At 43.5% G+C, this 60,948-nt stretch overlaps 1 long non-coding RNA gene across 2 annotated transcripts; it reads left to right on the forward strand.

Moving 5' to 3' along the window:
* Window positions 1–31,178: 31,178 nt before the first annotated feature.
* Window positions 31,179–49,231, forward strand: LOC123993045. Of its 2 annotated transcripts, XR_006831355.1 has the most exons (6): window positions 31,179–31,317; window positions 31,973–32,071; window positions 32,168–32,244; window positions 32,425–32,559; window positions 32,649–32,735; window positions 48,526–49,231. It is a non-coding gene; the product is annotated as an uncharacterized LOC123993045 (long non-coding RNA). The 2 variants fall into 2 exon arrangements; XR_006831356.1 differs by lacking the exon at window positions 48,526–49,231 and having other exon boundaries at window positions 32,649–32,842.
* The last annotated feature ends 11,717 nt before the right edge of the window (window positions 49,232–60,948 follow it).

Here is a 60,948-nt window from a genome sequence, read left to right on the forward strand (position 1 = left end):
GGCCAAATATTATGACAAACAAGCCTACTGGTCAGAAAATGTTGTTCAGCATTCTCGCATTTCATAAACACTGTGTTTGGATAGATCCTCATTTCCAATGCTGTAGTACAAATAGTTCCACCTGAGAGTTTGTCAGTGTTGCTATATATTGAAAATGTGAGGAATTTTGGCGCGATGGTGTGAGTCAGGTGTGCCTCCTTCGGATTAATACAAACTTGGAATCGGAAATTCACTTATATTAGTCCGGTCAGCACTTACCTCTTCTCTTTGGTCAACAAATCCAATGAAGAAATAAACATTCTACTAAAAGGGTATACTTCATAGCTCACAAGAAACCAACAACACACACCACAGATCATTTAACTGCAATAAAACTTTATAGAAACAGAATTCTTTGGAACATGGTGATGATAAATTAACATTTGCCTAACTAGAATAACAACTGAATTAATATTAATCTCTAGTTGATACTGAGGGACATGTTCTATCATCACACCAGCGTACTACTCCTAAGGGATTGAAGCAGTCCATCTTCAGGAAGAGAACACTCTTCGAGAAGCTGCTCATCCAGGGATGAAAGTACTTTGACAGCTTGTGGCTCCTGTTGGGTCTCATAGGAAAAGTCTGTTCCAACAGTACTTCTGACAGTAGCTGCTGCTGCTCATGCAGAACAGCCTGGATCGGTGGGCGCTGGATCATTTCTGTCACCTGCCCTTTGTGGTTTGGGGTTGAAAGGGCAGTGTCGTCAGGGTAAATAAGAATTTGTTCTTAACTTACTGCACAATTTAAATAAAGGTAAAAAAATAAATAAAATGAAGGTGTGTGTGTGTGCGACCCCTTACAACTGGCTTTGCTCCATCTCATCAGAAAGAGACTCTTCATCCACCTCCAAGATCGAGGGCAGTGATGGAGAGACACACACTGGGAAGAAAGGCCCAGACTTAAAGTTAACGTCCCAGTGAATGGGCTTCACACTCTTCCTGCGCCCTCGTTGGCTATTCTCCCGCTCGGCCTTGGCACGGGAGGCGGGCATGTGCCCCCGCTTGATAGGAGACTGTTCTGCCAGTGGGACCAAGGGGGTCAAGAGGTTATCAAAGGGGCACATCTCGCCCGCTTGCACGGCTCTCCTAGTCAGCAAAGGGGAGTGGTCGGTGCGACCTGTGTGGCTGGGCGTGGGTCTGGTCAGGGGGTGACAGCCATCATCTCCACAGACTAAAGGTGGACCACAGAGGAACAACCTCTCAGTGCTACTGAAGGACAGGGGCTCAGAGGGTAAAATGATTTGTTTGTCACCCAGTTGTTCTGGTAGCTGCTGGTCTAGCATAGCAGACTGGATCTGTAAGAGCTGGATCCTCTTCGACACACGCCGTGTTCTGGCATTGGCAGGCCGGGCTGGCACTGGGGTGGCAGGTGGGGCAGGCACTCGGCTGGAAGGAACCGGAGAAGCAGATGGAATAGGCACCAGAAGGTCAGGCACATGGCTGACCATTGGGGTAGGCAATGGGATGGCCATCTGGGCAAGTGAGGCTGACACTGCAATGTTTGGCAGCACAGGGAAAGAATTGGTGCTCTCCCTCCTACCCATAGAGTTTATAAGCTCTAAGGTCTGATTAGGGAACCTCAGAGTGCTGCCATCAGTATGTCTTGTTATCCTAGCTATCCCGGTCTTGGGTCTTGCCAGGCTTCTGCTGGCCTGGACCTCCGGCTGAAGGACATCCACAGGAGAACATGGCGGCTGCAAGAGGCTGCCGTCGGACAGAGACCGTCTGGCCTGAGCAGGAGGAGAGCGGGGCCTTTGGTCATGGATGTTAGACCTCTGGAGAGGATTGGCCTGGATCCTGATCTCAGACTGCCTGCATGGAGTCTCAGATAAAGAAGCTACTGCCTTGGCTGCAGTGGAGCATATTTTGGGGCACCTAGGGATGCTTCCTGGTGTCTGTGGTCTGCTGGATTTAACCTCTGGCTCCTTGTGGCTGGAGGTCAATGTGCTCCCTCCGGTTTTGGTTTTAACCGGACCCAGACGCTTGCTACCCATCTGTCCCTCCAGCTGCAGACGAGGCACCTTGAGGGTGTTTTTGTTACTTTGGGCATTGAGAGAGGTCACAGTGAGCATTGGGAGCCTGATGGGTGGAGTGGCCAATGGAAGCCTTCCCATGTCAGCCCTCTCTTTAGTCACATCCATGTTGTGGAAGTGGGATCGGCTATTCTTTCTCCCTGGCGGCATTGGCTGTAGGACAATATCAGTGGCACACCGAACACTGAGAATGTCTGTCAGGCTGTTCTCCGAACTGTTCTGACTGGTCTCTTGTGTCCTAGTCATTGACTTCCTTCTGTCTTTCATGGCTGTGAGAGTCACAGTGGAGGAGCAAACAACATGTTTGAGAATAAGAATATAGAATAAATTACATAAATTACAATTGAATTTGATCAAAGTTGTTATTATAAACTAGTGTTTCTCCACTTTCAAAGGACATACCAATTCCTGCCAACATGTTCACAAATTCTTTAAAATGAAAGATTCACAGACTAAGGCCTACCTTCAATTTGGACTTCCAGATAATTTGCACACGTAGGATTTGACTATACAGTTTCAACAAAATATTATTGAAAAAAGAAACACAAGACCACAATACCTACTTTAAAGAAATACTTTTTTTTGTCACAAATCACAAAACATAACAGTTTTTCTTACAGTTATTGATCAAATAAAGTTATCATAAAATAAAAGTAGTGTATTTGAGATTATTAGGTCCTACCTCAGTTCAGGAAGAGCATCAATGACCTGTCTATGGAATTTCTTAATTTAACAAAAGAATGCTTCATTATGACATCATGTACATTATGACATAGGAGCCGTCCACATAGTAAAACTTTGTCAAAACCACTTGAATAGGCATGAAATGTCAAATTAAGTACAATAGGCCTAATTCAACAATTGAATAAAAATAATCGTTTGACAGTAAATGTTCAGTTTATTGTCTTTTATTTTCATTAGGTTTCTCTGCCCAAAGATTTTGAATAACAATAATCGTTTGACAGTAATTATTCCGTTTGTTGTACACATCTGTAGTGTAGTGGTTTTGAATGTATTAAAATGAGAGTAGACCTAGTGAGTTACGTGGAACTGATCGCTCATTGAACATCTGTGTGGAACGTTCGCAGCTGAATCCACACAGACGCCTTTGAAAAACATTCACGATTTTAGTTTCATATTCAACTTATTACTGCCAATAAATTCCCAGTACTGAAATAAATCTGACAATTGCAATTATCTATTTATTATAGCATCCTCTTAGAACAAGAATCACTGTGCTGTCAATGTTTTTGATTATGTCCAAGTAGGAACATAGCTACAGGTATTTTGACTTCTATACTATAATAGTAGCAGTTGTGTGTGTTTTCCTGTCGTGCATTCGTTTGGAGTCAACGCTAAACCCACAATATTTTGGTTCCATTTGGTATTAGCACCGTCAATAGGGGAAGTGACATGCCTGATGCCTAAATTAATGTTGTCGACCAAACACATTTCAATTTCACTTTTGAAATACAATAAATAGCCTGTTAATTTGTCGACAAAACAAGTTAATAAATGATATGTTGGCTTCACGTCTCCAACTCAACCAAAAATGAAAGTGAAAGAATGGAATTAAGCCAGTGTCTTAGATTGAACTATCCAAGCAGTAAATATATCCTTTAAAATGTTGATACTTGGTTGCTTTGTCAACCAAACACAATTCAATTTTACTTTTGTAATACAGTAAATAGCCTAAAGTTAAGGCTCTCTTACAAACTAATGTAACAGTATTTATTCATGTCACGTTCTGACCTGTATTTCCTGTGTTTTGTATTTAGTTAGTATGGTCAGGGCGTGAGTTGGGTGGGCAGTCTATGTTTGTTTTTCTAGGTTTTGGGAATTTCTATGTTTCGGCCTAGTATGGTTCTCAATCAGAGGCAGGTGTCATTAGTTGTCTCTGATTGAGAATCATATTTAGGTAGCCTGGGTTTCAATGTGTGTTGGTGGGTGATTGTTCCTGTCTCTGTGTTTGCACCAGATAGGACTGTTTTAGGTTTTCTCACGTTTGTTGTTTTTGTTAGTTATCTCATGTGTAGTTTCTTTATAAATTAAAGAAAATTAATAACCACCATGCTGCTTTTTGGTCCGCTTCTCTTTCACCAGAAAACCCTTACAGAATCACCCACCAACCAAGGACCAAGCTGCGTGGTAAACAGAGGCAACAGCAGCAGCAGGAAAAGCGACAGGTGCAGCAGGAGCAGCAGCAGCAAAGGCAGCAGCAGGAGAAGTATCAGAGGCAGCAGCAACAGCAGCAGGAGCAGCAGCAGCAGTGGGAGAGGCTGCACTATTTGGATAAATGGACTTGGGAGGAGATCCTTGACGGGAAAGGACCCTGGGCAGAGCCAGGGGAATATTGCTGCCCCAAAGCCGAGCTGGAGGCAGCGAAGGCAGAGAGGCGGCATTATGAGGAGCTAGCACGGCAGAGCGGCTGGAAGCCTGAGATGCACCCCAAATTTTCTTGGGGGGGGGGCACAGGGAGAGTGTGGCAGAGTCAGGAGTCAGACCTGAGCCAACTCCCCCCGCTTATCGTGAGGAGCCAAGGAGGAGCTCAGAACCAGAGCTGGTGTTGGAGGTGAGCGAAGCAGAGACTGTGAAGGAGTTAATGGGGAGATTGGAGGAGAGAGATATGAGGGAGTTGCTGTGTTGGTGCATGAGACACGGAATTCGCCCGACGGAGCGTGTCGAGGATTTCATGACACCTGGGTCAGCTCTCCATACTCGTCCTGAGGTGCGTGCTAGTCGGCTGGTGAAGATGGTGCCAGCCTCACGCACCAGGCCTCCTGTGCACCTCCCTAGCCTTGCATGTCCTGTGCCAGCTCAGCGCTACAGTGTGCCTAGCAGTGCTAACCGTGGCGGGCGTGGTACTGGTCAGGCACCGTGCTATGCGGTGGAATGCACGGTGTCCCCAGTACACGAGCTTAGCCCAGTACGCTACATCTCAGCTCCTCACATCTGCCGGGCTAGACTGAAGATCCAGCCAGGGCGGTTGGTGCCAGCCCTGCTCTCAAGATCTCCAGTACGCCTTGACGGTCCGGTCTATCCGTCACCACCTCCACACACCAGCCCTCCGGTGGCAGCTCCCCGCACCAGGCTTCCTGTGCGTGTCCTCGGCCTAGTACCACCAGTGCCAGCACCACGCATCAGGCCTACAGAGCCTCCCGCCTCTCCAGCGCTGCCGGAGCCTCCCGCCTGTCCGCCTGTCCGGCGCTCTGCCGGAGCCTCCCGCCTGTCCGGCGCTCTGCCAGGCTGCTCCCGCTGTCCGGCGCCGCTGCCTCCTGTGCTCCACGCACCAGGCTGTCTCTGTCTCCTCCCTGCCGGAGCTTCCCGCCTGTCCGCTGCGGAGCTTCCCGCCTGTCCGGCGCCGCTGCCGGAGCTTCCCGCCTGTCCGGCGCCGCTGCCGGAGCTTCCCGCCTGTCCGGCGCCGCTGCCGGAGCTTCCCGCCTGTCCGGCGCCGCTGCCGGAGCTTCCCGCCTCCGGCGTCCGGCGCCTGTCCGCGCGCTGCCGGAGCTTCCCGCCTGTCCCGCCGGCGCCGCCGGAGCTTCCCGCCTGTCCGGCGCCGCTGCCGGAACTTCCCGCCTGTCCGGCGCCGCTGCCGGAACTTCCCGCCTGTCCGGCGCGGCGCCGCTGCCGGAGCCCCTCAGCCCAGAGGCGCCGGAGCCCCTCAGCCCAGCCGGAGCCCCTCAGCCCAGAGGCGCGGAGCCCCTCAGCCCAGAGGCGCCGGAGCCCCTCAGCCCAGAGGCGCCGGGCCCCTCAGCCCAGAGGCGCCGGAGCCCCTCAGCCCAGAGGCGCCGGAGCCCCTCAGCCCAGAGGCGCCGGAGCCCCTCAGCCCAGAGGCGTCATTGAGAGGGGTTGCCATGGTGAGAAAGCCACGAAGGCGGACTAAGACAATGGTGAAGTGGGGTCCGCGTCCCGCGCCAGAACCGCCACCGCGGACAGACGCCCACCCAGACCCTCCCCTATAGGTCAAGGTTTTGTGGCTGGAGTCCGCACCTTTGGGGGGGGGGGTACTGTCACGTTCTGACCTGTATTTCCTGTGTTTTGTATTTAGTTAGTATGGTCAGGGCGTGAGTTGGGTGGGCAGTCTATGTTTGTTTTTCTAGGTTTTGGGAATTTCTATGTTTCGGCCTAGTATGGTTCTCAATCAGAGGCAGGTGTCATTAGTTGTCTCTGATTGAGAATCATACTTAGGTAGCCTGGGTTTCACTGTGTGGGTGATTGTTCCTGTCTCTGTGTTTGCACCAGATAGGACTGTTAGGTTCTCACGTTTGTTGTTTTTGTTAGTTATCTCATGTGTAGTTTCTTTATAAATTAAAGAAAATGAATAACCACCATGCTGCTTTTTGGTCCGCTTCTCTTTCACCAGAAAACCCTTACAATTCAACCTTAAGTAACAGATCCATGGCCACATTTTGAGGTTACTGTAACTATACATGTATTCATTCATATGTCAAGTTAATCATATAAAATGTGCATGTTCAAGATAGCATGCATACTGTAGGTTGTAGAGATCTGTGGAGATATTCACAATTGCTGTAGTCAATGTAGAATCTCGAACGGCACTGATCACTTGCACCATGTCATCTCAACTTCAAACCAGGTCATTTGGTTTTGCTATTTGATGAAGGACAGTGTGGTTTAGTCGCCAGGGTTGTGGGTGCGATTCCCACGGGTGACCAGTGTGACCGTATGCTAAATGTAAATAAACTAAAAGCTAAAATGTAATTAACCAGTGGTGGAAAAAGTGCTCAATTGTCATACTTTTTTTTTACAATATAGTTATTGGCATTTTCTTTTACAATTTAACAATCATCAGAATATGATACAGATAATGCCCTGTTATTCCTTCCACCTAAACAAAACACCATGCAAATGGGTGCACATCGTGCAAAACCCTTCCCTCCCCAACACAGGAACTCCCCTCTACCGATATTAGCTTCACTGATTAACAAAAAAAAAAAACTATGACCTTCACATTCCATGCTAGAAAATAAATGATTCAACACAAAAACAAATAATAATAGATTAATGAAGAAAGTAGTAATGAGGCAGCTAATGTGACGTCTCTAGAAACTACTGAAAGTCCCCCCAGTCATCAGTAAATTCAAAGGGTTTATTACATCAATTGTATGTTATTCTTTCAGATGGAATATAGGAAGATAGTTCTTTTAGCCACATCTGCTTGCTTGGCGGAGTGTCACTCTTCGATATAATAGCTGTGCATTTATTGGCTGCAATGACTGCCAATTGAATGAATCTGGTTTTGCTACAAATATTAACTGGTAGAACAGAATCATCTCCAAGAAGAATAAGGGAAGGATCTAGTGGTACCGTCATATTAGTGACCTGTGATAAGATCTGAATAATGTCTTTCCAATAATTGCTTAGTTCAGGGAAGGACAAAAACATATACATAACTGTGCACACTCCTGTTTTACACCTTGGGCAAAATGTTAAATATTTAGAAGTGATCTTGTACAGTCTCTCTGGTGTAAAGTAGACCCTATGTAAAATATTGAATTGCATCAACTTGTGCCTTGTGTTAAATGAAAGACGCTGAGCATTTAAAATGAGCTTTCCCCATTTCTAATCCTCAAATATGAGACCAAGGTCATCATGCCACTTCATGCAAGTTTTCAGAGTTTCATCATTCCCCAACAGAGCTTGAAGCCTTGAGTTCATGTAGGAAATGAAACCTTTTACCCCTTTCCTCTCCAGCCACAGTTGATCAGTTTTAGGTTTACTCATGGGCTGAATCCTACCTCCCTGCTGAGTGGCAATATAATGCCTAACCTGTAGGTACTTGAAGAAAAGAGTTTGAGGTAACTTAAAATGAGATGCCAGTTGTTGAAAGGATAGTAGTTCACCTTCTCTATAGAGATTACCAAATGTTTTAATTCCTTTGTTGAACCAAGAAAATGTAATACCATCTCTCAGGGCTTTGGGTAAGATGTGGTTATTATAGAAAGGTGTTTGTTCATATATAGATCTAAGCTCTTCTGTTTGTTTACAGACTTCAATCCATAGATTTAAAGTGTTTTTAATGAAAGGGTTGTTTATGAGACCTAGCAAAGCTTTAGGTGGGCTAATATAAGGTATAGATGCCAATGTAGCAGGGGTTAGACACTCCTCCTCTATCTGTCTCCCAGAGGGTGAACTTGTTGTTGTATCTTGCCATATCCACACAGTTTATATATATATATTTTTTGTTTGTTGAATTTTACCCCTTTTTCTCCCCAATTTCGTGGTATCCAATTGTTGTAGTAGCTACTATCTTGTCTCATCGCTACAACTCCCGTACGGGCTCGGGAGAGACGAAGGTTGAAAGTCATGCGTCCTCCGATACACAACCCAACCAAGCCGCACTGCTTCTTAACACAGTGCGCATCCAACCCGGAAGCCAGCCGCACCAATGCGCCGGAGGAAACACCGTGCACCTGGCCACCTTGGCTAGCGCACACTGTGCACAAGGACACCCCTACCGACCAAGCCCTCCCTAACCCGGGCGACGCTAGGCCAATTGTGCGTCGCCCCACGGACCTCCCGGTCGCGGCTGGTTACGACAGAGCCTGGGCGCGAACCCAGGGACTCTGATGGCTTAACCACTTAACCACTGCGCCACCCGGGAATACGCTCAGTAATACATTCTCTGACATCATTTCCGGTCACAACTTGCAGACTTGTTTTCGAGTTGCTGTGCGTTTTGTTGCCAACCTATTTTGCTACCTGACAACTTTACGGTTTTTACTTTTTAATTACCGTTTATATTTTTGTTTGTTTTCTCAACTTTTTCACTCCGGACGCTTTATCTGGACACGATTCGTCAGGACCTCCAACAGCCGAAGCTAAGTAGTAACATTAACATGATGCCTTCTAATTGCAGTCGCTGTACTCATAATATACAGAACGATCGCCTTACGGCGAGGATAGCTGTGCTAAAAGCCCAGCTTCAGACGCAATCGTTAGGCAAGGGTAATTTCAGGAAAGGATGAAACAGCGTCTGTGCCATCAGTAAGTACAGATAGTAGTATAAATCCCCTCGCACGGTCCCCGCAGCCGAACAACTTTCTCACGGTTTCTGGAAGGAAATGCTGTAGGAACGCTCAACCGGTGTCGCTCATTCAGCCGACAGAAACTTTCAACCGGTTTTCCCCATTAAGCAGCGAGTTGGAGTCAGAGGCCGAGTCTTCTCTGGTCTCTACTCCTCCCGTTACGGAGTCTGAGACGCCGAAGCTTCCCACCATTAGCTCTGACAAATTGAAAACTGTAGTCATTGGCGACTCCATTACCCGCAGTATTAAACTTAAAACAAATTATCCAGCGATCATACACGGTTTACCAGGGGGCAGGGCTACCGACGTTAAGGCTAATCTGAAGATGGTGCTAGCTAAAGCTAAAACTGGCGAGGTAGAGAGTATAGAGATATTGTTATCCACGTCGGCACCAATGATGTTAGGATGAAACAGTCAGAGATCACCAAGCGCAACATAGCTTCTGCGTGTAAATCAGCTAGAAAGATGTGTCCGCATCGAGTAATTGTCTCTGGCCCCCTCCCAGTTAGGGGGAGTGATGAGCTCTACAGCAGTCTCGCTGATTGAAAACTGTTTTCTGCCCCTCAAAAGATAGAATTTGTAGATAATTGGCCCTCTTTCTGGGACTCACCCACAAACAGGACCAAGCCTGACCTGCTGAGGAGTGACGGATCTATGCAGCCTACTCAATCACTTTTTATAGCTACTCTTTACAGGCCTCCTGGGCCATATACAGCGTTCCTCACTGAGTTCCCTGAATTCCTATCGGACCTTGTAGTCATAGCAGATAATATTCTAATCTTTGGTGACTTTAATATTCACATGGAAAATTCCACAGACCCACTCCAAAAGGCTTTCGGAGCCATCATCGACTCAGTGGGTTTTGTCCAACATGTCTCTGGACCTAGTTTTGTCCCATGGAATAAATGTTGTGGATCTTAATGTTTTTCCTCATAATCATGGACTATCGGACCACCATTTTATTACGTTTGCAATTGCAACAAATAATCTGCTCAGACCCCAACCAAGGCACATCAAAAGTTGTGCTATAAATTCACAGACAGCACAAAGATTCCTTGATGTCCTTCCAGATTCCCTCTGTCTACCCAAGGACGCCAGAGGACAAAAATCAGTTAACCACCTAACTGAGGAACTCAAGTTAACCTTGCGCAATACCCTAGATGCAGTTGCACCCCTAAAAACTAAAAACATTTCTCATAAGAAACTAGCTCCCTGGTACACAGAAAATAACCGAGCTCTGAAGCAAGCTTCCAGAAAATTGGAACGGAAATGGCGCCACACCAAACTGGAAGTCTTCCGACTAGCTTGGAAAGACAGTACCGTGCAGTACCGAAGAGCCCTTACTGCTGCTCGATCATCCTATTTTTCTAACTTAATTGAGGAAAATAAGAACAATCCAAAATTCCTTTTTGATACTGTCGCAAAGCTAACTAAAAAGCAGCATTCCCCAAGAGAGGATAACTTTCACTTTAGCAGTGATAAATTCATGAACTTTTTTGAGGAAAAGATTATGATTATTAGAAATCAAATTACGGACTCTTCTTGAAATCTGCGTATTCCTTCAAAGCTCAGTTGTCCTGAGTCTGCACAACTCTGCCAGGACCTAGGATCAAGAGAGACGCTCAAGTGTTTTAGTACTATATCTCTTGACACAATGATGAAAATAATCATGGCCTCTAAACCTTCAAGCTGCATACTGGACCCTATTCCAACTAAACTACTGAAAGAGCTGCTTCCTGTGCTTGGCCCTCCTATGTTGAACATAATAAACGGCTCTCTATCCACCGGATGTGTACCAAACTCACTAAAAGTGGCAGTAATAAAGCCTCTCTTGAAAAAGCCAAACCTTGACCCAGAAAATATAAAAAACTATCGGCCTATATAGAATCTTACATTCCTCTCAAAATTTTTAGAAAAGGCTGTTGCGCAGCAACTAACTGCCTTCCTGAAGACAAACAATGTATACGAAATGCTTCAGTCTGGTTTTAGACCCCATCATAGCACTGAGACGGCACTTGTGAAGGTGGTAAATGACATTTTAATGGCATCGTACCGAGGCTCTGCATCTGTCCTCGTGCTCCTAGACCTTAGTGCTGCTTTTGATACCATCGATCACCACATTCTTGTGGAGAGATTGGAAACCCAAATTGGTCTACACGGACAAGTTCTGGCCTGGTTTAGATCTTGTGGTCCTTCTCTAGCTCAGTTGGTAGAGCATGGCGCTTGTAACGCCAGGGTAGTGGGTTCGATTCCCGGGACCACCCATACGTAGAATGTATGCACACATGACTGTAAGTCGCTTTGGATAAAAGCGTCCGCTAAATGGCATATATATATATATATATATATCTTATCTGTCGGAAAGATATCAGTTTGTCTCTGTGAATGGTTTGTCCTCTGACAAATCAACTGTAAATTTCGGTGTTCCTCAAGGTTCCGTTTTAGGACCACTATTGTTTTCATTATATATTTGACCTCTTGGGCATGTTATTTGAAAACATAATGTTAACTTTCACTGCTATGCGGATGACACACAGCTGTACATTTCAATGAAATGTGGTGAAGCCCCAAAATTGCCCTTGCTAGAAGCATGTGTTTCAGACATAAGGAAGTGGATGGCTGCAAACGTTCTACTTTTAAACTGGGACAAAACAGAGATGCTTGTTCTAGGTCCCAAGAAACAAAGAGATCTTCTGTTGAATCTGACAATTAATCTCAATGGTTGTACAGTCATCTCAAATAAAACTGTGAAGGACCTCGGCGTTACTCTGGAGCCTGATCTCTCTTTTGAAGAACATATCAAGACCATTTCCAGGACAGCTATGTAACAAGGCAAAACATTCTGTCCAAAAACGATGCAGAAAAATTAATCCATGCTTTTGGCACTTCTAGGTTAGACTACTGCAATGCTCTACTTTCCGGCTACCCGGATAAAGCACTAAATAAACTTCAGTTAGTGCTAAATACGGCTGCTAGAATCCTGACTAGAACCAAAAAAAATTATCATATTACTCCAGTGCTAGCCTCTCTACACTGGCTTCCTGTCAAAGCAAGGGCTGATTTCAAGGTCTTACTGCTAACCTACAAAGCATTACATGGGCTTGCTCCTACCTATCTCTCTGATTTGGTCCTGCCGTACATACCTACACGTACGCTACGGTCACAAGACGCAGGCCTCCTAATTGTCCCTAGAATTTCTAAGCAAACAGCTGGAGGCAGGGCTTTTTCCTATAGAGCTCCATTTTTATGGAACGGTCTGCCTACCCATGTCAGAGACGCAAACTCAGTCTCATCCTTTAAGTCTTTACTGAAGACTCATCTCTTCAGTGGGTCATATGATTGAGTGTAGTCTGGTCCAGGAGTGGGAAGGTGAACGGAAAGGCTCTGGAGCAACGAACCGCCCTTGCTGTCTCTGCCTGGCCGGTTCCCCTCTTTCCACTGGCATTCTCTGCCTCTAACCCTATTACAGGGGCTGAGTCACTGGCTTACTGGGGCTTTCTCATGCCGTCGCTGGAAGGGGTGCGTCACCTGAGTGGGTTGATTCACTGATGTGGTCATCCTGTCTGGGTTGGCGCCCCTCCCTTGGGTTGTGCCATGGCGGAGATCTTTGTGGGCTATACTCAGCCTTGTCTCAGGATGGTAAGTTGGTGGTTGAAGATATCCCTCTAGTGGTGTGGGGGCTGTGCTTTGGCAAAGTGGGTGGGGTTATATCCTGCCTGTTTGGCCCTGTCCGGGGGTGTCCTCGGATGGGGCCACAGTGTCTCCTGACCCCTCCTGTCTCAGCCTCCAGTATTTATGCTGCAGTAGTTTATGTGTCGGGGGGCTAGGGTCAGTTTGTTATATCTGGAGTACTTCTCCTGTCCTATTCGGTGTCCTGTGTGAATCTAAGTGTGCGTTCTCTAATTCTCTCCTTCTCTCTTTCTCCCCAGTCCACCTGGCCGTGCTGCTGCTTCAGTTTCAACTGTTCTGCCTTATTATTATTCGACCATGCTGGTCATTTATGAACATTTGAACACCTTGGCCATGTTCTGTTATAATCTCCACCCGGCACAGCCAGAAGAGGACTGGCCACCCCACATAGCCTGGTTCCTCTCTAGGTTTCTTCCTAGGTTTTGGCCTTCCTAGGGAGTTTTTCCTAGCGACCGTGCTTCTACACCTGCATTGCTTGCTGTTTGAGGTTTTAGGCTGGGTTTCTGTACATCACTTTGAGATATCAGCTGATGTGCGAAGGGCTATATAAATAGATTTGATTTGATACAACTGGAAGTCAGGTAGAGTGAGTCCTCCTTCTGAGTATGGTTTGCATAAAGTTGTGAGTTTCACTCTGGAGGGTTTCCCTTTCCACAGAAATGAAGAAATATTCCTATTAAGTTGTTAGAAAAATACTTTGGGAAAAGGAAAAGGCAAGGTTTGAAAAGGGTACAAGAATTTTGGTAATATATTCATCTTTACACAATTGACCCGCCCAATAAGAGAAATCGGTAAATCCCGCCATCTATCCAATTCTTCCCCAACCTTTTTGAGAAGTGGATTATAGTTAATTTGATGTCTTAATAATTTCAGAAGGAATTTGCAATCCAAGATATGTCATTTTCTGTGGTTTCCAAGAAAATGTTTGGTCTAAGATTGGGTTCTGCATAGCTGCCCTGTTAAAAGGCATAATTATGTTCTTCAATTTATTTTATATCCTGAAAAGATCCCATATTCTTTCAGGATGTCAACTAATGTTCGGAGGTATATTTCTTGTTTAGTGAGGTAAAGCAAAATGTCATCGGCATATAGCGAGACCAGATGTTCACGTCCACCTATACAAACACCATGGATGGATGAGATCTAAAAGCTTCTGCCAGTGGCTCTATAGCCAAAGACAATAGGAGCAGACTAGTGGGACAACCCTGTCTTATGCCACATGACAGGGAGAACTGTGAGGAAATGTTTCCATTAGTCAGGATCTGAGCTACCGGACATTTGTACAGTAATCTAATCAGACCTACATACTAAGGTCCAATATTCATCCTATGTAAAACTTCTAACAGGTAGTTCCATTCTATGCGGTCAAAAGCTTGTTCCGCATCTAATGATGCCGCCACTACAGATTCTTGGTCATTCTCTACATAATGCATAATATTAAATAATCTTCTGATATTATCAGGAAATGAGCGGTTTCTTACAAAGCCTGTTTGGTCCATATCAACCAAGTCCGGTAGAACCTTATCCAGTCTAAGAGCAATGAGTTTCGCAAGAATCTTCTTATATGAAGTGTTCAATAGAGATATTGGTCTATACGACCCACAAAGCATAGGCTCAATTAGTTTGGGTAAAAAGGATCGATAGAATTCAATAGGGAATCCGTCTAACCCTGGTGATTTTCCCCCAGCAGTGTTGAAAATGGATTCCCTAATTTCCTCTGATGTTATCTCTTTCTCCAAGTGCTCTCTATCCTCATCAGTTAAAGTTTGTAAATTGGGTTTGTTCAAAAACTCATGCATTGTGGCAGGGGCATCCCCTTCAGACTTGTACAATGTTTCATAAAACTCCCTGAAGACTAGATTCATTTCCTCAGGACTGTGAACAACTGTGTTACTGGGTAGCTTAATAGAGCTAATAACTCTACTAGCATCCTCTCATCTTATCTGCCAAGGAAGCAACTTTCCTGCTTTATCTCCATGTTCGTAGTGGTTTTGTTTTGTTCTCCTGAGAGCATTTTCTACTTCATGGGTCGTCAGGGTGTTATATTCCAATCGCTTTGAGTCTAATTGTTGTAGAGTTGAGTCGTCAAATGTTACACTATGTTCATTTTCCAGATCTGTAATTTCATTCTCCAACAAATCTACTTGAGCCTTTATACATCTGACAAGCATCTGAACAGAGCTTCTCATAAAATTAGCGAGGAGGCAGAGTTGTTATTGGTGCTAAAAAAAATGTCTATATGAGTGTTCAGAAATGTTACAAATGTGGGACTATTTAGTAAATATGTACCAAACCTCCATCTTCTTGAGGGTGGCTGTGCTCTACAAACTGGTACTGAAGCCAGCAGGGCAGAATGATCTGATATACATCTTGGTAAGTACTTACACCCCGTAGTTAAACTTCCCCAGGCTGCAGGAATAAGAAATAAGTCTCTTCTAGAGTAACTATTATGGACAGGGGAGTAAAATGAGTATTCTTTAACCTTTTGGTTGTGAAATCTCCATAAGTCTACGAGTCCAAAGTGTTTCAAAGTGTTTCTGTTTTTTTTAGCTGCCTGTGTGAGGTTGATACTATTAGAGGAAGATCTATCACTGGAAGGGTCCAGTACCAAGTTAAAATCCCCTGCCATTATTATCTCTGATGATGGGCACATTAACTTCAAAAAGATGTCTTGGTAAAATGTAGGATCATCATGGTTAGGACCATACACAACCACAATGGTAAAGGGCTCAGTATTAATGAAACTTTGAATGATCACAATCCCCCCCTTTGTCTTTATTCTGAGATTGTATCTGAAAAGGGCAATGATTATTAACGAGTATGTGTAACGGATGTGAAATGGCTAGTTTAGTTAGCGGTGTGCGCTAAATAGCGTTTCAATCGGTTACGTCACTTGCTCTGAGACCTTGAAGTAGTAGTTCCCCTTGCTCTGCAAGGGCCACGGCTTTTGTGGAGCGATGGGTAACGATGCTTCGAGGGTGACTGTTGTTGATGTGTGCAGAGGGTCCCTGGTTCGCGCCCGGGTATGGGCGAGGGGACGGTTTAAAATTATACTGTTACATATGGCCACCCCTCATGCCCGAGATTTGAAAGATGAATAATGCACTTGGCCCACCCACGCTCTTCAGTTTATCATGCTCAGTGTCAGTCAGGTGTGTCTCCTGAAGAGCTATATCAACCTTATGCTGCTTTAGATCATTCAGAATGCGTTTGCGCTTGACTGGGCATTTAGTACCCCTAATGTTAAGTGTCATAAAAGTATAGTTATTAGGTGCAGACATCTTTAAAGAAAATAAGAAATAGGGAAAAGGAAAGAAACAAAATTGCACTGAGTGTATACAACTTGTACAAAATAAAATTATGAAAGTTTAAAGTAGTAAACATCTCTTGAGCTAATACCCTGACCCTAACACAAACCCACCCAACCCCCTCCCCAACTGAGGGAGTGAAAGAATCCATATCCTTAGATGCTAGTCTTTAAACTAGATGTACCTACTATGCACAGCATCGCTCTAATTAGGTACATTCTAAATTATATGTATATGGAATTAGAAGTACATTGACTGTTCCTTGTAGCATAAAAATATTGTTAGTCAAGTAACAAAATACAATTTTATTACAACAATAATGACAGGACTATTTAGCCCCACTTGAGCATGTCTCAACAACAACAACAAAAACCTTGTGTGCGTTCATAGTCACCAACAGAGCCTACACGCACACCCAAATGTCAACCAATCGGCATTGCCCAATGCGCCCTGAGACCTGTGCCGCGAGGCGACAAAAGCGATGACCACAAACGCACCCCAGCAGGTCAGGAAAAAAAGACATCAAGCTGTGATGTATAAATGAAAACCTTTAACAGACGATAACAATAATCTCTCATAAAATAGGGACAAGTAGTTAAACAATCACCATCCTCCTGAGTTCACTGTCCCCCCCAAAATATTATATATATATACACACACACATACACACACGTATGCACTTACACAAGTGTAAAGCTATCAGCTAGTTGGCAAATAGGCGGCCAGCGAGTAACTTATCCCTGTCTCGGTATCAGTAACGCTAGCATATATCTCTATCAATAAACAAGCCAACAAACATAATAGTAGCTCAAATTCCCTGAAGTAATACAAACATAGTTAGGCTTGAAATCCAGTCAAAAGCCACCTAACTATTTAACCAAACCCGACTGGACCTCTCTGCATAAATTAAAGTATACAGACAATTTGTAACTACCTGGCATAGTGTGGACATATAGTAGCTAAAGCTACAACCTTGTAAACTTAGCGAGCTGGCTAAGTAGCACAGCCAACATTAGCTAACATCCAACTTTACCTCGCTAGTCATTATCGCACTAGCCAGCCATCCAGCCAGTCGATCATATGAGTAATTTCGTTGTTTCATCATGAGCTCTCCCTTTGTTCACTATCCACTGTATCCATGTTCAAAAGACAGTTCCTCGGGATGTAGTAGACAAGTCAGGAAGTTCTTTCCTCATGTATGTTTCAGCCATCTTCACAGAGTCAAATGTGCGCTCACCATTCTTGGTTTCGATCCACAAAGTCGCTGGGTAGCTCAGGCCGTATGCCAAGCCAGCCTGACGTAGAAGTGTCTTCAGTGGGGAGAAAGCCATCCTCCTCTTGTGTAGTGTGGGAGAAAGATCCGGAAAGATCATGATTCTGGCATCTCCATACTTGAGCTCTCCCTTTGCTCGGGCAGCAGAGAGGATGCGAGCCTTGTTCTGGTAGTGTAGAATTGTAATGACAAATGCCCTGGGTGCAACCTGGCCAGGCAGCCGCCTCCGTAGGGTGCGATGGGCCCTCTCGATCTCCAGTGGGTGCGCGGGAGAGGGTAGATCCAGAATTTTGGGAATCCATTCCTGTAGAAAGCAGATCACGTCTCTTCCCTCCACGGCCTCTGGGAAACCTTGAAGTCTCAATTTCGATCGCCTTTGGACATTTTTGTAATAATCCAATTTCTCCTCGAGTTTAGAGATGGCATCTTCTCACTTGTATTTTTGGTCCACTTCCTCGTGGACGTCCAGGATGGCAGCCTGGTGGTCAGCTTTGTCACTCGTCCCTTTGTGACTATCTGGTCTTCGTGGAGTTTATCGACCAGTACATCAATTTTGCTGAGGTGTTCAGAAAGTGTCTCTTGGATTTTTGTTATACCCTCGTCCATCTCCATTCTGAACCATGCTGGTGCTTCTTCCGAGCTAGTATCTGCCGAATCCGAAGAAGGGCTGTCAGAGAGGGGCATTTATCCATGCCTTGTCTGACGCTTTGACATATTGGGCATCTTTTAATTTGGCGATACAATAGATGTTTTAACTTCCAACTCACTATTGACAAGCAGGTAAACCGTGTCAAATGCTTTAAAAAGGTTTGAAAGTTTGAGGACGCTACGCAGACACGTCTTGTTAGAGCTTAGCCATTTCCGGAAGTCTCAATTGTCATACTTGAGTAAAAGTAAAGTTACCTTAGTAGAAAATTATTCAAATAAAAGTGAAAGTCAGCCAATAAAATACTACCTGAGTAAAAGTCTAAAAGTATTTGGTTTTAAATATAGTGGAAGTGATTAGCGAGTACACCAGATCAGAGGCAGTAGGGATGACCAGCGATGTTCTCTTGATAAGTGTGGGAATTGGACCATTTTCTGTCCTGCTAAGCATTCAACAAGTAATGAGTACTTTTGGGTGTCAGGGAAATGTATGGAGTAAAAAGTACATTATATTCTTTAGGAGTGTTGTTAAGTAAGTGTAAAATATGTCAAAAACATAAATAATAAAGTACAGATACAGTACTTTAAAGTATTTTTACTTAAATACTTTATATCAAAATAAAGAAAGTCGCACACTCCATATATAAAATCCCATATGTGTGTTATTTACAGTGGTGTAAAGTTTTTAAGCAGATTAAAAAACATGAGCTGGTGCACACTGTCACGGTTTTCTAATGGTGAAGGAGAGTCAGACCAAACTGCAGCGTGTATATTGTAATCCATGTTTAATAAAACAATCGTAACACGAATCCAAAACACAAACGTAATGAAAACCGAAACAGCCTAAACTGGTGCAAACTAACACAGAATAAGGACGTCAAGACACTCAGAACAATCACCCACAATACAACCAAAGAATATGGCTGCCTAAATATGGTTCCCAATCAGAGACAACGATAAACACCTGCCTCTGATTGAGAACCACTTCAGACAGCCATAGACTCTCCTAGAACACCCCACTAAGCTACAATCCCACTAAACTACACACCACATACAAAAATGTCACACCCTGGCCTGACCAAATACATAAAGAAAAACACAAAATACTTTGACCAGGGCGTGACACACACCCAGCAAAATGTGTTTGTGTGGGGAAATAAACAATAAACTATCAAAATAAAGTCGCTCACTCCGCAGTGAAAGTTTCTAAAATCATCCTATGGAAGAGATACATAGATGATGTCTTTGTGCTCTGGGAAGGAAGTCAGCAGGAACTAAATGAATTCCAAACTCTACTAAACGAGAGCTCTGAATACCTCAAAATCACCATGCAGACTGATGAGAGAAAAATACACTACCTGGACTTATGGATCATCAAATAGAATGATGCAGTACACACAGACTGCAATACCTTGCTATGTGTAAATAGTATGCATCCCCTTCCCCTCAAGAATGGTCTACCATACAGTCAGTTATGTAGGATTAAACAAATCTGTGGCCACCAGACAGATTTTGACAGCAATGCTAAAAAAATGACAGATCAATTCAAAATGAGAGGCTACAAGGACAAAACTCTTGATGCTGCAACGATGAAAATATCTCAAAAACCAAGAGAGGAATTACTTAACTCAACCAAGGAAGAAAAACAACGCAACCATCTTTTGCACTAAATACACCAAGGGTTCGGAGAAAATGAAAGCAATCCTGAAAAAGGACTGGCATATTCTGCAATAAGACAAAAAAAATAATTGCACACCTTCAAGGAATCCCCGCTGGTGGTCTATAAGCGTGGTCACAATATTGGAGATAGCTTGGTGAGATCTGACATGCCCCCTGAGCTCACTCAGACACTCTTGACACCTATCCCAAATGGGAACTACAAATGTGGATCATGCGCACAGTGCAATAGCATTATAAAAACATCCTTCTTCAGACACCCACATACAGGTTGAAACATCCCTGTTAGGGGTAATCATCTCATGCAAGACCACGGGAGTAATCTATCTCATCATCTGTTCATGTGGAAAAGCCGACAAAGGGAGTCTTACAGAATATCCTCTCTAAAAACATTGACCCCTAGTGGTCTGAATATTGACTTTGATCTCAGGCCCTTATGAACAATTCCTTCTTTTATGAACAAGTCTTATAAATTGATATAATCTTTCTACAGCTTATTAGTGTACACCTGATATGTTCCCCCTGTTGATGATGCTCATTATAGATTAAGGTTGAACCAAAAGATTACATGTTACAAATATGAAATGAAATACGAAACAATTAAATATGTGAAATTGAATTAAACAATAATGTATGTGGATGCTAATATGATGTACTATATTCAATGATGTTTCTATACGATAACAATAGCCTAATATATTTAATATGCCATAAGCGATTGTTTTTTAAAAACATTTTCACTAATTAATTCGAATTAACTTAATCATTATGGCACTAATTGCAACGTTTGTCTACATAACCTGGTTCAAGTATTCATGACATGACCCTGAAGAAGGAACAGTGATGCAAAAACATTGGTAAATACCCAATACATTACTGGGACTTTATATATGGAGTGTGCAACATTCTTTATTTTGATATAAAGTATTTAAGTAAAAATACTTTAAAGTACTGAATCTGTACTTTATTATTTATGTTTTTGACTTATTTTACTTTTACTTAACATTTCTAAAGAATATGATGTACTTTTTACTCCATATATTTTCCCTGACACCCAAAAGTACTCATTACATTTTGAATGCACAGACCATACAAACGCTCCACACCGCGTGGCCGCTGCCACCCTAATCTGGTGGTCCCAGCGCGCACGACCCACGTGGAGTTCCAGGTCTCCGGTAGCCTCTGGAACTGCCGATCTGCAGCCAACAAGGCAGAGTTCATCTCAGCCTATGCCTCCCTCCAGTCCCTCGACTTCTTGGCACTGACAGAAACATGGATCACCACAGATAACACTGCTACTCCTACTGCTCTCTCTTCGTCCGCCCACGTGTTCTCGCACACCCCGAGAGCTTCTGGTCAGCGGGGTGGTGGCATAGGGATCCTTATCTCTCCCATGTGGTCATTCTCTCTTTCTTCTTACCCATCTGTCTATCGCCTCCTTTGAATTTCATGCTGTCACAGTTACCACAGTTATCACAGTTACCAGCCCTTTCAAGCTTAACATCCTTATCATTTATCGCCCTCCAGGTCCCCTCGGAGAGTTCATCAATGAGCTTGATGCCTTGATAAGCTCCTTTCCTGAGGACGGCTCACCTCTCACAGTTCTGGGCGACTTTAACCTCCCCACGTCTACCTTTGACTCATTCCTCTCTGCCTCCTTCTTTCCACTCCTCTCCTCTTTTGACCTCACCCTCTCACCTTCCCCCCCTACTCACAAGGCAGGCAATACGCTCGACCTCATCTTTACTAGATGCTGTTCTTCCACTAACCTCATTGCAACTCCCCTCCAAGTCTCCGACCACTACCTTGTATCCTTTTCCCTCTCGCTCTCATCCAACACTTCCCACACTGCCCCTACTCGGATGGTATCGCGCCGTCCCAACCTTCGCTCTCTCTCCCCCGCTACTCTCTCCTCTTCCATCCTATCATCTCTTCCCTCTGCTCAAACCTTCTCCAACCTATCTCCTGATTCTCTCCTCAACCCTCCTCTCCTCCCTTTCTGCATCCTTTGACTCTCTATGTCCCCTATCTTCCAGGCCGGCTCGGTCCTCCCCTCCCGCTCCGTGGCTTGACGACTCAATGCGAGCTCACAGAACAGGGCTCCGGAAGGCCGAGCGGAAATGGAGGAAAACTCGCCTCCCTGCGGACCTGGCATCCTTTCACTCCCTCCTCTCTACATTTTCCTCCTCTGTCTCTGCTGCTAAAGCCACTTTCTACCACTCTAAATTCCAAGCATCTGCCTCTAACCCTAGGAAGCTCTTTGCCACATTCTCCTCCCTCCTGAATCCTCCTCCCCCCCCCTCCTCCCTCTCTGCAGATGACTTCGTCAACCATTTTGAAAAGAAGATCGACGACATCCGATCCTCGTTTGCTAAGTCAAACAACACCGCTGGTTCTGACGGCCGGCCGCCCAACAACCTGCCCGCTTGACCCTATCCCCTCCTCTCTTCTCCAGACCATTTCCGGAGACCTTCTCCCTTACCTCACCTCGCTCATCAACTTATCCCTGACCGCTGGCTACATCCCTTCCGTCTTCAAGAGAGCGAGAGTTGCACCCCTTCTGAAAAAACCTACACTCGATCCCTCCGATGTCAACAACTACAGACCAGTATCCCTTCTTTCTTTTCTCTCCAAAACTCTTGAACGTGCCGTCCTTGGTCAACTCTCCCGTTATCTCTCTCAGAATGACCTTCTTGATCCAAATCAGTCAGGTTTCAAGACTAGTCATTCAACTGAGACTGCTCTTCTCTGTATCACGGAGGCGCTCCGCACCGCTAAAGCTAACTCTCTCTCCTCTGCTCTCATCCTTCTAGACCTATCGGCTGCCTTCGATACTGTGAACCATCAGATCCTCCTCTCCACCCTCTCCGAGTTGGGCATCTCCGGCGTGGCCCACGCTTGGATTGCGTCCTACCTGACAGGTCGCTCCTACCAGGTGGCGTGGCGAGAATCTGTCTCCTCACCATGCGCTCTCACCACTGGTGTCCCCCAGGGCTCTGTTCTAGGCCCTCTCCTATTCTCGCTATACACCAAGTCACTTGGCTCTGTCATAACCTCACATGGTCTCTCCTATCATTGCTATGCAGACGACACACAATTAATCTTCTCCTTTCCCCCTTCTGATGACCAGGTGGCGAATCGCATCTCTGCATGTCTGGCAGACATATCAGTGTGGATGACGGATCACCACCTCAAGCTGAATTTTCGGCAAGACGGAGCTGCTCTTCCTCCCGGGGAAGGACTGCCCGTTCCATGATCTCGCCATCACGGTTGACAACTCCATTGTGTCCTCCTCCCAGAGCGCTAAGAACCTTGGCCTGATCCTGGACAACACCCTGTCGTTCTCAACTAACATCAAGGCGGTGGCCCGTTCCTGTAGGTTCATGCTCTACAACATCCGCAGAGTACGACCCTGCCTCACACAGGAAGCGGCACAGGTCCTAATCCAGGCACTTGTCATCTCCCGTCTGGATTACTGCAACTCGCTGTTGGCTGGGCTCCCTGCCTGTGCCATTAAACCCCTACAACTCATCCAGAACGCCGCAGCCCGTCTGGTGTTCAACCTTCCCAAGATCTCTCCGTCACCCCGCTCCTCCACTCTCTCCACTGGCTTCCAGTTGAAGCTCGCATCCGCTACAAGACCATGGTGCTTGCCTACGGAGCTGTGAGGGGAACGGCACCTCAGTACCTCCAGGCTCTGATCAGGCCCTACACCCAAATAAGGGCACTGCGTTCATCCACCTCTGGCCTGCTCGCCTCCCTACCACTGAGGAAGTACAGTTCCCGCTCAGCCCAGTCAAAACTGTTCGCTGCTCTGGCTCCCCAATGGTGGAACAAACTCCCTCACGACGCCAGGACAGCGGAATCAATCACCACCTTCCGGAGACACCTGAAACCCCACCTCTTTAAGGAATACCTAGGATAGGATAAAGTAATCCTTCTCACCCCCCTTAAAATATGTAGATGCACTATTGTAAAGTGGCTGTTCCACTGGATGTCATAAGGTGAATGCACCAATGTGTAAGTCGCTCTGGATAAGAGCGTCTGCTAAATGACTTAAATGTAATGTAAATGTAAATAATCAAAAACATTGACAGCACAGTGATTCTCGTTCTAAGAGGATGCTATAATAAATAGATAATTGCGATTGTCAGATTTATTTCAGTACTGGGAATTTATTGGCAGTAATAAGTTGAATATGAAACTAAAATCGTGAATGTTTTTCAAAGGTGTCTGTGTGGCTTCAGCTGCGAACGTTCCACACAGATGTTCAATGAGCGATCGAGTTCCACGTAACTCACTAGGTCTACTCTCATTTTAATACATTCAAAACCACTACTGTAATGAAAATAAAAGACAATAAACGGAATAATTACTGTCAAACGATTATTGTTATTCAATTGTTGAATTAGGCCTATTGTACTTAATTTGACATTTCATGCCTATTCAAGTGGTTTTGACAAACTTTTATTATGTGGACGGCTACTATGTCATAATGTACATGATGTCATAATGAAGCATTCTTTTGTTAAATTAAGAAATTCCATAGACAGGTCATTGATGCTCTTCCTGAACTGAGGTAGGACCTAATAATCTCAAATACACTACTTTAATTTTATGATAACTTTATTTGATCAATAACTGTAAGAAAAACTGTTGTTTTGTGATTTGTGACAAAAAAAAGTATTTCTTTAAAGTAGGTATTGTGGTCTTGTGTTCCTGTTTTCAATAATATTTTGTTGAAACTGTATAGTCAAATCCTACGTGTGCAAATTATCTGGAAGTCCAAATTGAAGGTAGGCCTTAGTCTGGGAATCTTTCATTTTAAAGAATTTGTGAACATTTTGGCAGGAATTGGTATGTCCTTTGAAAGTGGAGAAGCACTAGTTTATAATAACAACTTTGATCAAATTCAATTGTATTATATGTAATTTATTCTATATTCTTATTCTCAAACATGTTGTTTGCTCCTCCACTGTGACTCTCACAGCCATGAAAGACAGAAGGAAGTCAATGACTAGGACACAAGAGACCAGTCAGAACAGTTCGGAGAACAGCCTGACAGACATCCTCAGAGTTCGGTGTGCCAGTGATATTGTCCTACAGCCAATGCCATCAGGGAGAAAGAATAGCCGATCCCACTTCCACAACATGGATGTGACTAAAGAGAGGGCTGACATGGGAAGGCTTCCATTGGCCACTCCACCCATCAGGCTCCCAATGCTCACTGTGACCTCTCTCAATGCCCAAAGTAACAAAAACACCCTCAAGGTGCCTCGTCTGCAGCTGGAGGGACAGATGGGTAGCAAGCGTCTGGGTCCGGTTAAAACCAAAACCGGAGGGAGCACATTGACCTCCAGCCACAAGGAGCCAGAGGTTAAATCCAGCAGACCACAGACACCAGGAAGCATCCCTAGGTGCCCCAAAATATGCTCCACTACAGCCAAGGCAGTAACTTCTTTATCTGGGACTCCATGCAGGCAGTCTGAGATCAGGATCCAGGCCAATCCTCTCCAGAGGTCTAACATCCATGACCAAAGGCCCCGCTCTCCTCCTGCTCAGGCCAGACGGTCTCTGTCCGACGGCAGCCTCTTGCAGCCGCCATGTTCTCCTGTGGATGTCCTCCAGCCGGAGGTCCAGGCCAGCAGAAGCCTGGCTCGACCCAAGACCGGGATAGCTAGGATAACAAGACATACTGATGGCAGCACTCTGAGGTTCCCTAATCAGACCTTAGAGCTTATAAACTCTATGGGTAGGAGGGAGAGCACCAATTATTTCCCTGTGCTGCCAACCATTGCAGTGTCAGCCTCACCTGCCCAGATGGCCAACCCATTGCCTACCCCAATGGTCAGCCATGTGCCTGACCTTCTGGTGCCTATTCCATCTGCTTCTCCGGTTCCTTCCAGCCGAGTGCCTGCCCCTACTGCCACCCCAGTGCCAGCCCGGCCTGCCAATGCCAGAACACGGCGTGTGTCGAAGAGGATCCAGCTCTTACAGATCCAGTCTGCTATGCTGGACCAGCAGCTACCAGAACAACTGGGTGACAAACAAATCATATTACCCTCTGAGCCCCTGTCCTTCAGTAGCACTGAGAGGTTGTTCCTCTGTGGTCCAACTTTAATCTGTGGAGATGATGGCTGTCACCCCCTGACCAGACCTACGCCCAGCCACACAGGTCGCACTGACCACTCCCCTTTACTGACCAATAGGAGAGCCGTGCAAGCGGGTGAGAAGTGCCCCTTTGATACCCTCTTGACCCCCTTGGTCCCACTGGCAGAACAGCCTCCTATCAAGCGGGGGCACATGCCCGCCTCCCGTGCCAAGGCAGAGCGGGAGAATAGCCAACGAGGGCGCAGGAAGAGAGTGAAGCCCATTCACTGGGACGTTAACTTTAAGTCTGGGCCTTTCTTCCCAGTGTGTGTCACTCCATCACTGCCCTCGATCTTGGAGGTGGATGAAGAGTCTCTTTCTGAAGAGATGAAGCAAAGCCAGTTGTAAGGGGTCGCACACACACACACCTTCATTTTATTTTTTACCTTTATTTAAATTGTGAAGTTAGTTAAGAACACATTTTTACTTACAATGACGACCTACCCCGGCCAAACCCTAACCTGGACGACACTGGGTCAATTGTGAGCCGCCCTATGGGACCAGTGCCTTATACCGCTGCGCCAATCGGGAGCCCTATTGAGACCTCATGGCCTCCCATGGACCAGAGAGGATCAACCAGCATCATCCCAGCGTCTGCCCTGCCTGCCATCCTAGTACCTCCACTGCCCTTTCAACCCCAAACAACAAAGGGCAGGTGACAGAAATGATCCAGCGCCCACCGATCCAGGCTGTTGTGCATGAGCAGCAGCAGCTACTGTCGGAAGTACTGTTGGAACAGACTTTTCCTATGAGACCCAACAGGAGTCACAAGCTGTCAAAGTACTTTCATCCCTGGGGTGTGGAGCTTCTCGAACAGTGTTCTCTTCCTGAAGATGGACTGCTTCAAACCCTTACGAGTATCCAGAGTATCTAGTATGCTGGTGTGATGATAGAATATGTCCCTCAGTATCAACTAGAGATTAATATTAATTCACTTGTTATTCTAGATAGGCAAATGTTCATTTATCATCACCATGTTCCAAATAATTCTGTTTCTATAAAGTTTTATTGCAGTTAAATGATCTGTGGTGTGTGTGTGTTGTTGGTTTCTTGTGAGCTATGAAGTATACCCTTTTAGTAGAATGTTTTTTTTTTCTTCATTGGATTGGTTGATTTGTTGACAAAAGAGAAGAGGTAAGTGCTGACCGGACTAATATAAGTGAAGTTCCGATTCAAATTCGTATTATTCCGAAGGTGGCACATCTTCAATGTATAGCAACACTGACAAATTCTAAGGTGAAACCATTTGTACTACAGCATTGGAAATGAGGATCTATCCAAACACTGTTTATTAAATGCGAGAATGCTGAACAACATTTTCTGACCAATAGGCTTGTTTTTCGTAATATTTGGCCAAAGGTTTCTTCGCTTCAGTCAAGAGTTCCTGTCTCAACTTGCATGTGTAAGGGAAGCAGACAGCTGCAGATTTAATATAACTGCTGGGTTACACGGTAACCAGGTCTCTCTTGCCAAAAGAACCCACTTTCGCAAGAAAGACCTGGATAGTGCCACATAACACAACGCTTATATAAATCTTCCATTTATACAAATAAAAATGACCCCTTTATCTGGAATAGATGTAGTGTTGCCTTACATTTGTGAAATATGAATGACTTTTGCTTAGCCTTCAAACTGTGCTTAGTTTAAAATACCGTTGGTTGGACTGCGAGGCAGTGACTGTATCGTTTTTCTTTTGATCTGAAGCCTGACACTGTACGACACGTCGTGTCTCATCCTCCGTCATTTGAATAAAGCTTCCTCAGCATGATTTTATTCTAACATTTCCCATGTTGTTTTTGCAACCCTCACAAACAAATGTTGATACCCATGTAACGACAGGTGATATTCCACATGGAGGCACTAAAGGTCTGTAACGAAAGGAGGTTGAACACTTTGTACCTTGAACACCATCTGAACTTACACACAGCCTCAACTATTTAAATGACAGAAAATGTCATATCTGCTCTCACACAGTACATTAATAGATGATGATCCCTTGGGTTTTTCACAGTCCATCATAAATACTTTTTGGCAACTTATGTATTGTCGTCTAAGGTTCATTCCAAAACGCATTCTCTCCACCAAAGCCCAAAGCTTACAAGCATTATAAAGATATCCATCAAGTTTAAGAGGTGTTACCACATTTTTGTAGAGATTTATATGGGGGCAGTGCAAAGGCTCAAATTGCAGTGTAAGATCAGTCATGCATCGTACCCAGTCTCTCTCTAGAAACATGCATGAGAAGCTATGACTAAGCAGAGCAGTATGGCTGTATTAATTGTTCTAGAACTGGTTCAAGAAAGAAGGTTAGTTAGGCTACATGTGATCGTGCGTCACCATAACTGAAACATGGCCTTCTTTCTTTCACGGTTTCACGTCATGGTGCAAGTATTTGCATAAACTGGGAAACATTTGCATACATTTCTCCGGCCGGCAGTGAAGGGGTTAATCAGCTGTGTGCTCTCAGTATACCCTCACTAGCAGAATCTGTCTGCCACAGCTGCTGCGCTAATATTCTATCACAGCACTGACAACCAGAGGTGTTTCCAGAGGACAACAACACAGAGCTGGTTAGAAGGATCCAGGCCAATCCTCTCCAGAGGTCAAACATCCAGGACCAAAGGCCCTGCTCTCCTCCTGCTCAGGCCAGACGGTCTATGTCCGACTGCAGCGCTGAAAATAGGCGTTTCCAGAGGACAACAACACAGAGCTGGTTAGAGAAGCTTCAAACCAAACCACGTATACACACACACACAGATTTAGGAGCAGTTGACCTCCACAGAATGTGAACATTTGCCACTAATATCTGACATCAGTATAGTTTATAAAAGTGTATCTGTGTCTCGGTCTTTCAATTTCTGTTTAGACTACATCAAAGATAGAGAAGCTGTGCAGCTACACCATGTTCAATCATGTTATCATGTTATCTGGTCGGCCTGTAGCATATAAACATTTGTTGGCACATAAATTTAAAAAATGATTGATCAAATTCCCCCCGCCACTATCTGACTGGGTTAACAACTTAATATTAAGTTAATATGGACCCAATGTCTTAGACTTCAAATCTTGGACCGGGATTCAAACACAGGGACTTGTGACTCAATTCAAACATTGGTGACTTTGACTCAACTCAGAGTTAGCCATAGGGTCTTGTGTATTGACTCGGATTTATGCTTTAGTGACTCGACTACAACACTGCTGCCATGACATGGCTACTACTACTGCTACAACTAACAATTCTAGCAAGGGGTATCCCAGCTTGGATACACTTTTCTGCTGCTCCCTCAAAAGCAGTAAGCAGACATTTTGATTATACCTCCCAACTCATAACTCCCTGTTGGGGTGAGTCTATCTACAAATAAATGCAGAAAGAGGATTACAACAGCTAACACAGGGAACTGAAATCCTGGGGACCGCCTTATGTTCCCTCAGCTTTACCTCATTTTGAACAGGTGCTTTTTATCCATGACCAGGCCATAATCCGGCAAAGAAATAGGCCTATGAAACAGTGTCGGCTTATAATCTAATTTTATAACTAGGCCTACCATAAGGTAGTCTACCATTTGTAAAACATGAGGTTGCGTTGGCTTTATTAACCTAATGCTGATTCCTGACAAAAGCTTATAGGGACTTGTCCTTTAAGATATGAACATCAGTTACCCAAGTTTATTATGAGTTTTCTTGAGGCTTTTTGCACAGAGATCAATGCTGATGTAAAGGCCTATGTCTTCTCAGCAGTACAAACCTTAAATCACTTATTATCAGTACATTTTATTCCACCTTGTGAAACCAGGGGTCTAGTGGAGGGTAAATGTGAATAGGATTTTAAAAAAGGCCTGTTATGAGAGAGAAAGAGAGATGGTGAGTGTAGCTGAGTGCCTATAGTAAGAGATGGCTGTTAATATCACTAGGCTGTTTGGTCTGTGTGCAGGTAGTGAACCTGATTGCTAAGGGGTTAGGTTGCTAGTTAGAACCTTAACCTGCCATAAGCTACTTTTGTGTCAGCGAGTCTACAGACCATTCAAGTAGCTGCACTGAACACCTCACTGATACTGACTGTGTAAGCTACAAACCCAAATTGTCTAAGGAAATGTAGGTGACAGTAATATTATTGCACACATATTAAGAAATCTGGCCTGGTGACATCATTGTCTACTCTCCATAATGTTCACTCAAGGCTCTGCCCCTCACCCACTGCAGAGTGCACAACAATTTCACAGGTCAACACAGTTCCCCCTCCATGCAGCACTGACAAATCTCTCCCCAGGGTTGCCATGTATGCAATTGTTTTTATTTTATTGAGGTAGTTTTAAAACTTTGCTGCAGCTGAAAAGATTTGGTCGCTGGGTGCAAGTTTTTATACTACTTTTATATTGCACCGTTACCAACATGGTATGTTTAAATAATCCATTAAATTCCCTGTAATTTGCTGAGATTGTGATAACTGTTTCAAAGCCTGAAAACGCTCACTGAATTTACTAGAAATGGGAAATTGACCTGGCAAGCCTGTCTGCCTGAGCATGATCACAACAAAAGTAGCTGTGCAGCACGTTTTTGAAGGAAGAGGAGGATGGTTGCAGACGTTCACATTCATGCAAGAAGGTAAGATATTAACCAGCAATGCATGTTCCCATTGTCTTTATTTGTAATTAATGTTAGCTCATGTATGTCTTTCGGTGTAATACAACATGCATTGACAATGGCCGAAAGCCACATTGTGTTAGATATACTGAGTCATGAGATTGAAATTGGTAGGTTTATCCAAACAATTTATTAATGTGCAATTGTTACTTTGCATGTTTTTACCTTATACTTATTTACTGCTTACTAATGATTAGCGTGCTAGCTAGCGGTTAGCGTGCTAGTTTAGCATAATTGGTAAACATGTCTTTGATTCAGAATATATGATTGCGGTTAACCCAATGTTACATGCATTGGAAAATAATATGGCCCGTGTAACTTGAATTGGTATACAAGCAAGCTAGAAAAGCCAGTTCATTTTCATCTGTTTTATCAAGTCATAAGCATGCATGTGTGCTGAAATATTTAAATAAATCCCCTTATTAAATTTTATTTTCAGTTTTGGCACTTTTTTATCGCCCTTTCTTACCCAAAGAGAAATAAGTTGCAAGTTATTTTTAGCTTTGCATGTAAAAGAGTGAAACACCACATGTAACTGACAGTTAACCTGTAACTCTATGTCGTTGTTTTTTGTTTGAATTGTTTACCTGTTCGCTGTGCGTGGGAAATGATAAGACAAGCGGAACTACGTAGCTAATAACTGTTGTAACGGGGATCCTTATTGTAGCAACACACTTTTGGAGGGAAGGCAATCCCGCGCTCTGTTAGCTAAATTTCCATGTCATCCGGGTGTAGTTCGTAAAGGTTGAAGTGTGTATGTTAGGATGGTAACGTTATTATAATTAAGGATGAAGTGTGAATTCATGCCAGGTGAAGTTTGATTTCCTCCCTTTTGTAATAAGCAGCCAATTAGTTATTTTTCCTTTATTCATGTGTTTAATCTGATACAGTTACAGCATCGGCTAAATTGTTTATGTATGTAATCACTTCAGAGTTATACCAAGCTAATAAGTCACTCGTAAGATAAGTTTGTAAGAGTGTGCTTAAATGTATTTTCATTTATTTATAGTTCTCACGGAAGGTGATAATTCTGACTAAATCTATAGAATAAAGCCGCTAGTTAAAATCAAGGAACGGTTGTGCTCGTGGTTACGGGAGGGAGCTACACCACAACAGGAATAGGAAATGTGGAAAGTGTAACATTTGTTAGGACTGTGCCAATTCAGATGCCTTGCTTTAGCCATATCACTCATACTGTTTCTCGTTTAGTCCATCCATAAAAGCATATCAGCTTTAGTTGTATCCAGGAACTTGTATAATGTGCTTATGTTATGCTTATACTTGATTTTTTCCCTTGAAAGTCGTTTAAAAAAGGAAATTGTAATAGATGTTTGTAGGACCTCTATCAGTCAATGATAACAGTCATTGGTGTCCCCCAGCCCATCCCCTTTGTTGTGTGCTGAACAATCTTGTCATTCTTTTAAGTGTCAACTATTCTTTTTGAAATTTGTCTTCCTTTACAAAGGCACTGCAGAGGCTCAGAAGACGCATGGAAACTCTAAAAGAACCATAATTCAACTTGTAGGCCAGATTTGAAAAGGAAATAATAAATCCTGAAGCTCAGGTTTGTCAGTTGCTAGAATGAGGATACTGGGGATGGTTGAATCATATTCAATTGCCTAATTTGCACATGACTAATTTCATTTTATTGTATCGTTAGATGTCAGACACCGAGGCTGCCTGATAGTCTATGTGTTGGATGATGCACTGCCGTTGATCAGAACAGACCGTGTATATGTAAGTTAGTGTCATTTAACACCAGCACATACTGTAAGTTCTTGTGAATCAGCATTGAAAATCAAAGATAGGCAAGTCTGTACTTTCAGCCCATATTCATTGTATTATAACAAAATGTAGAGGAGCACAGAGCCATAACTAATCAAAATATGCCAGTGTCCAAATACTTTTTTTCTGCAGTACAGTTGACCAAAGCTATACTTGGATACAAGACTGATGACTCAATAACCCGTATTGACAACAGTGAAGATGGTTATGTCCCAGGGCCATCAGGATCATCAGAGGAAGGCAATTTCTATGAAGAAAATCTGACCGGTATGCCTAATACCTTAGATACAAATGGACCTATTCTTAATTACAATGTCCTTTTCGAAAATTACATGTTTTCCACTGATGTTTTCCAGGAGAGATGTCAGTGATTCGGGCCAATTACCAAGGGAAAGGTGGGACAAAAGAGGCTCACACGTTAAGCATGTTTCCTGCTTCCTTCGGTCAGTGCATTTTCCCTCTGTAGTCAAATCAAATGTTATTGGTCACATACACATGGTTAGCAGATGTTTATGCGAGTGTGGCAAAATGCTTGTGCTTCTAGTTCTGACCGTGCAGTAATATCTAACAAGTAATCTAACAATTTTACAACAACTACCATTATCTCTTCAACCGAACGCTTCCCACACCTGCCCGCCTGCCCAGCTTCACTACGCTGGACGGTTCTGACTTAGAATATGTGGACAACTACAAATACCTAGGTGCCTGGTTAGACTAAACTCTCCTTCCAGACTTACATTAACCATCTCCAATCCAAAATTAAATCTAGAATCAGCTTCCTATTTTGCAGCAAAGCATCCATCACTCATGCTGCCAAATGTACCCTCGTAAAACTGACTATCCAACTGATCCTTGTCTTCGGCGATGTAATTTACAAAAGAACCTCCAACACTCTACTCAGCAAATTGGATGCAGTCTATCACAGTGTCATCCGTTTTGTCAACTACCCACCATTGCGACCTGTATGCTCCCACTGGCTCCAGGTCATCTATAAGTCTTTGCTCGGTAAAGCCCCGCCTTATCTCAGCTCACTGGTCACCATAGCAGCAGCCACACGTAGCACGCGCTCCAGCAGGTATATTTCACTGGTTACCCCCAAAGCCAATTCCTTTTTCGGTCGCCTTTCCTTCCAGTTCTCTGCTGCCAATGACTGGAACGAACTGCGAAAATCACTGAAGCTGGAGACTCATATATCATATCATATATCTGTCAGAGCAGCTCATAGATCAATACACCTGTACCTAGCCCATCTGTAATTAGCACATCTGTAATTAGCCCATCCAACTACCTCATCATCATACTGTTATCTATTTGATTTATTTTTCTCCTTTGCACCCCAGTATCTCTACTTGTACACTCATCTTCTGCACATCTATCACTCCGGTGTTTAACTGCTATATTGTAATTATTTCGCCAATGTCAATATGCCCTGTATACTGTTGTTCAGGTTAGTTATCATTGTTTTAGTTCACAATGGAGCCCCTAGATCCACTCTGCATACCCCTGTTACCTCCCTCGTCCCACCCCCCACACATGCGGTGACCTCACCCATTACAACCAGCATTTCCAGAGATACAACCTCTCTCATCATCACCCAGTGCCTGGGCTTACCTCCGCTGTACCCGCACCCCACCATACCCCTGTCTGCGCATTATGCCCTGAATATATTCTACCATGCCCAGAAACCTGCTCCTCTTATCCTCTGCCCCCAACGCTCTAGGCGACCAGTTTTGATAGCCTTTAGCCGTACCCTCATACTACTCCTTCTCTGTTCCGCGGGTGATGTGGAGGTAAACCCAGGCCCCGCATGTCCCCAGGTACCCTCATTTGCTGACTTCTGTGATCGAAAAAGTCTTGGTTTTATGCATGTCAACATCAGAAGCCTCCTCCCTAAGTTTGTTTTACTCACTGCTTTAGCACACTCTGCTAACCCTGATGTCCTTGCCGTGTCTGAATCCTGGCTCAGGAAGGCCACCAAAAATTCAGAGATTTCCATACCCAACTATAACATCTTCCGTCAAGATAGAACTGCTAAAGGGGGAGGAGTTGCAGTCTACTGCAGAGATAGCCTGCAAAGTAATGTCATACTTTCCAGGTCCATACCCAAACAGTTTGAACTACTAATTTTGAAAATTACTCTCTCCAGAAACAAGTCTCTCACTGTTGCCGCCTGCTACCGACCCCCCTCAGCTCCCAGCTGTGCCCTGGACACCATTTGTGAATTGATCGCCCCCCATCTAGCTTCAGAGTTCGTTCTGTTAGGTGACCTAAACTGGGATATGCTTAACACTCCGGCAGTCCTACAATCTAAGCTAGATGCCCTCAATCTCACTCAAATCATCAAGGAACCCACCAGGTACAACCCTAACTCTGTAAACAAGGGCACCCTCATAGACGTCATCCTGACCAACTGGCCCTCCAAATATACCTCTGCTGTCTTCAACCAGGATCTCAGCGATCACTGCCTCATCGCCTGTATCCGCCACGGAGCCGCAGTCAAACGACCACCCCTCATCACTGTCAAACGCTCCCTAAAACACTTCTGTGAGCAGGCCTTTCTAATCGACATGGCCCGGGTATCCTGGAAGGACATTGACCTCATCCCGTCAGTTGAGGATGCATGGTCATTCTTTAAAAGTAACTTCCTCACCATCTTAGATAAGCATGCTCCGTTCAAAAAATGCAGAACCAAAAACAGATACAGCCCTTGGTTCACTCCAGACCTGACTGCCCTCGACCAGCACAAAAACATCCTGTGGCGGACTGCAATAGCATCGAATAGCCCCCGTGATATGCAACTGTTCAGGGAAGTCAGGAACCAATACACGCAGTCAGTCAGGAAAGCTAAGGCCAGCTTCTTCAGGCAGAAGTTTGCATCCTGTAGCTCCAACTCCAAAAAGTTCTGGGACACTGTGAAGTCCATGGAGAACAAGAGCACCTCCTCCCAGCTGCCCACTGCTCTGAGGCTAGGAAACACGGTCTCCACCGATAAATCCATGATTATCGAAAACTTCAATAAACACTTCTCAACGGCTGGCCATGCCTTCCGCCTGGCTACTCCAACCTCGGCCAACAGCTCCGCCCCCCCGTAGCTCCTCACCCAAGCCTCTCCAGGTTCTCCTTTACCCAAATCCAGATAGCAGATGTTCTGAAAGAGCTGCAAAACCTGGACCCGTACAAATCAGCTGGGCTTGACAATCTGGACCCGCTATTTCTGAAACTATCTGCCGCCATTGTCGCAACCCCTATTACCAGCCTGTTCAACCTCTCTTTCATATTGTCTGAGATCCCCAAGGATTGGAAAGCTGCCGCAGTCATCCCCCTCTTCAAAGGGGGAGACACCCTGGACCCAAACTGTTACAGACCTATATCCATCCTGCCCTGCCTATCTAAGGTCTTCGAAAGCCAAGTCAACAAACAGGTCACTGACCATCTCGAATCCCACCGTACCTTCTCCGCTGTGCAATCTGGTTTCCGAGCCGGTCACGGGTGCACCTCAGCCACACTCAAGGTACTAAACGATATCATAACCGCCATCGATAAAAGACAGTACTGTGCAGCCGTCTTCATCGACCTCGCCAAGGCTTTCGACTCTGTCAATCACCATATCGGCAGACTCTACAGCCTCGGTTTTTCGGATGACTGCCTTGCCTGATTCACAATTACTTTGCAGACAGAGTTCAGTGTGTCAAATCGGAGGGCATGCTGTCCGGTCCTCTGGCAGTCTCTATGGGGGTGCCACAGGGTTCAATTCTCGGGCCGACTCTTTTCTCTGTGTATATCAATGATGTTGCTCTTGCTGCGAGCGATTCCCTGATCCACCTCTACGCAGACGACACCATTCTATATACTTTCGGCCCGTCATTGGACACTGTGCTATCTAACCTCCAAACGAGCTTCAATGCCATACAGCACTCCTTCCGTGGCCTCCAACTGCTCTTAAATGCGAGTAAAACCAAATGCATGCTTTTCAACCGATCGCTGCCTGCACCCGCATGCCCGACTAGCATCACCACCCTGGATGGTTCCGACCTTGAATATGTGGACATCTATAAGTACCTAGGTGTCTGGCTAGACTGCAAACTCTCCTTCCAGACCCACATCAAACATCTCCAATCGAAAATCAAATCAAGAGTCTGCTTTCTATTCCGCAACAAAGCCTCCTTCACTCACGCTGCCAAGCTTACCCTAGTTAAACTGACTATCCTACCGATCCTCGACTTCGGCGATGTCATCTACAAAATGGCTTCCAACACTCTACTCAGCAAACTGGATGCAGTCTATCACAGTGCCATCCGTTTTGTCACTAAAGCACCTTATACCACCCACCACTGCGACTTGTATGCTCTAGTCGGCTGGCCCTCACTACATATTCGTCGCCAGACCCACTGGCTCCAGGTCATCTACAAGTCCATGCTAGGTAAAGCTCCGCCTTATCTCAGTTCACTGGTCACGATGGCAACACCCATCCGTAGCACGCGCTCCAGCAGGTGTATCTCACTGATCATCCCTAAAGCCAACACATCATTTGGCCACCTTTCGTTCCAGTACTCTGCTGCCTGTGACTGGAACGAATTGCAAAAATCGCTGAAGTTGGAGACTTTTATCTCCCTCACCAACTTCAAACATCAGCTATCCGAGCAGCTAACCGATCGCTGCAGCTGTACATAGTCTATAGGAAAATAGCCCACCCATTTTCACCTACCTCATTCCCATACTGTTTTTTATACTGTTTTTATTTATTTATTTTTCTGCTCTTTTGCACACCAATATCTCTACCTGTACATGACCTGATCATTTATCACTCCAGTGTTAATCTGCAAAACTGTATTATTCGCCTACCTCCTCATGCCTTTTGCACACATTGTATATATATAGACTGCCCATTTTTTTTCTACTGTGTTATTGACTTGTTAATTGTTTATTCCATGTGTAACTCTGTGTTGTCTGTTCACACTGCTATGCTTTTATCTTGGCCAGGTCGCAGTTGCAAATGAGAACTTGTTCTCAACTAGCCTACCTGGTTAAATAAAGGTGAAATAAATAAAAAAAATGGCCTATTTATTGCCTTACCTACAGTTATCCTTCCTCATTTGCACACACTGTATACAGACGTTTTCTATTGTATTATTGACTGTATGTTTGTTTATTCCATGTGTAACTCTGTGTTGTTGTTTGTGTTGCACTGCTTTGCTTTATCTTTGCCAGGTCGCAGTTGTAATTGAGAACTTGTTCTCAACTAGGTTTATATCAGCTGCATCCCTGAACTTCCAAATCTCACTCCAGAAGCCCAGTGTGTTTTTTGTCTCATTCCATTTACTAAGATGGATGGCACGCCATTGCTGGACAATCTTCGTCTATCTCTGCAGGGGAGTAGCCAATGAGCTTGGCTATTTCTCCAGGGCTCTTATTGTGCTTTAGACTTTCCTCCACATTGAAAACTGACATGTACTGCAATGCTTCGATGTTGTCCGGCAGTCTCCCCCTCAACTCATTAATTAGTGAGGGAGATGGTGAAGGCTACACACCGCTTTCAGACATTGTTTTCATCCTCAGGAGCAAGGTGGAGCTCAGCTGCCTTTGACTCAAAAAGGTAACCAAGGATGCATCAGTCCCAAACCGTACCATCTATTTATTGGCCTTTTGAGTACATCAACATTTGCCAGTGGATTCAGCACCCTGCTGCTCACAGACTTGATCAGGCTAACCAAGCTGTCAAGTAGCTTGCTCTCCCTCAAAAGCCTTGATGGCCAACTGTACCTCACCCAGCACTGACGTCAAAAAGTCAGATACAATATGTTTTGAGGATCACTGTACATGGAGTATAAAACCTCAGCCATGTAGCAGTGTTCACTGAACATGGTGACAGCGAAATCCAGTCTAAGCTCCTCCCACTGGTCCAACATGCGTGAAACCGCTGGTTCAATGGAGAGCCAACGTGTGGCACACACCTTGGTTATCTGTAAAGGTTTCTCCCCACATTTGATGGTCTCACATATGGCCTTGTAGGCCTCCCTGCACATTGGAGGCACTGAAAACCAGTTATAAATGTCTCTCGTACCAAGTACTCCACACTACGGGGATGGTGTCATTGGAAGCATGACTTACAGCAAGCTGCAGAGAGTGGCACACACAGCGAATAAGAACCAGATATTTGAGGCCATACTCCTCCTTCAGCACTTTATGGACCCCATTGTTAATCCCCGTCATAACAGAGGCATTGTCAGTCCCTATCCCCAGGAGTTTCTCTTTTTTAAGACAACACTTCTCGAGGAAAGCCACAACAGCACGGGCTATAGATTTGGCATCTCCTCCCTCCAACTCAACAAGCCCCAGAAATGTTGATACAATTGTCTGTTTGGTGTCACTAAAGTACCTTATCACAACCCCCAGGTACTTAGAAACACTTACATCAGTGGACTCATCGAAGAGGAGGCTGAAACGCTGGTCACCCACATCTGCAACCAACTTTTTCAGAAAGTATGGTGCTAGAACACCATTAATCATTTCTGTGCACTTTGTCATGTGCATTTTAAAGTGGGTAGCAGTAGTGGAGTCTGAGAAAGCAGCTCTACATGTTTCTCCAATGTGATCACATGCCAGCATTAGCAATAGCTAATGCCAGCAGCCATGGTGGCCTCAGCCTTTTTTGCAGAGTCAATTTTTTAAACCATAAATGGCAGCTTGTTTTGGGTGGAACTGTTATAAGGCTATATGTATGCCTTTTGAGTATGTTTTTGTGTTAGATTTGCGTCAATTCGAATCTGGTATCAGGATAAATATGACAATGAGTCATCGATTGTATACTATGTTTCACCATGTATTTTTTTATTAGCTAAGCAATAAGTGGTAAATGCAATTTTCGTATATACGGGCTCTCTGTCCCACCTCGCAGGGCAAACAGAGAACTGACTTGTTCCTGACAAAGATATAATATACCCTGATGACAGTAGTAGTTCCTGCTTCCGAGCTGGCCTGTCAGAGTAAAGACTGGGCGTGGTTTAAACTCACCCAGCCTATCGTTGATTGTTGTCGTACGAGCTGGTACCAGCCCCCGGGCGCTCCAGTTGATAGATGTAACTTGCTGTGTCGAGTATCTATGCGCTCATTTCCTAGATACCGTTATCACATATCTGGTTTCTGTTATTGTTAAGTTTGAGTTCTAACAAAAACAGTCTGTGGTTTGCTACACTACGTTCTGTATGTGTCCGTTTTTATGTTATTCTGTATTTTTCCATCATGAGAAAGGTCCATGGCCCTGAAACTGTTAACAATGTTTCAAGTCAGCTATGTTGCATAACACCTACATACATCCACACAAGCCAACAGCAGATAATATTCATTCACACATATATGGTAACGGGCTATAGTACATAACACAGAATCCTCATAGTTGTCATGTGTTTTTTACATTACTAAGCTTGGCATAGAAATCAGCCTTACAATACATGCAGAATGCCCGTGTATCATCTCCAATAAACAGCTTCAACCAGCCTTTGAATTCAGGGTTTGATTAGCACTCCTTTCTGTATTTTTGAGTGTAGAGTTTAGACTGAGACATGAAGCTCGATGTTTAGCTTATGTCACATAGAGGCACACACACAGTGGACAAGGTGAGTAAGTGACTGAGGCTGTGTGAGTCAAATACAGGGATTTATTTTAGACACAGAACATTTTATATTTAATCAGCCAGCGGCAGCTTCCCGCATGTGCAATTCATTTGCAGTCTGTACTTGGAGAGGTGAAAATCTCCTGCTCTGACTGCAGCTGGGAGGGACTGCTGCGCAAGTACTGCTTTGGGACAGGGGTGGGGCCCACATTGAGAAGAGGATCGGTCTCCAATAACCCTGGAAAAAGTCGCTAGATTTATCGCTAGTCACTTAAAAAAAAAAAACCCCCAGGGGAGTCTGATTAGTCGCTAAATGTAGCGACAAAGTTGCTGAGTTGGAAAAACTGCTTTTCTTGTATATTTTGGTCCCATTCGATATTAGCCAATGATGGAAGTGACATCCCTGATGCCTAAATTGTCGACTAAACACATTTCAATATAACTTTTGAAATACAATAAATAGCCTATTAATTTGTCGACAAAACAAGTTAATACATTTTATTCGTCTTCATGTTTCCAACTCAACCAACAAGACAGGAATTAAGCCAGTGTCTTAGATTAAACTATCCAAGCAGTAAATATATCCTTTAAATGTTGATATTTGGTTGAAGACTTTTGACTCACTATGGCAGGCATCCTAACTGGGATGTTGATGTGCATCTGTCTTTGTGTGTTCAATATGACTTGTAATACAGTAAATAAATAGCCTAAAGTTAAGGCTCTTTCAAACTAGTATAAACAGTATTTATTCAACCTTAAAATAAGTAACAGATCCATAGCCATATTTTGAGGTTACTGTAACTACACATTTGTAATGTTAATCTTATAAAGCGTGCATGTTCAAGATAGCATGCATACTGTAGGTTGTGGCACATCTGTGGAGATATTCACAATTGCTGTAGTCTATGTAGAATCTCGAACGGCATTGATCACTTGCACCATGTACTTTTAATGTAATCTCAACTTCAAACCAAGTAATTTGGTTCTGCAATTTGATGAAGCACAGTGTGGTTTAGTCGCCAGGGTTCTGGGTGCGATTCCCACGGGTGACCAGTGTGACCGTATGCTAAATGACTAAAATGTGTTAGGGTTGCGTAAATTCAAATCTGGTATCAGGATAAATATAACAATGAGTCACTGATATTATACTATGTATTTTTTATTAGCTAAGTAATAAATGGCAAATGCAACTTTCGTATATACGGGCTCACTGTAATACCACGCAGGGCAGAACAGAGAACTGACAAGATGTATGTAAACAGTATTCTTTATACTGTGATAGGCCAACAGACGGGTTTGAACTATGTCTATCACAGTAGAGGCTGGGCGTGGTTTAAACTTGCCCAGCCTATTGCAGGCGCTCAGGCGGGTCCCCGCCTCTTGGCGCTTCTTGGAGTCCTCCCTCCGTCGATGTATAGATCCTTACTGTTCTGGTATCGCAGCCTAGTTAGAACAGTTGCTCAGTTCCTGCTATTGTGTTGTTCAGTATTTTTCCATCTCAGTTAAACCTCGTGATGACCACCCCTCCCTATCACAACTTTGTAAGATACAGCAAGTCACACCATGTGCTCAATATTGTTACATACAAACACAAGGACAAAGCATCTGCTGGGCTGTTATCTACAGTTTTGCAAAATGCAGGTCACACCATGTTACTCAGTTCTTGTCACACACAAACAGGCAAGTAGCAAGCAGTTGTTTAATCTCATAATGATGCTCCAGTGCACAAATGCAGACACCTCACACAACCAACATCAGATGATATTTAGTCATATATACTAATGGCTATAATGTAAAACACGGGATCCAACAAATGTAAATAACCAGTGGTGGAAAAAGTACTCAATTGTCATACTTGAATAAAAGTAAAGTTACCTTAGTAGAAAATGACTCAAGTAAAATTGATAGTCAGCCAATAAAATACTATTTGAGTAAAAGTCTAAAAGTATTTGTTTTTAAATATACTTAAGTATCAAAAGTAAAAGTATGAATTTCAAATTCCTTAAATTAAGCAAACCAGATAGACAATTTTAAAACAAAGCATTTGTGTTTAGTGATTAGTGAGTCCGCCAGATCAGAGGCAGTAGGTATGACAACATTCTTTAGGAATGTTGTTAAGTAAAATATGTTTTAAAAAACAACAAGTACTGAAGTACAGAAACAGTATTTTTACTTAAATACTTTAGATCAAAATAAAGAAAGTTGCACACTCCATATCTAAACTCCCAGTAATTTATTGGGTATTTACTAAAGTTTCAGCATCACTGTGCCTTCAGGGTAAGTTTCTAAAATCCTTCTATGGAAGAGATACATAGATGATGTCTTTGTGCTCTGGGAGGGAAGTCAGCAGGAACTAAATGAATTCCAAACTACAAAACGAGAGCTCTGAAAAACTCAAATTCACCATGCAGACTGATGAGAGAAAAATAAACTACCTGGACATATGGATCATGTGGGATTCTGTGTTTTACATTATAGCCATTACCATATATATGATTAAATATTATCTGATGTTGGTTGTGTGAGGTATTTGCATTTGTGCACTTGAGCATCATCATGAGATTAAACAACTGCTTGCTACTTGCCTGTTTGTGTGTGTGACAAGAACTGAGTAACATGGTGTGACCTGCATGTTGCAAAACTAGATAACAGCCCAGAAGATGCTTTGTCCTTGTGTTTGTAAGTAACAATATTGAGCACAAGGTGTGACTTGCTGTATCTTACAAAGTTGTGGTTAATCAGGTATAGGGGGGTTGGTCATCACGAGGTTTAACTGAGATGGAAAAATACTGAACAACACAATAGCAGGAACTGAGCAACTGTTATAAGTAGGCTGCAATACCAGAACAGTAAGAATCTATACATCAACGGAGGGAGGACTCCAAGAAGCGCCAGGAGGCGGGGACCCGCCAGAGCACCTGCGATAGGCTGAGCAAGTCTAAACCACACTCAGCCTCTACTGTGATAGGCCAACAGATGGGTTGGAACTATGTCTATCACAGTATAAGAACAGGTGTTTACGTACATCCTGTCAGTTATTTACATTTAAGTCATTTAGCAGACGCATCTGTTTGCCCTGCGAGGTGGGAAGAGAGCCCGTATATAAGAAAATTGCATTTACCATTTATTGCTTGAATTTAATTAAAGATAATTAACGACAGATTCTGGCTTTTATTCTTCCTGATACCAGATTCAAAAAACGCAACTCTAACATAATATATTTAATATGCCATAAACTATATATTTTTTAACAGTTTCACTAATTCATTCTAATTCACTTAATCATTATGACACACCCCTCACTATTGTCATTGGATGCACTAATTGCACTGTTTGTCTACATAACCTAGTTCAAGTATTCATGACATTACCCTGAAGAAGGCACCATGATGCCGAAACTTTGGTAAATACCCAATAAATTACTGGGAGTTTATTTTGATATAAAATATTTAACCTGTTAAGCCTAGCCCTGTTTACTGCCCCTTCTGGAGGGATTGGGTACCCATATAAAACAGGATACATTTTTGTCAAAAGTTGCTAATATATGCACATAAAAAATATTATCGAATAGAAAACCGTTTAAATTTTGTCTCTATGTAAAGCAGAAGTCTCAGGGCATGCATTCTTCCAAAGTCTCTCTTGTCATGGAAAAAGTTGGCCCAACTTTGACGTCATCGTATACGCCTTCCCAAACAACTACCGCTCTGGGAACAGTCTGTACGTGTTCAGCGCGAAGCCTGCTTTCAATGGGGCTTCTCATTGTGAGAATCGCGCGCTCACGAGACGTTGAGCGTGCCGAAAGGTCTCGGTCACGCGGAAAAAAAGTGTACGATTATGCGCGCTCTGCTCCGGTGAAGTCTTTTCTTCAGGATCGATTAAAAGACGTGTGTGTTTCGCTTCGTCCTCACAATTGCTGTACACCTTTATAACATGTTAAAGCTTAATTATGAACATAGTTTGACAAGTTTACTCGACATATAATATATATTTTCGACGTTTTGGTGCGCATCCACTTGAATTTTGCCTACATTTCGACCGAAATGTGGCTATTTTGAGAACCGAAAGACGCAGACTTGAAAACTAAACGCTGTTTTGGTAAGTATAATCCCTTCCAGGTCTTTTGATGGAAGAACAGCAAAGGTAAGGGAATATTTATGTGTTAATTTTGGGTTTCTGTCGACTCCAAGATAGAGGAGGCATAATGATACATTTGGAGCGCCGACTCCTAGTATAGCCTAGTGAACTCAGCCTGTAACGTTAAAAATAATTGTAACACAGCGATTGCATTTAGAAGAAGTGTATCTTCCTATACATATGTAAAACATGCATATTTAGTCAAAGTTTATGATGTGTATTCCTTGTTAGCTGACGTTATCTGCCGGAGCTATTTCATTTCTCCTGACATTTTAGTAGCATTTTTTGAACGATGCGTCATTGTAAACAGAGATTTATGGATATATATTGCAGATTATTGAAAAAAAAATGAATGTACTGTGTAACATGTTATATTACTGTCATCTGATGAAGATTTCAAAAGGTTAGTGAAATGATTTTTTTTTAAATCCTGCGTTTGTTGATTGCATATTTTTTCCTACTTGGCTATGCTAATGAGCTATGTCTGCGGTGGTGGTTTGACATAAATATGTGCTATGTTTTCGCCGTAAAACATTTTAGAAATCTGACTTGTTGCCTGGATTCACAACGAGTGTAGCTTTAATTCAATACCCTGCATGTGTATTTTAATGAACGTTTGAGTTTTAACTAATACTATTAGCATTTAGCGTAGCGCATTTGCATTTCCAGAGCTCTAGATGGGACGCCAGGTAGAAGCAAGAGGTTAAGGGTTTTTAAATTAATACTTTTATTTTTGAAACTTAAGTATATTTTAGTAACAATATTTACTTTTTCAAAAACCAAATACTTTTAGACTTTTACTCAAGTAGTATTTTAATGGCTGACTTTTACTTGAGTCATTTTCTACTAAGGTAAGAATACTCTTACTTGTAATGCGGTCTGTGTGTAGCTGGTGTAGAGGAGTCAGGCGAAGGACAGCAGATGTGAGTAAATAAACGTACTTTACTCAACATATACAAATGTGATACAATAAAGAGAGCCCACATTAACGGACCGTACTACATACAAACAATGTTTCAAACATACATGGGGGAACAGAGGGTTAATAAGTAATTGGGGAATTTTAACCAGGTGTGTAAGACAAAGACAAAACAAATGGAAAATGAAAAGTGGATTGGCTATGGCTAGAAGACCGGTGATGTTGAACGCTGCCCGAACAAGGAGAGGGACCGACTTCAGCGGAAGTCGTGACATTACTCAAGTATGACAGTTGAGTACTTTTTCCACCACTGTTTATTTACATTTTAGTCATTTAGCATACGGTCACACCGGTCACCCGTGGGAACCGCACCCACAACCCTGGCGACTAAACCACACTGCTTCATCAAGTATCAGAACCAAATGACCTGGTTTGAAGTTGAGATTACATTAAAAGTACATGGTGCAAGTGATCAATGCCGTTCAAGATTCTACATAGACTACAGCAATTGTGAATATCTCCACAGATCCCCCACAACCTGCAGTGTGCATGCTATCTTGAACATGCACGCTTTATATGATTAACGTTACACACAAATAAATGTACAGTCGTAGCCAAAAGTTCTGAGAATGACACCAATATTAATTTCCACAAAGTTTGCTGCTTTAGTGTCTTTAGATATTTTTGTCAGATGTTACTATGGAATACTGAAGTATAATTACAAGCATTTCACAAGTTTCAAAGGCTTTCATTGACAGTTACATGAAGTGTATGTATGCAAAGAGTCAGTATTTGCAGTGTTGACCCTTCTTTTTCAAGACCTCTGCAATCCGCCCTGGCATGCTGTCAATTAACTTCTGGGCCACATCCTGACTGATGGAGCCCATTCTTGCATAGTCAATGCTTAGAGTTTGTCAGAATTTGTGGGTTTTTGCTTGTCCACCCACCTCTTCAGGATTGACCACAAGTTCTCAATGTGATTAAGGTCTGGGAAGTTTCCTGGCCATGGTCCCAAAATATCAATGTTTTGTTCCCCGAGCCACTTAGTTATCACTTTTGCCTTATGGCAAGGTGCTCCATCATGCTGGAAAAACATTGTTCGTCACCAAACTGTTCCTGGATGGTTGGGAGAAGTTGCTCTCGGAAGATGTGTTCTTAGTCAAAATTGTGAGTGAGCACACTCCCTTGGCTGAGAAGCATCCCCACACATTAATTGTCTCAGGAAGCTTTACTGTTGGCATGACACAGGACTGATGGTAGCGCTCACCTGGTCTTCTCCGGACAAGCTTTTTTCCGGACGCCCCAAACGATCGGAAAGGGGATTCATCAGAGAAAATGACTTTACCCCAGTCCTCAGCAGTCCAGTCCTGTACCTTTTGCAGAATATCAGTCTGTCCCTGATGTTTTTCCTGGAGAGAAGTGGCTACTTTTCTGCCCTTCTTGACACCAGGCCATCCTCTAAAAGTCTTCGCCTCACTGTGCGTGCAGATGCACTCACACCTGCAGCTGCCATTCCTGAGCAAGCTCTGTACTGGTGGTGCCCCGATCCTGCAGCTGAATCATCCTTAGAGGACGGCCCTGGCGCTTGCTGGACTTTCTTGGGCGCCCTGAAGCCTTCTTCACAACAATTTAACCGCTCTCCTTGAAGTTGTTGATGATCCGATAAATGGTTGATTTAGGCGCAATCTTACTGGCAGCAATATTCTTGCCTGTGAAGCCCTTTTGTGCAAGGCAATGATGATGGCATGTGTTTCCTTGCAGGTAACCATGGTTGAGAGAGGAAGAACAATGATTCCAAGCAGCACTCTCCTATTGAAGCTTCTAGTCTGTTATTCGAACTCAATCAGCATGACAGAGTGATCTCCAGCCTTGTCCTCATCAACACTCACGCCTGTTAATGAGAGAATCACTGACATGATATCAGCTGATCCTTTTGTGGCAGGGCTGAAATGAAGTGGAAATGTTTTTTGGGGATTCAGTTCATTTGCATGGCGAAGAGGGACTTTGCAATTCATCTGATCACTCTTCATAACATTCTGTAGTATATGCAAATTGCCATCATACATACTGAGGCAGCAGACTTTGAAAATACATTTTTGTGTCATTCTCCAAACTTTTGGTCACGACTGTATAGTTACAGGAACCTCAAAATGTGGCCATGGATCTGTTACTTATTTTAAGGTTTAATAAATACTGTTACATTAGTTTGTAAGAGCCCAAAGTTACAGCTATTTACTGTATTACAAAAGTAATATTGAATTGTGTTTTGTTGACAACGCAACCAAATATCAACATTTAAAGGATATATTTACTGCCTAGTTAGTTCAATCTAAGAATTCCATTCTTTAACTTTCATTTTTGGTTGAGTTGGAGACATAATTTATGAACTTGTTTTGTCGACAAATTAACAGGCTATTTATTGTATTTCAAAAGTGATATTGAAATGAGTTTGGTCGACAACATCAATTTAGGCATCAGGCATGTCACTTCTGCCATTGGCTGACGTTGCTAATACCGAATGGGACCAAATATTGTGGGTTTAGCGTTGACTCAAAACGAATGCACGACAAGAAAACACACACAACTACTACTATTGTAGTATAGAAGTCAAAATACCTGTAGCTATGTTCCTACTTGGACATAATCAAAAACATTGGCAGTGTTTCTCGTGCTAAGAGGATGCTATAATAAATAGATCATTGCGATTTTCAGATTTATTTCAGTACTGGGAATGTATTTGCCGTGCATATATGCTGATGAATTGAATATGAAACTAAAATCGTGAATGTTTTCCAAAGGCGTCTGGCATCAGCTGCAAACGTTCCACACAGATGTTCAATGAGCGATCGAGTTCTACTAAACTCACTAGGCCAACTCTCATTTTAATAAATTCAAAACCACTAATGTAATGAAAATAAAATCAAATAAACTGAATAATTATTGTCAAACTATTATTTCTATTCAATTGTTGAATTAGGCCTATTGTATTTAATTTTACATTTCATGCCTATTCAAGTGGTTTAGACAAACTTTTATGATGTGGATGGCTGCTATGTCATAATGTACATGATGTCATAATGAAGCATTCTTTTGTTAAAATAAGACATTCCATAGACAGGTTATTGACGCTCTTCCTGAACTGAGGTAGATCTGTAATTTAATGGAGTAATCTCAAATACAGTACTTTTATTTTATGAGAACTTTATTTGATCAATAACTAAACTATTATGTTTTGTGATTTGTGAGAAAAAATATTTTTTTTTAAACTAGGGATTGCGGTCTTGTGTTTCTGTTTTCATGAATAACATTGTTGAAACTGTATAGTCAAGTCCTGCGTGTGCAAATGATCTGGAAGTCCAGATTGAAGGTAGGCCGTAGTATGTGAATCGTTCATTTTTATGAATTTATGAACATCTTCGCAGGAATTGGAATGTCCTTTGAAAGTGGAAAAACACTAGTTTATAATAACAACTTTGATCAAATTCAATTGTAATATATGTAATTTATTCTATATTCTTATTCTCAAACATGCTTTTTGTTGTTGTTTCCTCCTCCACCGTCACTCTCGCAGCCATGAAAGACAGAGGGGAGTCCAGGACTAGGACACAAGAGACCAGTCAGAACAGTTCTGAGAACAGCCTGACTGACATCCTCAGTGTCCGGTGTGCCAGTGATATTGTCCTACAGCCAATGCCACCAGGGAGAAAGAATAGCCGATCCCACTTCCACAACATGGATGTGACGAAAGAGAGGGCTGACATGGGAAGGCTTCCAATGGCCTTCCACCTATCAGCCTCCCAATGCTCACCGTGACCTCTCACTGTCCAAAGGAACAAAAACACCCTCAAGGTACCTCTCATGCCTCTCTGCAGCTGGAGGGACAGATGGGTCCCTCCAGCCACAAGCAGGAGCCAGAGGTTAAATCCAGCAGACCACAGACACCAGGAAGGCCCCAATGTATGCTCCACTGCAGCCAAGGAAGTAGCTCCTTTATCTGGGACTCCATGCAGCCAGTCTGAGGTCAGGATCCAGGCCATTAAGTTATTATAAACTAGTGTTTTTCCACTTTCAAAGGACATTCTAATTCCTGCCAAAATGTTCATAAATTCTTAAAAATGAAAGATTCACAGTCTAAGGCCTACCTTCAATTTGGACTTCTAGATCATTTGCACACATAGGATTTGATTATACAGTTTCAACAATATATTATTGAAAACAGAAACACAAGACCTTGTTTTTAAGATACTTTTTTTGTCACATCACAAAGCATAACAGTTTTTCTGACATTTATTGATCAAATAAAGTTCTCATAAGATAAAATTAATGTATTTGAGATAATTTAATTCAATTATAGGTCCTACCTCAGATATGGAAGAGCATCAATGACCTGTCTATGGAAAGTCTTATTTTAACAAAAGAATGCTTCATTATGACATCATGTACATTATGACATAGCAGCCGTCCACATCATAAAAGTTTGTCTAAACCACTTGAATAGTTATGAAATATAAAATACAATAGGGTAATTCAACAATTGAATTAAAATAATAGTTTGACAGTAAAATTATTCAGTTTATTGGCTTTTATTTTCAATACAGTAGTGCTTTTGAATTTATTCAAATGAGAGTAGGCCTAGTGAGTTTATTAGAACTCGGGTCCTTCATTGAACATCTGTGTGGAATGTTCGCAGCTGACACCACACAGACGCCTTTGAAAAAAAATCCTGATTTTAGTTTCATAATCAATTTATCAGCATATATGCATGACAAATAAATTCCCAGTACTCAAGTAAATCGCCATAATCTATTTATTATAGCATCCTCTTGGAACGAGAATCACTGTGGTGTGAATGTTTTTGATTATGTCCGAGTAGGAACATAGCTACAGGTATTTTGACTTATATACTATAATAGTAGTAGTTGTGTGTGTTTTCTTCAGGGTTGCCAAGTCCACAGTAAGGAAAGTAGCTGTTGGCTGTCCTAAAAGTCGCTAGAAGTCGCTAAATGACTTCATCACCTAATTTGCATAAATGGCCATGTGCATGTAATTGTGATGGACGCTTTAGGAGAGGAATAACGTCATGGTAGAGACAGAAAGTGAGTAAAAAAAACACCCTAAATATGTTTAGAACTACAAATTAACTTCTGTTTATTTTTTGATTTTTTTAATGTCACAATTCCAACCCTCCCCTTTTTTCCGGGCTTGGGACTGGCAAAAGTGACCCAAAAGAGACACTCTGGTGGAGTTACTTAGTTTTTTATTTAGTTTTTTTGTTTATTAGTTTAGTTTTCTTATTTGGTTTAGTTTTTAACCTTGTGGTCCAATTAGGAGCCTACAACAAGTCACAGTAAAACATGAACATTTTTAATCATAACATTCTTTACATTTTTTTGTATACAATCTTCATTATCTAAATGGACCAAAAAGAGACAATATAAAAAACTGTCAATGGCAACGTGAGAAAATTATGTTAACTAGTCTGGCCCTAATTCAGGTTAATTGTTTGTTTTTCCAGACCCCCCTCCACATACACAGGCTGTGCTGGCTCACAGAAAGAGTGGGTCATCGTCATTTTGGTCAAGGCTCTCTCTCAGCAGGTTCAACAACTGAGGGAGCTGACTTAAATGAGTAAGCAGCTGATGTGCCAAAAAGCTGCATTTTGAAGTGGGTAGCTGAGAAAGCAGCTCTACATGTTTCTCCAATGTGGTGTTGATAATGGGATATGTAGATAGGGTGAGTCGGTCAAGGATCAATTCAGACAAGGTGGTAAATTGTATGACAAGCGACAGTTTATTCAGAGTAAAGATATCTGGTACAACGTATACGGGCTCATTCATTTGTCTACCAAGGAACCAGCAGAAAGAAGCCCCGATAACAGATTGCAAGCATGTTATGTACAGTACAGAAAGTAGGTTGAGTCTGGAAGTCCTGGTCTTCTGGTTGGCCCTGTTGGGCCGTCCGTCATTCCTCTGGATCTCGTCGTGCCGTTCTTAGTCACACAATGTTCGGCTAGGAAGGAGATTATGTGTGTGTGCTTGTTTCTGTCTCACATTGTTCAGCTAAAAGGGAGGATTGGGTGTGTGTGCTTGCTCGTTCCTGTTTCTCATGGTCGGGTGTATCAATGCAGCTGGTGTTTGTCATGAGATACTGTTATCAGTGCTCAGTAGTAAGCCAGAGTGTTTATAACAGCTTCATTATTAATAAGGCTAATATATTGCCAGGCATGCATCAAGCTAGAATTTCATATTATCCTTACAGTGGTCACATGCCAGCATGTAACAGTGTTCAGCAATAGCTAATGCATGGTGGCCTCAGCCTTTTTTGCAGAGTACATTTTTTTAACCATAAATTAATGGCAGCTTGTTTTGGGTGGAATTTTGAGTATGTTTTTGAGTTGGCATGTGTTTTTTCCTCCACTAAGTTTGGCCAAGAAATCAGCCTTTACAATACATGCAGAATGCCCGTGTATCATCTCTTAATATAAACGGCTTCAACCAGCCTTTGAATTCAGGGTTTGATTCCCACTCCGTTCTATATTTGAGTGGACAGTTAGTTGTTACATGATGAGCTAGCCAGCTAGATGTTTAGCTTATGTCACAGAGAGGCACACAAAACAGTGGACAAGGTGAGTAAAGTGACTGAGGCTGTGTGAGTCAAATGCAGTGATTTATTTTACAAAGAACATTTTACATTTACATCGGCTCCCCACATGCACGATTAATTTGCGGTCTGGACGCGGAAGGGGTGAACATATCCTGCTCCGACTACAGCTGGGAGGGGAGGGACTGCTGCGCCGAGGACTGGGCCACCTGTGAGTGCTTTGGGACGTGGGTGGGGCCCACGTTGAGAAGAGTAAGAGCAATACGTGCTTTCACTTCAGAGTCTCCAATAAACACAAGAAAGTCGCTAGATTTAACACTAGTCGCTTTTTTGAAAATCTGTCTCTATAGAGGAGTCTGAATAGTTGCTAAATATAGCGGCTAAATTGGGAAAACTGGATTTCTTGTATATTTTGGTCCCATTTGGTATTAGCACCGTCAGCCAATGGGAGAAGTAACATGCCTGATGCCTAAATTGATGTTGTCGACAAATCTAGTTAATACATTTTATTTGGCTTCATGTCTCTAACTCAACCCAAAGTAAATGTTAAAGAATGGAATTAAGCCAGTGTCTTAGATTGAACTATCCAAGCAGTAAATATTTAATTTAAATGGTGATATTTGGTTGCGTTGTCAACTAAACACAATTCAATATTACTTTTGTAATACAGTAAATAGCCTAAAGTTAAGGCTCTCTTACAAACTAATGTAACAGTATTTATTCAACCTTAAAATAAGTAACAGATCCATAGCCACATTGAGGTTACTGTAACTATACATTTATTTGTATGTAACGTTAATCATATAAAGTGTGCATGTTCAAGATAGCATACATACTGTAGGTTTGTGGCAGATCTGTGGAGATATTCACAATTGCTGTAGTCAATGTAGAATCTCGAACGGCATTGATCACTTGCACCATGTCATCTCTCTGGTTCTGCTATTTGAGAGTTGACTAAAATGTAAATTACCAGTGGTGGAAAAGTACTCAAAATGACTCAAGTAAAAGTCAGCCAATAAAATACTTGAGTGATAGTCTAAAAGCATTTGGTTTTAAATATACTTAAGTATAAAAAGTAAATGTAGTTGCTAAAATATACTTAAGTATCAAAAGAATCTAAAATTCCTTCAATTAAGCAAACCAGATAGCCAGGGTCACACTCAGACAACATTTAAAAACAAAGCATTTGTGTTTAGTGATTAGTGAGTCCGCCAGATCAGAGGCAGTAGGGAGACCAGGGATGTTCTCTTGATAAGTGTGGGAATTGGACCATTTTCTGTCCCGCTAAGCATTCAAAATGTAATGAATACTTTTGGGTGTCAGGGGAAATGTACATCATATTCTTTAGGAATGTTGTTAAGTAAAGTACATAAACAACAAATAGTAAAGAACCGATACAGCACTTTAAAGTATTTTTACCTAAATACTTTATATAAAAAATAAAGTTGCACACTCCATATCTAAACTCCCAGTAATTTATTGGGTATTTACCAACATTTCAGCATCTTCAGGGTAATGTCATGAATACTTGAACCAGGTTATGTAGACAAAGTGCAATTAGTGAAACCAAGGTGTGTCATATTGATTAAGTTATTTAGAATGAATTAGTGAAACTGTAAAACAACATTGTGTTTAGCGCCCACTTCACCGCTAGACACTCAACAATGGAGTACTTTGTTTTCTAGGAGCTCCTCCCCATCATGTGTCTGGGACAGAACGGTGCCTAGTCTCATATCACACGCATATGTCTGGACCACCACCAGCACCTGGAAATCAGGCGTTATGAGAATCGGATGGGAGCACAGCGCTTCCTTCAGACAGCTGAACACCGCTTCTGTGTTGTTTGTCCATTTCACTGTTTTTGGGAGGCGGGCCCTGGTTAGATCGGTGAGGGGGGAAGCTATAGCCGCAAAGTTGGGGATAAATCGGCTATAGTGTCCTGCCAGTCCCAGGAAGGACTTGACCTGTCTTGGTGCGTTGAACGGGCACCGCGTGAACCTTCCTCTCCTAGGGCTTGACATTCCCCAGTGCAATCAAATACCCCAGGTACTCCACTTCCTCGAAACCTAGTTTGCACTTCTTGGGGTTTGCGGTCAACCAGGCTTGTCTGAGCGGTCCAATACCGCCTGGAGGCGCATCAAGTGCTCTTCCCAACTTTGGCTGTGGATGATGAGGTCATCCAAATTGGCCACTGCGTACTGCCGGTGGGGTCGAAGTACCTTGTTCATCAGCCTCTGGAAGGTGGGTGGGGATCTGTGGAGACCGAACGGGGGTACCCGGTACTGGTACAACCCGTCTGGTGTCGACAACGGCGTCTTCTCCGGGGAGGAGCGGTACCTGCCAATATCCTTTGGTCAGGTCAAGGGTGCTGATATACCGGGCCTTTCCCCAATCGGTCGATGCGCTCGTTCACCCCCCCCGAAAATCGTTACAGACGCGGAGGCTACCGTCCGGTTTGGGCACCAACACAATGGGGCTGCAACATGCACTGTGGGACTGTTCAACGACCCCCATCCTCAGCATAGCCTCCACTTCCTGTTTCACGGCCTTCCTTCGTGCCTCCGGAATCCGATATGGGTGTTTATTTAAATTAAATAAAAATTATAAAAAGAAAAGGATAAGTCTCCCCCGTGAGAGCCTCGCCGAGATACCGTCTTCTGGGCGCCAGGTCTTGCTGTATCCTGTCCCGCACACAAACTCCCTCGTCTTAGCTTGGGCACCGTCTCCAACTACATGGGAGTCACTTTACTTCCCCCAGTCCTCCCTTGTGTGCTGCCCTTCTGGAAGCTTTAATGGGGCTTGTACAGCTGGTAAGCAATCAGCCCTTGATTACTCACAAACTCCCCAGTCAGCCCCAATTAGTCCTGGGCGGAGAGCCTGTCGAGACATGGCACGTCCAGTAGATGGAGCCATTGCCTCGCATACTCCGTCTGTCACCAGGCCTCGACGAGTATCCCCCTGGTGGCTGACCTGCTGTACTGCTGTATATATATATATTTTAAAAAATATATATATAAAACAAATACCTGACATTGAATTCCCATTTGAGCTGTGCTGTGTCTTTAAATGGTTGAAAGCAGTGATAGACATTTGGGTGACAACTGAACCAAAAACCAGGCATTGTTTTTCCATTGGAATTTGGTTCTGCTTTTAGATGGTTGAATACATAGTGATAACACATAGGAAATTCAACCATCCTTTGGATGTCTTTTTGAGTGGGTGAATATAGGTTGTAATCTCAATGATCAACATCTCAACCAAATATTAACAAATTATCCACATTGAAATGACGTGGTGTGCCCAGTGGGTGGCTTGTCTGCCTTATTCTATTCTATTTTCTTCTATTCACACATCCAACCTGGCATTGGTCTCCACACTCTCATGCTATTTAACATGTAGTAATATCATTGAATAAGATTAAATAAGACACATGCGTGCAGCTCTGTACACAATTAGTGTATGAACTCTGTCAGTGCGTTCTCACCTCGGCATTCAGACACTGCTGTTTTTCTTTCATACTGTATGTGCCTGCAAGTGCATCCAAATATTCATTAGCATACAGTTTGTGTGTGTGTATGTCAAATCAAATTTATTTATATAGCCCTTTGTACATCAGCTGATATCTCAAAGTGCTGTTCAGAAACCCAGCCTAAAACCCCAAACAGCAAACAATGCAGGTGTAGAAGCACGGTGGCTAGGAACAACTCCCCAGAAAGGCCAAAACCTAGGAAGAAACCCAGAGAGGAACCAGGCTATGAGGGGTGGCCAGTCCTCTTCTCGCTGTGCCGGGTGGAGATTATAACAGCACCGAGATGTTCAAATGTTCATAAATTACCAGCATGGTCAAATAATAATAATCACAGGCAGAACAGTTTAAACGGAAGCAGCAGCACGGCCAGGTGGACTGGGGACAGCAAGGAGTCATCATGCCAGGTAGTCCTGAGGCATGGTCCTAGGGCTCAGGTCCTCCGAGAGAGAGAAACAAGGAAGGAGATAACCCCACCCACTTTGCCAAAGCACAGCCCCCACACCACTAGAGGGATATCTTCAACCACCAGCTTACCATCCTGAGACAAGGCCAAGTATAGCCCACAAAGATCTAGGCCACGGCACAACCCAAGGGGGGGGACAGGAAAATCACATCTGTGACTCAACCCACTCAAGTGACGCACCCCTCCTAGGAATGACATGAAAGAGCACCAGTAAGCCAGTGAATCAGCCCCTGTAATAGGGTTAGAGGCAGAGAATCTCAGTGGAAAGAGGGGAACCGGCCAGGCAGAGACAGCAAGGGCGGTTAGTTGCTCTGGAGCCTTTCCGTTCACTTTCACACTCCTGGGCCCGACTACACTCAATCATATGACCCACTGAAGAGATGAGTCTACAGTAAAGACTTAAAGGATGAGACCGAGTTTGCGTCTCTCACATGGGCAGGCAGACCATTCCATAAAATTGGAGCTCTATAGGAGAAAGCCCTGCCTCCAGCTGTTTGCTTGGAGATTCTAGGGACAATTAGGAGGCTTGCGTCTTGTGACCGTAGCGTACGTGTATGTATGTACGGCAGGACCAAATCAGAGAGATAGGTAGGAGCAAGCCCATGTAATGCTTTGTAGGTTAGCAGTAAAACCTTGAAATCAGCCCTTGCCTTGACAGGAAGCCAGTGTAGGGAGGCTAGCACTGGAGTAATATGATCATTTTTGGGGGTTCTAGTCAGGATTCTAGTTGTATTTAGCACTAACTGAAGTTTATTTAGTGCTTTATCGGGGTAGCCGGAAAGTAGAGCATTGCACTTTTTGAACTTTATTTAACTCTTTGCAAACTGGAAAACATTTATCCGGAGGCTGCATTCATTGTAGCTGGGGATTTTAACAAAGCCAATCTGAAAACAAGACTCCCTAAATTTTATCAGCATATCGATTGCGCAACCAGGGGTGGTAAAACCTTGGATCATTGTTACTCTAACTTCCGCGACGCATATAAGGCCCTGCCCCGCCCCCCTTTCGGAAAAGCTGACCACGACTCCATTTTGCTGATCCCTGCCTACAGACAGAAATTAAAACAAGAGGCTCCCACGCTGAGGTCTGTCCAACGCTGGTCAGACCAAGCTGACTCCACACTCCAAGACTGCTTCCATCACGTGGACTGGGACATGTTTCGTATTGCGTCAGATGGGAATATTGACGAATACGCTGATTCGGTGTGCGAGTTCATTAGAACGTGCGTCGGAGATGTCGTTCCCATAGCAACGATAAAAACATTCCCTAACCAGAAACCGTGGATTGATGGCAGCATTCGCGTGAAACTGAAAGCGCGAACCACTGCTTTTAATCAGGGCAAGGTGTCTGGCAACATGACTGAATACAAACAGTGCAGCTATTCCCTCCGTAAGGCTATCAAACAAGCTAAGCGTCAGTACAGAGACAAAGTGGAATCTCAATTCAATGGCTCAGACACAAGAGGCATGTGGCAGGGTCTACAGTCAATCACGGACTACAAGATGAAATCCAGCCCAGTCACGGACCAGGATGTCTTGCTCCCAGGCAGACTAAATAACTTTTTGCCCGCTTTGAGGACAATACAGTGCCACTGACACGGCCTGCAACGGAAACATGCAGTCTCTCCTTCACTGCAGCCGAGGTGAGTAAGACATTTAAACGTGTTAACCCTCGCAAGGCTGCAGGCCCAGACGGCATCCCCAGCCGCGCCCTCCGAGCATGCGCAGACCAGCTGGCCGGTGTGTTTACGGACATATTCAATCAATCCCTATACCAGTCTGCTGTTCCCACATGCTTCAAGAGGGCCACCATTGTTCCTGTTCCCAAGAAAGCTAAGGTAACTGAGCTAAACGACTACCGCCCGTAGCACTCACTTCCGTCATCATGAAGTGCTTTGAGAGACTAGTCAAGGACCATATCACCTCCACCCTACCTGACACCCTAGACCCACTCCAATTTGCTTACCGCCCAAATAGGTCCACAGACGATGCAATCTCAACCACACTGCACACTGCCATAACCCACCTGGACAAGAGGAATACCTATGTGAGAATGCTGTTCATCGACTACAGCTCGGCATTCAACACCATAGTACCCTCCAAGCTCGTCATCAAGCTCGAGACCCTGGGTCTCGACCCCGCCCTGTGCAACTGGGTACTGGACTTCCTGACGGGCCGCCCCCAGGTGGTGAGGGTAGGCAACAACATCTCGTCCCCGCTGATCCTCAACACGGGGCCCCACAAGGGTGCGTTCTGAGCCCTCTCCTGTACTCCCTGTTCACCCACGACTGCGTGGCCACGCACGCCTCCAACTCAATCATCAAGTTTGCGGACGACACAACAGTGGTAGGCTTGATTACCAACAACGACGAGACGGCCTACAGGGAGGAGGTGAGGGCCCTTGGAGTGTGGTGTCAGGAAAATAACCTCACACTCAACGTCAACAAAACTAAGGAGATGATTGTGGACTTCAGGAAACAGCAGAGGGAACACCCCCTATCCACATCGATGGAACAGTAGTGGAGAGGGTAGCTAGTTTTAAGTTCCTCGGCATACACATCACAGACAAACTGAATTGGTCCACTCACACTGACAGCGTCGTGAAGAAGGCGCAGCAGCGCCTATTCAACCTCAGGAGGCTGAAGAAATTCGGCTTGTCACCAAAAGCACTCACAAACTTCTACAGATGCACAATCGAGAGCATCCTGGCGGGCTGTATCACCGCCTGGTACGGCAACTGCTCCGCCCTCAACCGTAAGGCTCTCCAGAGGGTAGTGAGGACTGCACAACGCATCACCGGGGGCAAACTACCTGCCCTCCAGGACACCTACACCACCCGTTGTTACAGGAAGGCCATAAAGATCATCAAGGACATCAACCACCCGAACCACTACCTGTTCACCCCGCTATCATCCAGAAGGCGAGGTCAGTACAGGTGCATCAAAGCTGGGACCGAGAGACTGAAAAACAGCTTCTATCTCAAGGCCATCAGACTGTTAAATAGCCACCACTAACATTGAGTGGCTGCTGCCAACACACTGTCATTGACACTGACCCAACTCCAGCCATTTTAATAATGGGAATTGATGGAAATGATGTAAATATATCACTAGCCACTTTAAACAATGCTACCTTATATAATGTTACTTACCCTACATTATTCATCTCATATGCATATGTATATACTGTACTCTACAACATCGACTGCATCCTTATGTAACACATGTATCACTAGCCACTTTAACTATGCCACTTTGTTTACTTTGTCTACACACTCATCTCATATGTATATACTGTACTCGATACCATCTACTGTATGCTGCTCTGTACCATCACTCATTCATATATCCTTATGTACATGTTCCTTATCCCCTTACACTGTGTATAAGACAGTAGTTTTGGAATTGTTAGTTAGATTACTTGTTGGTTATCACTGCATTGTCGGAACTAGAAGCACAAGCATTTCGCTACACTCGCATTAACATCTGCTAACCATGTGTATGTGACAAATAAAATTTGATTTGATTTGATTTGCAGTAGTCTAACCTAGAAGTAACAAAAGTATGGATACATTTTTCTGCATCATTTTTGGACAGAATGTTTCTGATTTTTAAATGTTACGTAGATGGAAAAAAAGCTGTCCTTGAAACAGTCTTGATATGTTCGTCAAAAGAGAGATCAGGGTCCAGAGTAACACCGAAGCCCTTCACAGACGACTGTACAACCATTAAGATTAATTGTCAGATTCAACAGAAGATCTCTTTTTTTCTTGGGACCTAGAACAAGCATCTCTGTTTTGTCCGAGTTTAAAAGTAGAACGTTTGCAGCCATCCACTTCCTTATGTCTTGAAACACAGGCTTCTAGCGAGGGCAAATTTGGAGCTTCATCCGGTTTTACTGAAATGTACAGCTGTGTGTAATCCGCATAGCAGTGAAAGTTAACATTATGTTTTCGAATGACATCCACAAGAGGTAAAATATATAGTGAAAACAATAGTGGCCCTAAAACGGAACCTTGACGAACACCGAAAATTACAGTTGAATTGTCAGAGGACAAACCATTCACAGAGACAAACTGATATCTTTCCGACAGATAAGCTCTAAACCAGGCCAGAACTTGTCCGTGTAGACCAATTTGGGTTTCCAATCTCTCCAAAAGAATGTGGTGATCGATGGTATCAAAAGCAGCACTAAGGTCTAGGAGCATGAGGACAGATGCAAAGCCTCGGTCTGATGCCATTAAAAGGTCATTTACTACCTTCACAAGTGCAGTCTCAGTGCTATGATTGGGTCTAAGTGTGTGTGTGTGTGTGTGTGTGTGTGTGTGTGCGTGCGTGCGTGCGTGCGTGTGGTTAGGTCTGAAGCTTCTCTAACCTGCTCTGTGTTGTTGGCCTCTGGAAACACCTCTGGATGTCAGTCCTCTCTGTGATAGAAGATTAGCGCAGCAGCTGAGGCAGACAGATTCTGCTAGTGAGCGTAAACTGAGAGCACACAGCTGATGAACAAATTCGCTGCCAGCCAGGGTAATTGAAATGTATGCAAATGTTTCCCAGTTTATGCAAATACTGGCACCATGAAAGAAAGAAGGCTGTGTTTCAGTTATGGTCATGCACGATCACATGTAGCCTAACTAACCTAACCTTCCTGAGAGTATGATGGAAAGTGTTCATATGTAACCCAACATCCTTCTATGCTTTGCCTCTATCTCTTGCTTTAATTTCTTGAACCAGTTCTAGAACAATTGATACAGACATACTTCTCTGCTTAGTCACAGCTTTCTCATGCATGTTTCTAGAGAGAAACTTGGTACGATGCATGACTGATCTTACAGTGTAATGTGAGTCTTTGCACTGGCCCCCATATAAATCTATACAAAAATGTGGTAACACCTCTTTAACTTGTGATATCTTCATAATGCTAGTAAGCTTTGGGCTTTGGTGGAGAGAATGTGTTTCGGAATGAACCTTAGACAACAATAGATAAGTTGCCAAAAAGTATTTATTATGATGGACTGTGAAAAACCCAAGGGATCATCATCTATTAATGTACTGTGTGAGAGCAGATATGACATTTTCTGTCATTTAAATAGTTGAGGCTGTGTGTAAGTTCAGATGGTGTTCAAGGTACAAAGTGTTCAACCTCCTTTCGTTACAGACCTTTAGTGCCCCCATGTGGAATATCACCTGTCGTTACATGGGGATCAACATTTGTTTTTTTTACAAAAACAACATGGGTAATGTTAGAATAAAATCATGCTGAGGAAGCTTTATTCAAATGACGGAGGATGAGACACGACGTGTCGTACAGTGTCAGGCTTCAGATCAAAAGAGAAACGATACAGTCACTGCCTCGCAGTCCAACCAACGGCATTTTAAACAGAGCACAGTTTGAAGGCTAAGCAAA

This window comes from Oncorhynchus gorbuscha, linkage group LG02 (genome assembly GCF_021184085.1).
Source record: "Oncorhynchus gorbuscha isolate QuinsamMale2020 ecotype Even-year linkage group LG02, OgorEven_v1.0, whole genome shotgun sequence".
In the NCBI taxonomy this organism is placed as follows: Eukaryota; Metazoa; Chordata; class Actinopteri; order Salmoniformes; family Salmonidae; genus Oncorhynchus; species Oncorhynchus gorbuscha.